Genomic DNA, 69,327 nt, shown 5'->3' on the forward strand with positions numbered 1-69,327 from the left:
GACATCCATCATGTTAACATTCATCAAAGCCAACTCCTGTCCTTGCTGACTCCTTTCTATGGAGGCTGTCTCTTGGAGAAGAGCAGTGATATATTATTGGTAAACATCCTGATAATTGCTGATTGTTTCTGCAAAGCTTAATCACTAGACACAAACATCAAACAAACAAAACAATCACCACAAGAGGCAACCCACTACTGGCAGTCAATGAAAAGGGTTTTCCTTCAGCAGCTCATTGATGTTTCTTTGGCTTTTTCCCCACTACTTGAACACATTACTTTCAGCATAAATGCAACTGAAATTTTAGTTGGGAAGTTCAATTAGCTAATCAAGCTGCCAGACCCTTCTCCATCTCTCTTCTTCCACTTACATGATATATTGTGACCAAACCCTTAAAACGAAATCTCGTTTGCAAAGACTGAGGGAATTCTTTCATCATATATTATCTTTCTCTTGCAATTAGAGATCTAATAAAGTTGGGAGCTGCTTAGCTTTCAAAATAATTGGGAAATGCCTTCTGGGATAGGAGAATGAGAGTCACAGCGTCCATCAGAAAGAAGTAGAGACAGGACATTCAGTGTCTAGCCAAAATGAGCAAACACTCTTATATTTCCAAACCAAGACATGTGATCAGTCTGTAAAACCCCTTACACTGCCTTACTACTATTTTTATTTAAGTTTCTCATCTATGAGTAAACAAATGGGAGGCTGATATGTCAAAAGTGGCAAGTACTAGCAAATCTTTAAAGGACTTTTTCTTCGGGAAACAGGTCTGTCTGCAGGACCAGCCATTTCACCTAGAAACTGGGGACTGCACAGTGGTGATTTCAGGGAGAGAAAAGCTTAGTGGATGGCATCATCATGGCTTGGTGAGAAAGGAATAGGCTTTAAGAAAGCATAAAAGAGTTACATGTTAATAGGAAAAGAAGTTAGGCCAGCAGGTTAACTGTCTGGGCTGTTGAGATCTGTGCTGGTAGCAAGGAAATGTTGGGGTTTTATTTCATACCACAAACATGCCTGGGATACTAGCTAGCTTTCAAAAAAACATCATTGCTCTAGTAGAATTATTAGTTAGGGATACTCAGAAAAGCTTTGGGGACAGTCTGTGAAGAGTCTGCTTCCTCCTACACCAGTTCGAAAAGTCAGCTCTTGCCTAAAACAGTCCTACAGATCACAACACCTACACATCCATCTCCCTGTTCCAGGAAGGCTATTGTTCACATAGAAATACAGAGATTCCTAGCACAATACTAATGTTGATATGAAGGAAAGCACCAGCAAAAAATATTACTCAAGGAAGGCCTAGAAGAATGGCTTGTATTTCAAAGAAAATGATCAACAGCAATCACACTGAAACATTGCCACATGAGAGGATTGCATCTGTGCTCTGATAAGGCCACAGCAGAACCAACTCATCAGGAGACCTGTGACATGATAACAGGGGGATGGTGATAAGGTCGCATGGGCCATTGCTTTCTGCTGCCCTAAGGAAGGCAAACTGGCCATTGAGGTACTCAAAATGAGACAAAGGCAGTGGGCAGCCACCTTGTCTCAAGACTAAGAAGGAACCAGAACTCTGAGGGGAAAAAATTCACTGCAGTAACTGTCTGACTTCTTAAGGGACTAAAAGATCTTCCAAAAAATTGGTTTAAACCAGCTAAAAAACTAAATCTAGCATGATCAAGAGGAGCCCAAAAGCCGGAGCAAGGATTTGCGCCCAACATCTCATCCTGGTGTTACACAAGTGATCCTTGTGAGTTTTGACATGTGTCTTGGAGCCTGTGAGCATGTGGGTGTGAAAATAGGAGTGAAATGTGATGAGTGAGTAAAATTTTCATAAACAGTCACCTTAAATCTTGTTTCATTTTGGCATAGGGCAGCAAGTGCAGCATACATCTTGTCTTCCTAGAGTCTATTTGTCTACACTTTCCCAGTCTAGCACTCCAGCAAGTTCCCCAACACTGGCCCATATCAGGTAGCTGAGTCACAAGCTTTTTCTTGGGAGCTAAAGCCAAATCACTGCTAGAAATGCACAAAACTGGGCAGCATACAGGGTGTGATGGAACAACTTCTGCCTAAAGAAAGATCAAGGCAACACACCACTAATTGCTCCCCTCCAAATTCTCTCAGAGTGATTCACAGCTTTCCCGAAGAACAAAGTGCAAACCTGTGAGCAGTATTCCCACAGCAGCCCTGGGGAGAGCAGAAGCATCTATCCCCACACCTGCAGGGTAAACTCCTGTTCATACAGGAGGGGGATTCTCTCCCCCCCATACAGATGTTATTTGCTAAAGGCTACAGATAATTTCTGGCAGAGCCATTGCTGAACAGTCACTCCCCACCTGACAGCCTTGCAGCTCATTGCTTTAACTCACTGTAATCCTTTGTACTGTTCCTTACTACCTTCTTGAGACTATTTGTCAAGTTCATTTAACTCCTGTTTGCCAGTGCTCACTATTGCTCTCAAACTCACTGCAGTTTTAACAAACACACTCTACAAATGCCATCACTATACCTTTTATGCCATCATATGGATTCTTAATGAGAACATCAAATGCCCTTGGACACTAGACAGACTCCCGAAACACTTTAGCCAACAAAACCTTCTCTTCTAGCAACAAGCCTTGAGTAACTCACCTAAATTCAAGTGAGCACAGCATTTGGATGGTCAGGAACTGGTGCCATTTAGGCAGAAACCCCTCACATCAGTTTTGCAGGCTGCATGTCAAGACAGACAAGTACCTAAAAGTACATGCTCACATACTAGTAGCTTGCCAAATTCTGTTTGGCATGGCTACATTGTTAGGGATTTCTGAGCTTGGTAGTTAGGAAGGGGTTTCAGATAGACTTGACAGTAGTTGGAGTCACACTTCATAGTGATTATGTGTAAATAGGCTCCTAGTGATCAAGTCACAGGGTAATCAGGCAGCGAAATGCAACACAGCAGTCAAAGAAATCGATCTGCTTTTTGCAAGTGTCAGCTACCTGCAGCCAGAGGGAAAACTAAGTTAAATGAAGAAGCCAAGCAGTGGAAGAACACATGCACACTTACATAGCAGGTGACACCTATCAGAGGTGGGATTTGCAAGAAATATGGAGACAGTCACCTCCATGCAGACACCTAGCAAACAGAATATAGGCCCAGAACTGCTTTTAGCCCTTTCTCCTAGAAATTTGGTGTTCTGTAGGTGGTAAAGATAACCCAGAGCTCTGATACAAATCAAGTATGCCTTGAGTAGCTGAAATAACAAAGCCTTACTCCCTTTATAATTGCAATTATTGTCCTGAATACCTTCTTGACTCCTCTCTCATGTTTCACCCTTCTACTGGGCAGGAGGCAATGTGTGCTCAAGCCAAGTGCACGCTGATGAGGGAGTAGAGTCTTGTGGTTGCAACTGAATATACACATATCCATTAGAGACGTCATATGATCACTGTGACAGGAACGCTTACACTGATAAACCATCCTGATTTTAAGCTCTAAAATGACTTTACTATGTTGGCATCCATTGACAACACTCTTCATGCCAATAATGATCATTATCACTACATTTAAGTTGATCTCATCCAAGCCCCAGTGATGATCCACGTGATCATCATGTATTCAAGTTAGCCAGTCCTTTATCTTGCAATAGCCATGAGCATTCAGTCCCGTGGAGCTGATGCTGTACAGTCAGCACTGGCAACTGTGACCTGTAATGGTCCAAGTCATAAAAGGTTTCTGGCCCCCAGAGCTCTTCAATGAGGACAGTTAAAACTGAAGCATGCGCCCTCTTTCTTCTGCAGCCCAAACATTTTACCCCTCTAAGCCTGTTGAGTTTCTAGCTCGTGGCTAGCCCTTGATCTCTGCCCTGGACTGAGTGCTGCAAGGCTTTTGGAGACTGGAGGTTACTTTCCCAGGCTCTGGCACATGCTTTTGTTGCATCCCGGCCTAAGTTTTTTCCCCTCCCTCACTTCCATTTGCTAAGCAGCTTCTTCCTTCCTTGAGGCAAAAGCAGGCTGTTCCCAGCTCTGGAGGCTGCACTTTTCAGTAATCAATCATGAATACATTGTTTATGGTTCTCCGTCTCTGCTTGCAACCTATGACTGTTTTCAAAGCCTTTGCTACTGTCTGACACTTAAATTGGGAATCATAACAAACAGTGCCTGATCCCAAGCTTTGCTTCAGACAAGCATTTCTCCTAACAAGCCAATAACTAGCCTGACAAGCCATGACCAAGGCCTTGCACCATCTTTTGTCTGGGTTGAAAACCAACCAGTATTGAAGGTGCAGTATGTTTCCTTTCAGGGTGCAGCAGGTATCCACTTCAGCTGCAGCAGTAATTGAGTAGCTGGCTGCACTTCTGCCTCCCAGCCTTTCAGGACCTAGATTTGGAACACCTGTCACTAGTCTTGCAAGAAATCATTTCTCCACAAGGATCTTTGTGTGTGTTACCTCAGAAAACTTAAACACATACAGTTACTCTTGGATTATTCCTCCCCTGCTTCTCTTCGCTGTTCAGTTCCTAAATTCAGCATCCTCAGTTTGGCTATAGAGGAGAGATAAATGGTGTTTGTATCTCCTCTCCTCATGCTCTGCTTCATGTTTTCAACACTCCGAGCATGACTAAAACTCCACTACAGCATCCTGCTTCTGACCAAACCTGGCAGTGCCTCATTTCTGAGTCACATTGGAAAGGCCTCCTGGGACACCCGAGGGGTTTTTTTCTCTGTAGCTTATATGGCCACTTAATGATGAACTGTTAACTTGGGCATCTACATAAATGGTCTGTGTTGATCCACAATTCAAACCCTGAGCTAAGACAGACTGATGCAGTTTCAGAATAAACCTTGGGAGACACAAGTGACCTTCTAAAACTCTCATTGGCAGTTTAATTCTTAGAAACTTGATTTCTAGGTTCCAGGCTGGTGTTTTCAACAGGCTGGCTGAGTTTGATTATCTGAATATCATCTCTGATAATTAAATGTTTTGGAGCTCAGCTGTATCTTTAACTTTATAATGTATGACAGCCTCAGCTGATAATTACCTTTTAATTATTAACATTTTAATTGTCTTGCTCATAGATAAGTTATAGAGGCTCTTCAGTCTAAAACATTTGTTTGCATGCAATAGCCTTGAAGAGATTGATGATTTTTTTAACACATAAACCATGACAGACCAGGAAGTCACCTAGAAAGCTTTTCCTAAGTTAAAACTCTGAGACTGTAGAGTTGGGTCACACAGAGGATGAAACATTTACAGCTTCATTAAATGGACTGCAAAAATGCAAGAAATGGTTATAACTTGGTAGGTATTCTTACACTTCCTTCAGCTGGGCCAAAGGAATTCCTTTTCATTCCTTCTCAGGGAAAAGCCAAACTTGTAAACACAAGACTCGAAGCAATTAAATCAATTTGTTTAATCCATGTTGCCAGTTAAACACAACTGTGCAAGACAATTCTCTGGTAAGGCTGCCACTGCCTCAGCTCTCCCACCCCAGTACTGTAAGGGCACCTTGCATTTCCAAAGTAGCTTTTCCTGGCTGTTAATCTAGGTTAGAAAAAAGGTCTATTTGTTTTGAACTGAAATGAGTGTGTGTGTAGAAACAAAGATCTTCCTGCATTTTCTCACCAATAGCTCCAGCTCATGTGCTTTAATTTAACTGAGTTTCCATAAGCCAATTCACCTTTGCCTCAGTTGGGTTCATCCTGGCAAAAGTACTTATCTCAAGTTCTCTTGCCTGTTCCCTCTCCCTGTCAGACAAGCCCTTCAAGAGCAAATATGCTGTGTGTAGATTTGCAGTTTGTGCATGTTCTCCCCATATTTCTGCCCTCAGAGTGAGCAGCTGTGACCCTTCAACAGCAAGCAAGCCAGACCATATTCTTGTCAGGCAAGGAAGGCATTTTTCACTTATACACTCAAAGCTTGATTGCTTCATTATTATTGATAACTATTTTGTTATTGTTCCTTACATAGCACTGCAGATACAGAAGCTGGTTGTGTCAGGCACTGGCCAAACACAGCAACATTTTGCTTTTCTTTTGAGGACTGGAAAAGCATTTCTGAGCGAAAGACTTTGGTAGCAGTTTGAACCCTGGAAAGGGGCTCTGCTGCAACAACATCCCATCTGGACCATTTCCAGCCTCCTCCTCACGATGCTGGGCTCAGCACCATACCACCAGAGAGCCATCCACACAGCCCTGTGGCCAGCAGACTGTAAACTGGAAACAACCTGGAGACACCACCATACAAGTTTATTTCAACAGATTCAGTTCTCTGTCCTGCTGCACACGTGTGGGTGTGAGACAGAGCTGCACTAAACCCCAGCCTTCTCCAAAAAAACAAGAAAAATGGAAGAGGAGATTTAATTACCTTAGCCCACACTCTGAAATGAACACAGGTACTGTTCTAGAGGGCATCTAAACTTACTCCTGATATCTATATAACAGGAACTAATGTTTAGGGTCAGAAGCCAGACAGACCGAAATAAGAAATAGGAAAAGAATGGCAGTGGTTAACTCGTAGAAAAAATTATCAGGGGGAATGTTGGTTTTCTCATTTCCTCATGTCTTCAGATCTGTCTTTTTGGAAAAAAAATATGTACTTTAGTTTAGCATAAATCAATGGGCTGATGTCAAGAGTAACATGAAGAAATTGCATGGCCTGTGAAAGATGAGAGGTCAAGTCTATGGGGTCTAATGCTGTCTGCCTGCTCTGCAGAGCTGAACTCCAAAATAAGCAGCAAAGGTTTTCTTTTGTATCTGCCTGCACATAACCCTTCTGCCCCCCACCCCCTTGCAGTGCCTGCAGGCAGGGGCATTTGGTCCCACACAGAGTGGGCCACTGCCACGCACCACACGCACACCCAGCAGCCTGCTGCGTGTTCACACACCAGCTCATTTCACATCCAGTTCTCAACCCTGCTGTTTTTCTCATTTCAGGACATGAAGTAAATTCAGGTTCTTCTCCTTCCTGCTCCAGACAAGCAATCATTCCCAGACAAAACAGGACCTGGGTATCCTACATACCCCATTATCCCTTTCCTACAACACAACTTTGCTGTAGTTTCTTCTGTAGTTTGACAGATTAGCCAAAGAACCCATGAGCACTCCTCACTCTTTGGGATCTCCCTTGGACCACTGCACAAAAAAGGAGGAATGTTTCCATTGGCAGAAGAATACTTACTTTGCCTCTTATCTCTGATTAATATTATTAAGAAGCTCTTATAAAGCAAAACCTGACTGGCAGTTCTACCCTCAGTATTGTCTGATTGCTCAGCTGGTGAGACAAGGTGACCAACAGGCAGCTTGGGGTTTTTACTGAATTCCAGCATGCCCAACATACACATCCCTTCCCAGCTCCACACAGCAATCTTTCAAGCAGTACCTCTGGGCTAAGCCTCAGCTATACACTGCTAGTTATTACAGCTTCTATTGGATCACAGTGATCTTTCAAGATGCCTTAGCAAATTCCCTAGTCACAGATTTGCTACAACTCCAAATATTGCACATAAACTTAGGCAACAAATGTGAGTTTTTATCTGGAAAAATCAAATGCCTTCTGTATGAAAGAACAATCATGTATCGTGCTGCTCCTGTTACATCAGCTTACCCATCTTCCAGGCAGTTTAGCTTTGGGGGAGTGTGCACAGATTCCCCTCTGCCCACCAACACCATCATTGCCAAGTAAATATGGTCACTGCATCACAGGAAAACACAGGTCAAGTACATTTATAAAGGCACATCACAAGTCAGCCACCAAACAGTAAAAAGACAGCAGTGCCAGACATTTGCTCCCACCTGACACAGTCACAGTCTCCCTGGACTCCCCCTGCACAAGCACCTGAAGCGGTCACATATGCAGTGACACGCCAACACTTGTTTGTGCAGGCTTTGGAGTGGTTTCCCTTACACTTTCCCTGTCACTCCACTTTCATGAAAGCTCTGTAACAATCAAAAAAGATGAGTTTATTCCCAGCAGAAGACTCATACTACTTAAACACTGCTAAGAGAAAACAATTAAGCTCAGAAGAGTCTCAAACCTAGCAACGCTCAAGGTTTATTTTCTTGAAGGTTACATGGTGCTAAGCCTAAGGATTCAGTGTACACTGAGTGGTTAAATTGAGTGGCCTGCTTTTCCCAGGTACCATTGACTGAAGGGTTGATCAGAGATGACAAGTCCTTAATCTGGACTGAAACTGATGGCTTCAGTCTTCAAAGAGGCAATAAATACAATTACCCAATCTCATTTCAGATTCCTTGAGCTCCCATCAATGGGCTTGTGCTGACAGTACAATAAAATTGAAAATATTCTTTTATTGGAGGAACACCAACATTCACTAGGGCTGGGGAAACTGTAGGCTTTAACTCACAGAAGTATTACTGAATCCTGCTAAAGGCATTATGAGCCTCGCATGGGCAAGTTGATTTTTACCTCATTTCCCAGGCAAGTGCTGGGTTTTTCTTCCCTTACTTTTATGCTCTATCAGTGCCCTGCACAATGCCTGCAGACATTCCCTCATCCCCAGCTTTCCTGCAATTCTTTTCCCACACTCCATTTACATCAGACTTCTGATATAAATGATTTTCCTTTTTTTCTTACCCCTGGCCAACCATGTTATTACAAGGTAGGACAAGACAGAAGTCAACATCTGCATAGCTCTTGTGGAAAACCATCTCTAACAAATGCCTTCCTCCCATGCTGCGGACACCTTTGAGGACAGAGGTTCGACTTAATCTTCCCCTCTCCAGCGTACAAACATGTGCAGGGTGCATCAGTTCACGCTGTTGCTGCTGTATCCTTGAGAACAGCCCACATCTCTCACGAGGGACCTGAAGATTTATCCATGTGCTATGTGAAAGAAGCCAGCCACGCTCGCAAAACAGCGTTCACAGAGGGGCATCTGGTCAGAAAGTGCTCATCTCCCTGGGTTTGGTGCCACCAGCAGGTCTCAGCAGTGTCCTGCAGCGCAGACCTCAGCTTCAAAACGAGCTGGTTCCTTACAGCAAGGCAAACTGAAGGAAGGAAAGCAGGATAAATTTGCTGCTGTACTTGTACCTGATACAGCCAGGACACAACAGAAGGCAAGCAGCAAACGCTTCAACGGCCCTGCTTAAGGGAGAGTACTTACCACACAGCTGAGTGCAAGAGCAGGCACCAAGGGGAGCATTTTCAGCCTCTGCTCTCCAGTGTAGAGCAGGAAAATGACCCAGAGACCACACTGACCCAGCTAAAAGCAAACACCTCACATACCTTGAGCATGAATCAAAACACCAAGATTTCCAAGGTCTCCTCCTGGCCAGGGGCAATGTTTGATGGGGTCATAGGGCTTCCCTAAAGATGGGGTGAAGCTCAGTCTCACATTTGCCAACTCGGGCTTGCAGGCAGGATCTGGACATGACTTCTCACAGGGTGCTCTAACTGCAGCCAAGCTTTCGTCTTGCATAGAAGACATCCAGGACATCAGGGCAGCTCTCTCTATGTGGGTAAGATGAGGGAACACTGCACCAAGGTAGGAGCTCCCACAAGGTCTCAATATAGGAAATAACAGCAAATGGGATGGAGGGGGACACAGCTGGCCCCAAAGCAGTGAGGTCTTCTTACAGAGGAACAGCAGGGCCAGAAACAGGTTATAAAAAAATTAAGCAGTGGACATAAGTGGTCATGTGAACATTGCTCCAAAATTACTTGGGACAGATGTCTCTGAGTGAGAGAGACTTAATTTTCTGCCTTCTCAGTGCTGTCAGGTTCCCTAGAAATCCATGTTAGAAGCCACTCCTTACACACAATAAACAACCCAGGGAGCCCACTGCTGCTGCCAAGAACACAGCTTTCCAGGGTTAAGGGAAACGGTCAAGCTCAGCACCTAGACCTCAGCATCACTACCACACATAACTTGCTTCCTTTCACCTCGTGAGTTTGGCAGGCAGCAGCAGAGCTTGGGGAAGGCACAATCAAAATGAAGAATCACCACCGTGCCCATGCAGTAACTGCTCTGTCCCCAAAGTTACTCCCTGTTCTCTGTCGGGTCCCTGCGTCTAGCAGACGTTAATTAGCATTTCCAGAGGCGGCTGTGCAGCCTGAGACACCCCCTGGAGCAGTAACGGGAGTCTGCAGCCCTTTAGCGCCCTCTCCCAGCACCAACACGAGCGGCCACGTCCCCGCAGAGCTGCCGCAGCTTTCTGCCCCACTGCCGTGAGGGTGACCTGCCACTCCTGAAGCCTCTCCTGATGGGCAATAGATCACTGGCTTTGCATCCTGAGAATTGTTTTTAATTCTAACTTCGTGGCTTTCAGCTGCACCCTTCACGTGGAGGCTCTGCCCAGGAGCTCTCTTCTGTACCTTCTGCTGTTTCAGCTCAAACCTTCCCTCAGCACGCAGGGCTCATACACCTGCATTTCTATTGAAGGATAAGATCCCCCTCAACCCACGTTTTTTTTCTGATTCTCTAGCTTAGCCACGAGTGCCAAACATTTCTCCTTTGCCTGGCGCATCAGCCCTGGCTGGGGATGCAGAGAAGCTCAGCCTTCCTCAGGGTCTCTGCTCCAGTTTCGCTCCTGTTTCACTTCAACACTTCACACAGGACCCACCCCATTCTCTGCAGCAGGTGTGACCCCAACGGGGCCCAAAGCTGAGTTAGCAGCCAGGGTGGCATCAAGGCTGCAGCCCACATACCAGGTTAGCTTTTGCCCCCCATTCAGCAGCTGTTACCACCCCTGTGTAGGGCCTCGGCTAGCTTTTAAGGGTCTTTTCCTCTTGTATCCTCACTTACCTCTGCTTTCTGTTCCTGACAACATTCTGAAGACCCCTGGTAGGGATCCAGCTTCTCCCAGAGCCACACTAGGGATCCGACAGCAAGCTGCTTAGTTTGCCTACCATGACCCTTATTTACCAACCACAGGTGCCTGCAATCTGCCCTTCCCACTGGAACACGCTAACAAGGTCTAGACCCCATTCCAAGTGCTCTCCAGGTGCTAAATGAATCCAGCTTCACTTTCACTTGCTGCTGCAGCCCTGGGGCACAGCACTCAGGTCTCAGCACTGGGCAGCTTGGTTTAAGGCCACATCTATGGGGAGAGTGGTTGTTCCAGCTAACACAGCTGGAAGGTAACACAGCTCTTTGTGCACATGAAAAACTTTCCTCATCTGTCATTTATTGCAAGTAGAATAGAAACCTTTTCTCATATGTGATGCTGAGCATCTGCCTAGGGCCAGAGGGCATCTGAAACAGCTCAGGGAACTGGTAGGGACATCAGAGGGCCCCAGCAGATCCTGTCCTTCTGGAGGCCAGGTGGAGCATCCCAGGCCATCTCCATAGGCTCCATGACCCTGTGCTCAGGCAGCTGTAGCAACGCCAACCTTGCTATAGCAAACCCATATCCAGACCAATTATTTCCTACTCCTATGTCTAGAGAAAAGCAGTTGTTTCCAAGTGTCAGCTCTTCATCTTCAGGCCATCTGCCTGGCAAACCACACCTTGGGAGCCCCCCTGGGCTGGCCTGTGGGGAGCAGAGCACTGCTGCTGCTGGCTGGGGTGGGTTTAGCCACTCACATTTACTGGCCTGGGGTAGAAATGGGTGCCCTGTCCCAGGATGTAGCTCCCTGCATGCAGAGCCAGCCCTCACACCCATCCCTGGGGCATCAGTGCTGCTGACCTGGGTCTGCTCCCAGTCAGGTGCTCTCCCGGCAGCTTTCACTTTCCCGGAAAGCTTAAACAGGCCCAAGTTTGGTGTGTTTTCCTTCCCCACACAGATGATTCACCGCACTTTCCTCTGTAAGCAGTGGGTGGATCCCAGCTGGATTTCCGGGAGCAGCACACAGCGATTCCCGCCCGGGCAGCCGCAGCTCTGGGCCTCCTTCCCCGCGGCCTCCCGACCTGTCCTGCAGCAAAGCACAAGTGCAGGAGCAGAACCTGTGGTGTGCACACACCTGCACAACCCTTCTGCGGTGCAGAGGGGAAAGCAAGCTCCAGTGTACCGCTCGCACCCTTCGCAGCACACACAGCCTCTGCAGGCTCCTCTCACCACCCCAGCAGGCCAGCAGCCCACTGGGGAGGAGCCCAGCGTCACAGCAGGATCATCACATCCACCTCAGGCTGCCTGGGAAAAGCTTGATGCCAGCTAAGAGTTCGCTGGCTCCTGTCTCCCACTGCGCCCTGGTTTATGAGGGTAAACTCTGTATGATTTTTTGTGTCCAGTTCTGGGCTCCCCCGCTCAGGAGGGACAGAGAACTGCTGGAGAGAGGCCAGTGCAGCGCCACCAAGATGATCAAGGGACTGGAACATCTTCCTTATGAGGAAACGCTGCGGGAACTGGGGCTGTTTAATCTGGAGAAGAGACTGAGGGGGGATCTCATCAACACTTCTAAGTACCTAAAGGGTGGGTGTCAGGAGAATGGGGTGACACATTTTTTTTTTTAGTGCCCAGTGTCAGGACAAGGGGTAATGGACACAAACTGGAACACATAAAGTTCCACTTAAACACAAGGGAAAACTTCTTTGCTAATCAGGTGAGGGAGCCCTGGCACAGGCTGCCCAGGGAGGGTGTGGAGGCTCTTTCTCTGGAGGTTTCCAAACCCACCTGCACATGTTCCTGAGTGACCTGATTGATGGGAACCTGCTTTGCAGGGGGTTGAGCTGGATGAGCTCTAGAGGTCCCTTCCAACCCCCACCATTCTGTTATTCTATGATTTTTTTCAAGGCACTAATTGCAAAGCTAGCTGAAAGGGATTACTTAGAGATGAGCTGACATTTCCCTTGGCATTCCTCACTGGGCATGGAGCAGTGTGGGAACCAGTATGATGCCTGGTAATGATACCAAGCAGAAGCTCCCCATCACATGTAACACCCCTCTGCAGAGCTCCATCTCGTCTCAGATGAGACCTGGGACAAGTTGGAGCATCCTTGTCAAGAGGGCTGGCACAGACTGTGGTCACCCACCCAAAGTCCCAGTATGGGAAGCAACAGGGGAGGAAAGTCCTGTGTCCCAGCTCCTGCCTCAGCTGATGTGGGTGGTGGGAGCTCCAGGTAATGACAGGAATTTAGCTGCCAGAGGGAGGAGCTGGAGGTTGGATGCTACTGAGATGGTGCACAGAGCTTTGGCACCCTGTGATGGGTCCCAGATCTGGACACAGGCACTAATCTTATCCTGAGATGCCTGAGCCCAACCCTGAGGTGGGACCCATCCCAGGACCCATCCCACTCCAGCCACACACAGTGCCCAACCCTTGCAAGGTTCTTCTCAAGCAGAAACATGGTTTTGACCATCAGGAGGATTTAAACGTTGGGGGAACGGCAGCCTAACTATAGAGCATAGGGAGAAGCCCACTTGGATGTTTCTGGAGGGTAATAAACACCAAGCCCTTAGACATCCTTTTGTCCAGCTTTCATTCCTGAGGAAGCCATTTCCACTCCATGACCTTTGGGGTGGCTCCTCTGCCCCTGCCAGCCCCCAGTGCAGGTGAGAAGCTTTGCCCCAGCCCCCTGCCACCCCTGCCAAAAGAATGAGCTGCGAGTGCTGGGTGCTCCCAGCCCTGCATCCTCCTCATAAGCCTAAATCCCTGAGCAGCCTCTGTTGGGCTGGGGCCAGCACCTGCAGGCCATCACCTCAAATCCTTCCCTGCTAGCTAACAGGGAGGGGAACCACCCCTAGACACTGCACTTTGCCGTTTCTGGTAATAGGCCTGGCTTCCCCGCAGCCCCACTTGCCTGCCTCTCGCTTCTGCTTTGCCGGCGCAGCTTTCCCCGCTGGGAGCCCTCCGTGCTGCTGCTGGAGAGCTGCTAGTGCTGGCCACGGCTGCTGCCCGGCCCTGGCCCAGCACGGCCACCCAGCCCTGGCCCAGTGTGGCTGCCTGGCGGGGCTCCAGCCTGAGGGGAGAGCACGAGGCCCTTCCTGTAAGCCATCGCTGTCGGCCGTGCAGACGTAGCGGGAGGGGGCTCGACTGGAACTTGCCCAGATGCAAATGCCTTCAGAGGAGTGACTCAGCCCTGTGGTTTTCCTCCCCTTCCCGCCAGCAGATTTGGCTCCCAAAGAGCTTTCAGGGCTGCTGGCAGGCAGAGCTGTGCTGGCAGTGGGGCAAGGGGGCACCCCTGCCTCCCTCTGCCCCCTCTCCTCGGCCATCCTCCATCTCCTGGGCTCCTTCAGCCCCGGCCATCTTTTTTTACTCCCTCTGTAAAGCTACGTGGGGATGGGGAGGGCTGCTGGCATTTATGGACCTGGGCTGGAGGGGAAACAGGAACCTTGAGGGGAAAAAGAACCCGAGAAACTCCCTTCCCCCTTGGCCACACTTCCTCTGGGGCCCCCAGTGCGATGGGGGCTGGTGTGTGCTGCTAGAGCCGCTCACCGGGCAGCTGCGTGGGGTACGTGCTGCCTTCAGCATCTCTTCGGAGGCAGAAGTTGCTCCAGAGGGGTAAATGCCATCTCTCGTGGTTGCATCAGTTGAATTCCCACACGTCACTCGTTCCTCTCCATTCCTCCCCTGTGCTGGTGAGTTAGGAAATCTCCCCACAATTTGTATCCACACGGCCAGGGGGCAGGAGGTCTCAAAGAATGCAAAAATCTGACACATGGGATAAAAATAGGCAGGGGCAGGCAGGTGGAGGGGCAACCTGAGCTGAGAAACACAGCCTGAGCAAAACCCTGGCTGTGTACAGCAAGCTCTGCAGGGGAGAGAGGCAGGGTGAGGCCCTGCAGCAGGAAAATAACCACCGTGGGCCATGCCTTTGGAGGGGGAGTTTCTTGTGAGACATCACTGGTGGTTAGAACCACGGCTGAGCTTCCCTGCACACCTGCAAATGCTCAGTCCCAGAGCACCAGCCGAGCTGCATGTCCTGACACCCTGGCTCTGAGGCCGCTGGTGCAGCCACTCAAACCTGGGTTCAAGGGATCAGGCTCTGTGGATGAGCCAAGGCTGCGTGTCTGTGTCAGTGAGGGAGTCTCTGGCCTCATGCTCTCGTGGTTTCACAGCAGAAAAAGCACCTGCTGAGCCCAGACTGCCTCAAACACCACCTCTTTCATGCCAAGGACAAGGCTGAAATATGTTTCCCTTGTGTACTACATTTCTCAGCAGAGGAATGGGGGCCTGCACGCAGTTTGCTGGCTTGGAGCAGAGAGAAAAGCCAGGCACTGGGTGTCACAAAGCCCCATGATTGTAGGTTTAGGTCTGGAGATGGACTGAGCCTCAGCTAAGGCTGAAGGGTGGGATTAGCTCTATAAGACAACTGTGAGTCTACACTGGAGAGAAACTTTGACTGGGGAGGTGCTGGCTGGACACAAGCCTGGATCTAGGCTCTCCTTTGGGCTGCTCTAGTGTCTACTAAAGGGCTGAGCAGCCACTGTCGCCTTGCAGCACCTTGAGGTGCAGCTTCCCTGCTGTGCACAGCCTGGGGCTGCACCCCAGAGCAGCCTCCTGGGAAGCGACAGCATCTCAGCTGAGGTGGAGCTGGGGAAGCCCTTGTACTCCTCAACCCCGAGGCTGTGTCTGGTCACTGGGATGGTCCTGTAGGCCCCAGGCATTTCACCAGTCCCCTTTCCATGTGTCCTCCCCAGGCCACTGGGCCGCTTCATGAGCTTTTGTCCAAAACCCCCGGTACTGTGGGGCTCTGGCACCCAGAAACCACGTCAGCCTTTCCCTTGAGGCCCCTTGCTGCTTCAAGCTGTACTACTATGAGCTGTTTTAATTGTCAGCTAACTTCTGAGCCCTAAAATGCACCTGCTGGTGAGCGTTCTCTGCAGTCGTGAGAGCTGGAAGCTGGTTGTTTTTTTAACTCTTTCCTAGCACGGGCAGGAGAATCCAGCTGACATCGCTTCCTCTGACCCCTCCCCAGAGCTGGAAAGTGGATTTTCTTCTGCCAGGGTGAAGCCCCAGCCCCACAGTGGGCCGTCCCCTGCCTCCCCTCCCATGGGACCCCCCGAGGATGAAGCCCCTGAGGGACCCGTGTTCCTGCCCAGCGAGGCTGCAGGAAGCTCCCGCTTCCCCTCGATGGAGGCCAAGCTGCCGCGCTTCCGCAGGGAGCCGGGGCAGGCTGCCCCTCACTCGCGCTCGGCTGCCCTCGGCCAAGGGGAAACCAGGGGGAATCTGCAGAAACCAGGACAGGGAATGGCATCCTGTCTCTAATGTCATGGGGAAGGGATGGATCCCACACACTACAGGTGAGCCCTGGGGTCTGCTCCTGCTCCGCCCACCTCTGCCCAGGAGAGCCACAAAAACTGAGAGCCGGGTGGTCACCCCGCTCCAAGCACGTTCTTCCTCCGCTTCCACACACAGCAGTCCCCAAGACAAACCCACTCTGCACATGGTATCTAAATCCCAGGGAAAGCTCTGGAGCCCAGGCAGGGGTGGTGCAGGCACAGAGGCGTGCTGAGGCATCTCACCATCCCCTTATCGATTGATTTGCCATCTCCTGTGTGGATTTGCTTGCAGTGGCGCAGGAGGAGCGGCAGTGCTTGCCCTGCCATCGGCTCAGCGCTGCAGCCTGTGCCAGGGCCACAGCCTCTCCTTTCCAAACCGCCAGCAGAGGGGAACCCCGAGGGATCTGACGTCATTTCTGAGCAAAAACAATGGTCGGGTGTTCGGCAGCAATGGGGGGGTGGAGGGGGGAAAGGACACGAAGAGGACACTGGTCAAAGGGATCTTATGGAAAAGGAGTCCCATGAGGCACACGCACTCACCATACCTGAGCCAGTGGGGACTGCTGGGGGTACCTGCCCAGGCACAATGTCCCAGGGGACACCATCTCTTGGTGTCCCAAAGGAGGAGAAGCAGCCCCTTGCAATGCTGACAGGCACGTTGCCAGGCGCATGGCAGCCCCTGCTGCTCTCAGGGCTCTGTGGGCTGAGGACAGACACCACTCACCACACAAGTCAGCAATGTGGAGGCGACCCCAGCACCGGCACTGCTTGCAGAGGTGCTGCGTTAAAGGAGGAGGTGGAAGGGCTTTGGCAAGGTGAGGCCAGGATGTGTCCAGGTCCCTGGGAGGGATTTTCATTCCCAAAGCAAGAGACTGAGCCACTCGGGCAGCCACCCTTGAGCCTGTGCCACGGAGGCACCCACTCTGCTGAGCCAGGAAGGAAAATCTCCCCCAATCTAGGAGGGTCATAAGCTGCTGGACAGCCTGGTGTGAGCAGAGGGGCTCCCTGGCCATGCTACGCCTTCCCAGGAAAGCAGCTCCCTCCCCAGCATCTGCCCCTTCCTGGGAAGCAGAGGCTGCTGGGGGCTGCAGCCCTGGCACGGGGATGCCGGTTGCTCCCTCCCACAGCTTCCTCTTTTCTCAGAAAGCCTGGAAACCAAAGGTGAAAGAAGTGGGTGGAAACTCTGCACGCTGCCATCCAGGAAGAGAAGTGAGTAAGTCTGCTGCAATATTTAACAGTGCCTCCAGCCCTGCTGCTCGCAGAGCCGCCGCGACGGGAGCCGGAGCTGCCGGGTGAGTGCCGGGGTCATGCTGCTGCCACGGGAGGGTCTGTGCCAGAGCAGGGGGGCTGGTGGGGCTGTGTGCAGGGCCATGGCTCTGCTGCTGTGCTCCCCATGGAGCCAGACCCTGCTGCTGTGAAAGGCAGCGGGGCCACGGTGACATCCCGCAGCTGATGGCCACAGGCTGGGCTGGGGGAAGCGGGAGAAGAGCCACTGGACTCTGGGCATGGGGCATGAGCATCTTCATTGCTAAACCCAGACCCCTTCTGCTCATATTTTAAAGGATAAGGAGCTGAGAGGCAATTAACTGCTCCTGCTAACTTTCTGGGAAGACAAAGCAAAAGCCCCTGGATTAACACCCCACAGGCCCCCCGTCAGCCCGGCATCAGTGGCTGTGCAGCACCCACAGCACGCTGCTGCTTGGCCCAGGGCACAGCCCAGCTAATCAGTAACTCCTGGGCTAATTACCCAGCAACAGCACAAGAAGAGCACTGCTGCTTTTTTTTTTTGTAAAGCAATAAATCGTGAACTGCTGCGCAGTGCTGGTTCCTGGGGTGAGTGCTGGCCAGGCAGCCACATCCCCTCCCCATACAGATGCTTGTGCTTCATCTCCCTCAGGAGTGAGGCAGAGAGCAGCCCTCCAGCCTGCCCTGTGTCCCCAGTGGCAGGGAGGTGGGGAGAAAGCCAGGAAAGGCTAAATATGACCAGCAGCTCAGGGCTGTACTGGGGTGGTGAGGCTGGCTGTGTGTGTCCTCTCCTCGCCTCTGACACAGGGTGCCCTGGGCAACCGTGCTGCTGCAGCCCCCTCTGCTGTGCTCCGAGGGCCAGGCCAGGCTGCTCAGCTCCAGTGTTTCCCCTTGAGTATTATTTGCTGATAGGATTTCCCCTCGTGTTGTGGGGGGGTTGCAGGGAAGGCAAAGCATAGTCACACAGCCCCACAGAGAGCTCGGTGCTGGGCACAGGGGGTGGGGAGATGCCTCCCTGAGGTGGCTCTTATGGCACCTTGAGGCACCCATGGGTGCTACCGTGGGTCTTCCCTGGGGCCCAGCTGCCAGATGGCTGTTGGGAGTGAGAGCTGTAAGGGGCTGCAGGTTAGCAGTGTGACACAGAAACTGCCACAGCAGTGTCGTGCTGGGTACCTGCTCACCTGGGGTACCTCACCAGCATTTTCAAGCTGTGGTCAGGAGCCTTGAGGAGCTCTTGAATTTTGGCTCTTGTGCTGGAGCCATCTTTTCCCCAGTAGCTGCTTCTGGGCACATCTGACAGCTTCAACAAACTGCCAAACAGCTGCTAAGATCAACATCAAGGTCTCAAATCCAGATGTCTCCTAGATGCAGAGCAAGCCTGGGACAAGCCAACACTCAAGGGGATGTGCACCAGAGCCCATGTAGGGACCCCACATGCCCCAAGCCAGGCAGAGAGGACGATTCAAGCATGCTGTGTGCCAAGGGCTCCCACCCTGGACTCAGGGGAGGCAAATGGCAGCAGGGCCATGAAACCCCCACCTGCACAGTAGGCAGCTGGGCTGACGCAATCCTCCCCAGGGCTGAGCTGGGGCAATGAGTTCTGCATGTGCTGGTCCACCTGCAGCTCAGTGCTGCATCCTGACACATCCTCAAGAAAAGAGAGGGTCAGGCCAGGGCAGGGCACCTCCACTCCAAAAAAATACCCAGCACCCAGACAGCTCCCACATCCCTGTTCATCCCTGCCCTCCCTGGCGTAACCTGGTGCAGACCAGGGGCCAGGGATACCCCCAAAGGCATAGGGCCAAATCCAGCTCTGGCCCTGCTTGGGTGTAGGAATGTTAAGCAAAGCTACTTCTGTAGCCCAGGAGCAAAGGCAGAGCCCAGAGGAGGTGTACACACAGCATGGAAGAACCTGCATGAGCATCCTGAAAACACCACAGAAGCACCTGCTGCCCTGAGAAGCGCTGGGTCTGGAAGCAGGAGTTGGGTAGCACCTTCCCTTTGGTCATGGTGAGGGAGCACAGCACCAGTGGAAGGGGGTCACAGCCTCCTGTGCTGTGTCTCAGGGAGATGACTCCCAGAGCACCATCAGACAGGGTTTGTCAGGGTTACCCCTCCTCCTGCCTGCTGAAACCCATTCCCTTTGCAAACCTTCTGCACAGAGGAAGACAGGGAAGAAGGCTTTTGCCTCACCTCCACCTTTTGGTTCCCAAAAAGCTGTACTTGCTCAGAGCAGCTGAGGGCTGAAGGCAGGTGGCTGGCCCCTGGAACAGCACTGATCCTTCTACCTCTGGAAGAAGGTGCCTGCCTGCAGTGCAGGAGACAGAGGGAGCTCACCCCACTCACAAGGCTCACGGCTACTGAAACCTCAGCCACGTCATGATGCTCTGAAAAATAGCACAGTGCACAGCCTGGTCCCTAAGCTGCCTCTTTGACCCCAGCCACTCACTGCAGGGCAGGGGGATCCTGGTCCACGGCTCTGCTTTAGCCCATCTCCCTCCAGGCAGCCCCTGCTGTACTGCTGCAGGTGATCCCAGGATGTGCTGGGGCTGGGACCCCCAGCCTGAGACCCGACAGCTTTTGCAATGGAGCTTGGCTCCTTTGGTGGCTTGTTAGGACCATAAGCTCACTCTGCCCTGCCTGATCTCGGATTCCCTGCCGGTGGATTAAAATAGAGCCTCGGGACAGCTGTTGAGCAATCCCGGAGTTAGCTCCTGTGAGCTGACAGTTGCTCAGTGCTTCCCCCACCGAGCTCTTTGCCTGTGCTCCAAAGTGCTGTGTGTCATTTCCCATCTCTTCTGCCGGCCCATCAGATCCGAGGGCTCCCCTCCAGGCAAAGGGCTGCAATTCTCTCCCAGCAGTTACTCCTGCCTGAGCCACTGTCGTCACAACTCTTGTCAACCTACTGCCCAGACAAAAACAAAGCCTCTCCCTGCCATTCAGCTATCAGCTTGGTCCCTGGGCTTCAAAATGAGCATCTCCTGAGGACTGAGGCTGCTCAAATCTGCTGGCAGCATCAGCACCTCTGCAGCTGCTCATGGGGGTTCCCACATACCCTCAAGGCTGCTCACGGGGGTTCCCCATAGCTACTCCTCCCTTGAACCTGAGCTCTGGAGCTCAAAACAGACGGTAGGGGCAGAGTAGTTTGCAGAGGACAGCAAAAGACATGTGGGATGCACCAGCATGTCCCAGCTTGGCCCTGACCAAGGCTCATTCCTCCCTGGATCCAGTCTCTGAGCTGCCTGAAAAAGGCCTTTCACCACTTCGCTTTAAGCCGTAGAGTTCCCCTCTGTCCCTCCCCAGTCCCCTGTGCCTCGCAGCCTACCTGCAGTACTGCCTGCTGCACAAACCATTTCCACCTCTCTGCTGGTGCCTCCTAGTTCCAGAGCTCCCCACCAGTGCTGGTTTTGTTATGAATGGAGCACAGGGATGGTGTCTGGGAGCACTGGGTGCCCACAGCACCCAGCATCCCCCCCCTGCCCCTTTCTCAGGTGCACACACAGATGAAGAGTAGTTTAGACTGAGGGATGTGTTACTGCCTGTGCACAGAGCAAATACATAGGTGAGATACCCAATGCCTATATATGTATCTATAAATAGCCATGCTGCCAATACCAGTCTTAACTGGAAGAAAAGGGATTTCTCTTAGAAAACGTTTACAGAGCTCAGGGTCAACCTGAAGCTTTGCAGCGGCTCCGAATGACGGGACGATACGTGGAAGCAGCAGCTAAAAACAGCAGCAGAAACACGAGCAACGTGTCCAAAGCAAGTTGTGGCTGCTCCTGCCACTTCTGGGATGAGAGCAGGAGGTGCCTGAGTCCTCTCCTCACAGTTGCAAAAATCTGTGTCAGCAACATGACGAGCTCTTTGCTATTTTTTGCCCCCTTGCAGATGCAGCCGGCTGGGCCCAGGGGAAGCTGACTCGCACTGGCTGCTTGGCTCTGAGAACTGAATTCCATAGGCGTTAAAGCCTCCAAAAATGCCCTATGGATTCAGTTCTGCAGCTGGGCAGCAAATGAGCCTCAAACCCTCAGAAAGGGAACGCAACTGAGTTGTTCACACAAGGAATGTGCAAATCTCTGCTGCTGCACAGTCGGGATGGAGGTGAGTTACAGCCACTGTTTGTGACAGGCTGTCCCTCAAGGGAAACAAAAGCCCAGCTACAAAACATTTTCTTCTGTCTGGAAGTGAAATGGCACTTGAGAAAATAAATACATTGCTCTCTCCTGATGCAGTGTGTGTGATTGTAAGCCTCTGCTAAAAATACACCTCGCCAGAAGGACAGCCTGGGTGTGCCCAGCAATCTCCTGTGCAGAGTCCAGGAAGCAAAACCAAACAGCACTTTGGGGAAGATAAACAGGAAAGGATGGGTGAAGGGTTGTGCCCACTCTCTCCCCAGAAGTGTCCCCAGCAGGGACAGGTAGTTGAAGAAAGTTTGTGGGGACAACAGGCTGTCTTTTCACCCATCTGTCATCTGTCTGTGGGAGACATTGGCTGCTCGCCTGGAGTTTTGGGGACATTTTCCATTGTGACACAGAGCAAAGCTGCCACCAGGAATGTATTGCCTGGAGGAGTGGTATTATTAGGTAATTTCTGGTAACTCACTTAGCATCTGCTCATCAGCACAGGACAAACACCATGCATCACCTCACCTTGCCTAGAAGAACTGCACCTGCAGCATCTCACCCAAAGCAGCCCCCTGCCAGCACCCTTCCCCTGGCAGACGCCCTGCTTAGCCAAGGAAGGCTAAAAAATAACCAGAAGGAATTCCTGCCTTTTTCCTACACAGGATCACCAAAGTGACACCTGATCAGCCACCAGTCTTCAGTGGGGCCTTTTCCAGCCCCTTCAGCATGTCCCACAGCCACCACTTGCTACACACCCAAGGAGCAGCAGTTTTTCTGGTTTGCAGCTTTATCTGGCAGCAGAGCAAACCCATTTCCCAGAAGCTGATTGGGGAAGAGGAAATCCAGATAACTACCAAGGCATTCAGGCAGTTGCTTAAACAAAAAATCCTTGCATTATTTTTTTAAAATCCATTTGTTTGACCCAGTAGCAATCCAGAGCCATCCAGGGCCTCCCAGCTCTAACAGGCTCCCTCCTGCATTAGGAGGCCTTTCTCTCCTGTGGCATGTCAGGGAGAAGCTATAAGGGGACAGAGCAGGTTCTCTGCATGCTCAGAAAGTCCCTGCTGGTCCCCAAAAAGGAAGCCATCAGGCAAGTAGTCAGAGCAAGGCAGAGCATTGCCAAGCAGAGGCAGCAGGATAACCCACCACCCCTGGGATAGAGCCATGTCAGGACTCATCCCTGGCTTGGTAAAAAGTTGTCAGATCAGGTTGCAAGTTGTTCACAGCAGAGTGCTGTCAGGGAACTAAAAACCAGAAAGATAAGTGTTTGCAGTTGGAGAGGGGGGTTTATTGTTTGGTTTTAATCATTTAAAAGGTACAGAAGTTTGTAAGCAGGTCAGACACAGCCCTTCACAACCCTCTGGGTTGCCAGCACAGCTTTGAGGTCTGCCCATCCAAGAGACCAAGCTGTGGCTCACACAACTCTGGTAACCTCATCGGAGAGGCAGTGCCTTCAGAGAGAGCAGAGTCAGCCCCAGAGCAGGGCCTCAAGCAGCAACTTCAACAAGGATACGTGGCCAGGACAACTGAGCACCAGGCTACCAAGTGTTAAGAGCTCAGGGACACCAGGATCTTGTGCCAGGGAGGCAAAGTGCTGCGTACAGGCATCAAATGGTGATTAAGCACAATGGTATGGTCAAACAGCAGTGACAAGATGTGCAGACAATTGCTCTTCAGTGTTCAAGAATCCCTCTTTCCTCTAGGACCAGCACTTCCCCCCAGCCTGGAGGAAATCCTGCTTTGATCTCCTTAACTGAATGCCAGGAAGGGAGCCAGCTTCCAGGACCTTCCCTTGGACAGGCTAGGAAGAGGCCCATCTTCTAATCAAGCACTGCTGCCCGGAAATCCCCCACCAGATTGTGACCTCTCAATCAAGCCAGTGGAAATGTTCATTTCAAAGCCAGGACCAAAGAGCCGATCCGACAGACAGACAAGTGCCACGTGGTTTCTTCACAGGACGGGCATTGTGCATCAAACAGGGTAAAGCTGTGGAAGACAGGGAGTAGTTAAAAGCCAACAGGAGTGGGGGCATCCACTGCTCATGCTACTTGCCAGCTGCACCAAGCCAATTGGCTCCCACCAGGGCTCTGGAGCATCTGTCCATCAGGTCCCTGACAACGTCAACGTCTCAGTTTCTTTTTCTTCTTACGGTTCCTGTCCTCGCTGCTGTCATCTGCCTCACTGGCACTGGGGGTCACAGCCTGCTGGATGACTTTTTTTTCCACTGTATATTCCTGCTCTCCTGCCTTGGGATCTCCCTTGACCAAGAACTCCCCTTTCCGGTAGGTTATGGAGACGTTGGTCCGTGGGTAGGTGCCGTAAACCCTCCGGAGATCATCCTTCACGAATTCTGGGAGGTTCTTCCTTGGTCCAAACACCTTTCCAAGCTTCCCCCATTGAAGCTCCCCTCTCATTGTGAAGCCTTCAGGCCACATCTCTCGATGGGGATCTGCTCTCTGGTAGGCAGCATAGGGATTGTAGCTTGCGTAGGGATTGTAGAGAGGGACGGGGACCATGGGAGGGAAGTGCCAGGTGTAGTATGGATGGAAGTAGGGGTTGGAGACACCATAGGGATGATGGTAATCCACCTGCCCTCCCACATAGTCAGGGTAGCTGTTCCTGTCCACCACAAAGGTGACAGGGCGGCTGTAGAAGTTGTGCATGGGGATGGGAGGGAACACCATGGAGCTGGCCATGTCCTCTGCTCTCCCTGGCCGCAGCAGTGGGTAGGCATAGGCAGAAGGTGGGATCACAGTGGGGTAATGCTCCCGCGGCACAAACCCAGACTGGTACATGGTACAGGAGCTTGGGATTCACTCAAAAGCTGTAAGGACAGGAGGGAGAAGAGAAACAATGTACATAGGTCATATACATTCCAGGAGCAGGCTGCCCAAGGCGATATGCCTAGCGCTGCAAGCGTGCTCCCTAAGTAATAAGAGGAGCTCCCTCTATCCAGTAACATGCCAAGGACAAGCAGAGCCACATAGCCAGTAACTGCCTGTTAACTGCTCAGCAAGACTCATCATTTACCCCACACAGGTCTCAGAATTAACAAAGATGGGAACAAGCTGGCATAAAAAAGGCACTGAGGGCAGAAGAGGTGGCCTCATGTCCTTGTGACAGGGCTCCGCACTGCTGGGAGGCAGTAAGGCAGCCTGCAAGGAGCTAGAGACACTTCAGTAGGCACAAAAATGGGGAAGGCAAGCACAAATGAAAGAGGCCCAAAGGCAAGCCCAAGGCAAGCAGGCAGAGAGGAAAGAGGACACAGCCCAGCTGTGCTGCAATCATTTCAGCTGCCATCCTGCCCAGATAAGGAGATCTTAAATTAAAAACAAACCAAACTGTCCTTGACTCCCCATCCTCCCAGCACCTCGTTTCTACTCCGATAAGCAAACAAGACCTATGCCTACTGTTTGTTTCTAAAGCAAAATCCAGGTGCATCTGCATGTCCTCTGACAAGTTCCCATGTAAAGGCATCTCCTTTTGGTCTCCCTAGCTATCATTCACATTTAAACATGCATTTACTTTAAGCAACTCTGACCCACAGCTGAATTGGTTCCTAGCCTGCCCTCACCAGATGATCCAAGCACTCTCCAGGGCATTAAGCAATGTCCTCCCATGACTCCTTCTCCTCTCCCCAAGGGTAGGAAAGGAAGAAGTACATAGCATGGGTTTTTAAGAGAAGCTTGCTACTAGGGACAGGAAAAGATCATGCACAGGGCTAAAGCAGCATGTTAGTTTTGGTTTCCTACCTCCTCCAGAGTTCAAATCCTGTAGGCTCTTTTGGCTTCAGCCTTAACTAGAGTTGTCTCTCACAGAGGTGTTGACCAAGAAGGCAAAGTGAAACTCATCCCTCGGTTCACTGCTTTCCCCTGGCCTAACAGGCCATTTGACAGCCCCCTAAGAACCTGCCTGCCACAAGCAATACTGAAGACTACTCAGTGGAGCTTTTCCCTTTTTTTTTAACCAGCAGAAGCTGTTCTTGTCCTTTGAGGTTTGTACCCTGCCCTGGCTCAAGCCTGCTTTCACCATGGGTGCAGAGGTAGAAGTCTATCCTCTGCAAAGAACAGCACTTGAGTAGTTAGGCAGGACCAGGCAGTACCTCTAAACAAGAGCTGCAAGAGCCAAAGCCCATCATAACACATCATCTCTCCAGACAGGGGAAAAGAAAAGAAAGTCATACAATCTACTTCAAATGAAGCTATTACAAAAAAAGAAAAGAAAGAGGCTCAAATGCCTTCAAGCAAATCAGGACAACAAGCTTGACTAGGCCCGACTGGGGTCTCCCCTGCTCACTAGCAGGTGTTGGGGAGCAGGACAGCAGGCACCATGATGTCTCCTGCACTTAGCCCAGCTCAGGCAGTCACCAGGCAAAGACAGGGCTGGGTGTCACTGTGCTTGAGGGCTCCTGAGCATCTCTTCCTGAGTTTGCCTGACCACTCTGAAGAGGTTTAGAGCTGAGCCTCCTGTAGCAAGGAGTGGAGCAAGAAGCTCCATTGCACCCTGTCTGAGCAGACTTCATTAGACCTTTATTGAAAGGCAACCATTAGCTAGTTCCCAAACACCCTGCCTAGCTTGCTTAGAATCACCACACCAATCCAGAGTTCTGACTGTCAATGGCAGCACAGGGTGGAGAAACAGAATAAAGTCTCCTTAAAAGAAAAAAAACACAACATTCTCAGTGCTTTTTTTATTTTGTTTTCCAATCAGTCCATCCCTGCTTCTCTATGGAGTCCTGCAGGACCCTTTCTATGGATCCTTTGTGTTTTAGAGCAAGAGATCTGCACAGAGAGCACACAGCTATCACATCCATCGAGTGAAACCAAGTTGGATCAGTGTGCAGCCTCACACCAGCTTAGGTCAGCCCTGGACAAGCTGTTATTTAGTTGATGATCAGCTCTTGCTCAAAAGCTGCACATCACTCTTCTACCACCCAATGTAGCACCCTGAATTTTGGCTGCCAGCATCAATGCTCCCAGGCCTTCCCTGCAGCAGCAGCAGAAGGGGTGACCAACCATCTAAACCATGTGTGTTTTAGCATGGGACAGCCCAAGTACAGCTATTAAGTGCTCTGGTTTTGCTCTGGAGAAAGATAAGGGGAACAAGCTGGTGGCTCGGCCAGGCAGGATGGCCCAAAAGAGGAAGCAAACAGAAGGGCCAAGAGGGGAATGAGAAAAGGACTAGACAGGGCTGTGAGTAGCCAGGCATGTGACAGTGCTGCGCTGGAGCACAGGAATGAAGACATTTCCCTGGAGCAGATCACCCCTGAGGAGGGTGTTGACAGTCAACACAGAGTAGACAAGACTTCACAACCCAGGAGCAAGTTTGCAAACCTGTCAGGGCAAGCCTTGGGTGGTGCTCTGGCTGGCTTTGCCTTCCCTGGGCTCCACTGCACAGCTGCCTGTCCATGCCTGCTGCCCAGTCTGAGCACCAGAGGTCTTGGGGTAACCCAGATCCAGGCTGACCCTCACAAGCACAAGAGGCTGAGTCTCAGCTCCTGGCTTGCAGGACATAGCACTGCTCTGAACCATCAGAGTGTTGCCACAAGGTTTTGGTATACAGGAGGCACAAGGCTCCTGCCCTGTTTACCCGGAGCTGCAGCCTTGTGCTCCAAGGGGCTGACAACATGGTTTACCCCACTATTACACCAGTGCCTGTTGTTCATATTGGCCTTCAGGTTGCTTCAGCTTCCAGAGGCAGGTTTTGGGAGGTGACAACTGGAGCAAAGTCCTTACAGACTCTGCAGGGCTGAGCTAGGGTGTGACAAATCTGTGTGTACCAGACAGGGCTTTGAGAGCAGCAGTACCAGCTTGCCTGATCCTGTCCCATGCTCACCAGGAAGTGAGAGCTGGCAGTGCTCCAGGGAAAACAGAGCTGGCCAGGAAGATGATCTTTTACTAGGCCATCTGATGGCCAGAAGGCATCAAAAGCCAGATACCCAAGAAAAAACAACTCCCAAATATCAACATCACCTAGTGGTAACCCTTTGAGGAAAAGGTCCAACCTCCCATTCTCCCCTTCCTCTTCAGTTGCTCCTTCTCTTGTTTCTCCAGTGCCAGCAGTCAGAGGCTGCCCTGGCTGTGGAAGCAAACATCCAACAGCCTCCAGCTTTCTCTCCAACTCTTCAGGAGCAACTGTACGACAAGAAGAGAAGGGTTCCTGTTTGAACCATCTCTTCAGGCTGCCATCCACTTTCTTCCCTTGCTCCAGTTTCAAGTTCTGCTATGCCTTGGGATTAAAAAACCTTTAAAAGACACCCAATCTCCCCCTCCATTACCTAGCAGCCAGATGTCCTGAGCAGGAAAGGGCAGAACAGTTCTTAAAGCTTGAGCTGAGCTCTGCTCAATGCCCCTCTAGCCCTGAGTGCCACCGACAGGCACCAATATACACCAGCTCCTTGGTGGCACAGGCTGAAAGGGTGGCTGGGCAAGCGGCATGCTGTGCCTGGGAACCAAGTCTTCTCAGCCAGGGCACAGGGAGCTGTGCCAGCAAGGAGCAACAAGGGATCAACCCAGTAAGAAAGCCCACAGCAGGAGATGAGGCAGCCTCTCCCTTTAAGCCCTTCCAGCAGTGTTGACCTTGCTGGAAAAAGGTTCAAACTCACTTGGCTGAAGTTGAATGAGAAGCCAGGCACTAAAAAACAAAACAGAACTCCCTAGAAGGTCATAGCCAGCTGAGATTGTCAACTCTGCTTGCTGAGAGCATGATACTTCAGCCTCTTCCCAGGCTTGCCAGAGCTGACTCCAGCAACTCCATCTGGCAGGGCCTCTCCCTCCTCACACATCTCTGTGCAGGTCGAGGAGACTGACACTACAGCTCCCAAAAGGCTTGATCTGCCAAGCCAAGCGTGCCTCCACGCCAGCTGCCCCAGACAGAGTTGCTATGGAGCAATCATGCAGTGTTTGCAACACAAACCCAGAGATTACACTTGGTAGTTCAAGTACAGGGAACACTTTTGTTTCCCCGCTCTGTTACACAGTTACTGCAGGTGATGAATCCACCACTAGTTAACAGAGGAATGCCCAAGGTTGGCAGGGCTTTTCTAATACCAAAAGCAGCAGAAATGACTTTCTGGCATTACAGAAGAATGTAGCTTTGCAGGACATATCTCAGGGCAGTAGACCTTTACTGACACCCAAGCTAGTTTTAAATCTGGGGAGCTCTTTCTTTAGGTACTTGTGGAGCACAAAATCCACTGTGAGCTGCAGAAAACAGAAGAAAGTGTAAACATGCAAGGCCAGACTGAACATTCCCTAGGACAGAGCTGAAGCGAACCCAACTGTAGCATGGGCACAGACCAACATAAAAGGTGGGGCACAGTATCTGACATACGAAACCTCATACAAGTATCTCATGTTCAGAGAGACTGGTTTCACCAAGGCCAACAAGTACAGAGAGTTTTACTAAGTCTTCTGTCCAAATTTGGTGGGTCCTCAGGTCAGGCTGGCAGTCTGAACAGGTCAGATGCCTCCTCATGGACCATACTGAACAACAACACAAGTGCAAACACATTCAGCCCACAGGAGAATGCATGGCCATCTCTTTATGTTTCAACCAAGACTACTTCTGCCTCATGCCATTGCCCTGTGATCACTTTCCAAACAAAGAGAACAGAGATCCCATTAAGTTACCTTTTCCTTTCCACTGTTCCAGCACTCGAACAGTCAGACTGTTCTTTCTGGCTTTCTTCCCATACTGTTCTTCTCCCCGCCCCACAAAAGCCACAGATCTGTTGCCATTGCACTGTAGCAACTCCCAAGGGTACAGGGGTGAATACTGCAAAAGCAACATTTTCCCCTAACCAAGGGGATGAAGAAGTCATGAGTTATTTCCAGTTAATCTCCCTATTTTGAGCAGACTCTGCAAAACTGCTGCCATCTGACAAAGCTTTGGCAAATGCCTCCCTTGGGGTCGGGGAGGGAATCAAACCAAAACTTCAAGGACTGTTCTGGAAGAATGAGGTTAAAACCAAACCTACTCAAACCTAAGGCCTGTCCTCCACAGCTCTGGTGTCAGTCTCACTAGGTAACATCCTAGTAGCTAGAGACAGTTCATGAGAGAGCATTACAACTAAAGTTTCTCATTTTTCCACATCACTTGCGCACACACACCCCCCCACCCAACACAAGATCATGCTCTCTTTGAGGTCTTTGAAGAGAGACTCTCAAGTATTTCTTGGGGAGGTGGAGAGCAGCCCAGAAAGCCATGTGGCACAATGATATAAGCTTTGCTCTTCCATCACCAGTATAGATCCATAGGACACACACTTGGCCACCTTCCTAAAAGATTGGCTCTCAGAGAGACATGCCTGGCAGCAACACAAGAATTCAGGGAAAGAGCAGTAGCTCCTTACAAGCCGTGTCCTTTCAGGCCTTAATTTTCACCTAGGGGAGCAGATTCCAACATCTGTGCTGCCTAATTGTGGAAGCACTTTTGGATTTTACATTCCCTCTCCAAGGCAGGACACCACTACAGGCTTTTGCTGCACCCTCCAAGACAAAAGCAAGCTCACAACATTGTAGCAAAGCACTTCAAGGAACATCAAATACTTCCACGAGAGGTTCCTACATCATGCCTAGTACAGCAAGGTGCCATAAGGCAGTAGCTGATTAACAGCAGTACAAACCAGAACTGCAAGGACAGCAGGTCTTGGCACTAACTTGCCAGGCAAAGCTCACCACAACCTGAAGGGAGAGCTGACTTCTTGGAAGAAAAAAGGCTCTGATAGTGTCTAGAAAGGGGGAAAGATGCTGTGTGGTGGGCTGAGATGAAGCAGAGCCATCTATCCCTCACCCACTGCATCCCTGCAGCCTCTCCAGCAGGACAGAGCAGGGCCTGGAGGAGGAGGGCAGCATGCCAGCTCCTACAGCTCAGGAGGAGCTCTCTGCTTCACACTTGCACCCCAAGTGCCACCGTGGTCACAGCTCTCTGCATGCAATTCACTTTCTGTAAAACCACAGGGCACACAGCAATAACCAGATTCCTGCAGGCAGAGCTGGCACTGCATTCCAGGAGCTGGGCAGTTGTTACACACCACAGGCTCATTACACCAATCCTCTTGGACATTTCTAGACAAAAACTTCAGCAAGGCAGAACACACAGCCTCTGCTTCTCAGAAAACCAGTGAGGCTGTTTGCTGCTGTCCCATGTGCAGCCTAGTGGTAACACATAAAGGAAGGTAACTGATACTGAAGGCAGCTTGAAAACAGCCCAGGAGGAAAACAAAAAAAATAAGGGCTTTGCAGAGAAGAGTAGGTACTTTGGACAAAAGCATAATGACTCCCCAAAGAGCAGTAAAGCTAAAGGATGGAAAGGGTTTGAGAGAAATTAGAGGTAGAGATAAGTAGAAACAGCAGAAACCCACCGATCCAGACAGTTTTGTGTGTTTTGACTAAAAGGTAAATACAAAAGCTGTTTTGTTTGTATGAAAGGCAGCAGCAGCAGCACAGGGCTGCTGGAGACGGCTGAGGGCCCCCCACAAGTCCCCAGTGTGCAGAGCTGGACAGCAGCAGGGGCCCGGGGTAACATTCTCACCTTGGCAGCAGGACAAACAGCCCAGGCTTCCAGGCTGGACCAATTCCTTCACCCACTCATCTCAAGCTGTCCAACAAAAGGTGAGCTTTGTGGGCACAGCTGAGGAGCCTGAAGCAGGTGTGAGCAGCACAGGACCATTATGTGAGCTTTATAGAGTGACAAAAATGCCAGTCTACAAGGTTCTTCAGCCAGAAAGAAGAATGTTTGCTGCTCTGACACAAGGAGTGGTACAAATGGGCCTTGGGGGACTCCCTCAGCAATGCAGGATATCTGACCCTGCTACACCCCACACCACAGAAAGGACCTTCCTGTAGGTAACTACTTCACCATCTGAAATTCTTACAGCTGTCCAAGCCAACTGAAAAGGTACCATGAGCACAGCTGCTACCAGAGCATCCTTTGGGACAGATAAGCCAGAGGGCCTCAGACACACCAACTCCCTCTCCAGGGGGAAGAAGCTGTCAACCTTGCCAAGAGGGCACCTGTGCCAAACCTACTGCACTTAGTGCTCCTCTTCAAGAGTTGGGCTCAGAACCACTCCCAGCTTTTGCACCATAAACAATCCCTTCAGTTCAGGCAAGGAGGATTTACTTTCTTAAGCCAAAAAACTGCTGTCCTCACCCTGGTCCCTCTGAACTCTGCTATTAGTAATGCACCAGGAAGGTGAGAGCTCCAACTGGCACCAGAAATGTCAGTTAATGTGTATTACAGTCAGTCACCCCTTATTTAGGCCCTTTGAAGACAGTGTAGGTCTGTTTCAGCAATTCAAAGCAGCATTCCCAGAAAGCTCTGAAATCTAGTATGGGTCTGGCACTTGTTTGAGGGCTGTGCAAGGCCCAGGCTCTGTAGGAGGTCAGAACACCAGGAAAAGCCCTAGTCATTGCAAAGCAAGTCTTGACTTGACTCCCATGATCTAAAAACCACTCCCCTTGCATAACTCTGCTCAAACAGCGGTCAAAATGCAACTCGTTGCTGACAGAGAGGTTTGGAACAGCCACTCCTCCTACTCTCACCACAGCTGTTGGATTACACAGCAGGTCTGAAACAGCTGCACTGCCAAGAATAAGAACATGGTGATGTTACCACAGGGTCACTGCTTTAACAAGCAAGGCTCTGGAAACCACCTCTGCCTGCTGCCAAGACAATCTTGACACCATCATCCCTTCAGCCTCTCCCTGAATAGAGAGGTCTGCTGCACCAAGGTGTAGATTTTGGGCACACTCTAAGCTTTCTCCTTTCTTGATATATCTTCCTCTTGGCACAGCATAACTTCTGGGTTATTAAAGCTCCACCACCACTAGTCTCATCTTGCTAGTCACCACTGTGGGTGACCTTTGCCTCAGAGAAGGCAAGCTTCCAAGTTAGGAGATTCTGGACAAGCTCCCAGCTGTCACCACTTCTGCCCAGCTGCCCTTCTCCAGGTTGCAGTCAAGACAACCAACTTAGAAGACTTTTATCACCAGCAGGGCAAATGAACAATCCATTACCTCATTAACACACCATTGGTATCTCAGGGTTATTTATACTGCCTGGCACACAACTATGAAGCTACTAATCAAGTGTTACAAACCACACAACAGCTGTCAAGTGACAGGCATCAGCCTTCCCTCCCACACCTCTTGGGACTAGGGTGCAAGCCTGCCCCTGTTCACTCTGCCTTCCCACACCAAGTGTTTCCAACAAAGACCTGGTAGAGAGCCCAGAGGGCTGTCCAAGGAGCATCACTCCAGTGAGTTTGGATCCTCAGACATCTTCCTCCATAAGTGTCTGCACTCCTGCAGCTGGCTGCTCCCATCTTCATTCTTTCATCTCATTTTATACCTTATTCTCTCATTTCAGGATCCACTTCTTTGTCACACTTGTGCCTCCCTTCCTCCAGTCTCCCTCCAAACAGACGGTCTGCCTCTAATTACTTCTTTCCCGTTGGTCTCAGTTTTAGCACATCCGTAGCCATGTCTGGCACTTCTGATATTGTTACTGTGGCAATCTGGGCCTTATGTGCTACCCCTGATATAGAGCAGGTGACCTTGCAAGGTTCTGCCCTCCAAGAGTTGCTTCACACACACCTATAGTTATCTGGTTCCTACTGGTTACATATTGTTTACTTTACACACTCCCAAGACAAATCATTCTCCTTCAGCCTTGATTCCCCTGCCAAGCCCCAGTCACATACAGGCACTGTCTTATCTCACACACAGACAGTTTGCATAGCAGAGCAACATGTTTTGCACACTACTTTTGTGCTTTCATAGCATCCTGCTCTCTCAGATGCTCAATTGCAAGCCTTCTCCCCTGAAGTGTCCTTGGGAGGGTCTCCTGGTGTCCCACAAAGGCCTTAGCTCATGACAAAGCCCGTATCTCTAGGAAGACTTCATGCCCACATTGGGTTTCCTCTGTGGATACACACCAGCATCCGATGTCACATCAAGCCATTTACATTTTAAAACACTACTTGTGTTTGAAATACACTTGGATCCCATCCTGTGCATCCTGCAATGAGGATGTATGCTTAGAAGTTAGGAAGATGTACATTCTTATACACTTGTACTAGATCTTCCTAAGGGATCAACATCCCAAATGGTAGGATGGGACAGAAAACAGATTACCCAGACTTTGAAGTCATATTGCATATCATTCTTTTAGTGTATAAAGAGGCCTTCTGTTATAACAGGAACACACTTCATTTCTAGCTTAAGATCAAACATCTAAGCAAAAATTACCAGAGCGATTACTGGTGCATTGCATCCCCCAAGGCAAACAGCTGCAGCACCTGCTGATCTATGACTCTCTAATACAGGGGCTTTTTAAAAAAACCCTCCAACTACCTTCTGCTGCAGTCTTTAGACAGCACAGAACATCACTCAGAAGTAACATTATTGATTTTTTTAACGGGAATCAAAAGGCAATCTCGAGTTTCCAGGAACACAATCACTCAGAGAAGACCTTCTTTGTCATGGTTTTTTTCAAGCTAAAGTGTTTGAAGCCTACCATCACACAGCAATAACAATTTAAATCAGCATCTTTCACAAGCAGGAAATGCTAGAAAAGTTACAGGCTAGAGTGTTGGCATGAATCAATACCCTCAGCAAGTTATGCTACTGTATGAGGGCTTATATCCACTAGAGAACTGAGCAGATGAGTCAGGGTGAAAGAGGTATTGCCTCCAGAAAGATTATGTTTTCCCAAAGCCAAGCAAAGCACAGAACATCTCAGCTGTATGCCACTCATACAAACACACAGCCCTGGTACTGTTTTGCCATTGTAGCCATAAAATGTTGCAACATAGATCAGACCCTAGTCATAAGCGCAAAAAGCAGAGAAAGACATTTGTTCGGTATGTGTACTCACATCCTGGGAAAAAACAGCTAAGATGATGCCTTCACTTAACTGAGGAACAAGAGAGAGTAGAATACACAACCTGATCTTAAGAAGGCAGCCTACTTTCTGCAGCCTTCTTTCACTGATGGACCTTAATGACACTTACAGAGCCAGAAGATACACTAAGTTACCACACCACAGTTTGCAGAAGCTTTCCCTTAGTAACCAGGGCTGTCCTACCTGTCTGAACATGCCCTTGTAGCCAAGGAAAACAGCAGGAAGCTCATTCCTTCAGCAATTACTTTACATGCTCAGACAGTCAGACTTAAGCCTAACTGCCACTTAAAGCTAATACAAGGTACACAGCTAGGGAGATGCCTCATAATAGAAAACAGACAAAACAGAACTTGAACATAAAACCTCAAAGCAAAGATAGAGGACACAGGTAAAGTGTCAGCTAAAATCAGCACATGAAGCCATTGTGGAAAAACTCAAAAGCACTCACCAAAACTTCAGGTCCTTTCCAAAAGCAGCAAAGCTTGGAGAAAACAGCCCTCAAAGAAGAAGGGTATGTGTTGAAGTAACAGACCTAATTTCATAAAAGAAAAGCCTACCATTGAGAACTTTAGGAATAACCCCTACTGTTGTTTGGTTTGCTCCCCCAAAACTTCTTGCTTACACTCAGTTATAGCCAGCTAAGCTGGTATTTGTACTCACTGCTCATTCAGTAGGTGGTAATTAAGTAAAAAGCCATACAAATGTCTCCCATCAGCACTAACTTATTGTAAGCACCTGTACTACCATGGGCCTTCACAGGTATAACTCCCCCTGCTCCCAGGTTTAAAACGGGTGACTCAGTGTGTAAAGTCAGCTCATCGTTGCTCAGCACAGCATGCTCCCTCAGGACACTTCATGCCTTGCTCTACTGCAGGTGGTCTCAATAGCTAAAGCTAAATACCTACAAATCACTCTTTAATTACAAAACCTGTTGACTGCAATTAATTGCCTGGCTTCTATAAACTTATGAAAATGACTTGCTTTGGAAATAGCTTGTAAATCTAATACACAAAAACGCTGGAAGTAATAGGATGCAATTATACTTTCCTAAATGTAGCAATTGGCTTTCGCCTCAATTTTCCCTTGTGAACTCTGTCAATAGTTAGATGTGAGCAACTGTCACAATGAGAGGTGGAAAGTACCACATCTGCTGAAAACAGGAGTTGCTTATTTTGAGAGAAAGCTCCAAAGACAGATCTTAAATAATAACGGATAACAGTCTTTTCCAGAAATGTACAGGACAGGACATAAATGAATCTTGGGAGAGAAGTGTGTGTAACCGATGACTAAGGCCAGAGACGAGAAGGGCATTTGATGGACTATGGAGGACAAGGAGCCGTGTTTATTCGTTCATCTCCACTTTGTCATTTTGCACCTTTGGCACAAGGCTCTTTTGAAGCTCCCTTGGAGGTGTTGAAGTGGAAACGACACCACGAGTCCAGCTCTCTTGTGCTGACATCTTGTGCTTCCCAGCCCCGTTTCTCCTCGGGCCCATGAAGCCGGGGAGCGGCGTGGGAGGCCGGAGGGCAGGGAAGAAGCCCTTGACATCGGCGGCCGCCCGCCGGCCCGGCGCCGTTTCCATGGCGACGGGCGGCCCGCGAGCCGCGGGGGGCGGGGCTAATGCAAATGAGGCGGCTGCCCCGGCCAGGTGACCTCACTCGAGATGGCGGCCGAGGGCGGTGGCTTCATTTGCCAGGACGCAAGATGGCGGCGGGCGGGAGCAGGGCGCGGGGCGGGGTTGGGCGCCGCCAGGCGCATGCGCGGGCGGTGCCGTTCGGCGGCGGAGCGGCGGGGGCAGCGCCGGGAGCGGACGCAGGTAGGAGGCGCTGAGGGACGGGCACGCGGGCGCGGTGCCTCCCCCGCTATAATGCCGGCCTGCGGTTGTGTCTTACGCCCGCAGCGGGGCCGCTCGGGCGGCGGTGGGGGGGATGCACCCTCCCCCCCTGCAGTGGGGTAGTCCGGGTCCGGGAGACTCCCTCCTCCCCCCGCCAGTGCAGTGGGGCAGTCCAGGTGGCGGAACGCCCTCCCCCCTAACGCACGGGGGTAGCCCGGGTCGGGTGGGAATCCTCTCCCTGCCGTGTAGAGCCCTAGTGCTCATCATCCGCTGCTCTGGACGGTCCTGCGGGGGCTAGGGAGCCCACCCTCTCTCTGCTGTCAGTGGTCTCAGTCCTTCTGTCCCCTGCCTGGAGCTGGTGGGGGTCTGGCTCCCATCCCTTCACAGGGTCGTGGCAGGGAGAGGTGGTCACCGTGTCGTCCTGCTCTACCTGGAGGTGTGGAACAGCGCTGTGGCCACCACATCCCTCTCACACCTTCCCCTCGCCTGGCAGCACAGCCCCAAAAACCCCTTCCACTGCCACGGAGCCTGAGTGGGAGCCCACCACGAACCCATAGCCCTGCCCCTGCCCAGCTGACCTTTCTCTACCGAGGCTACCAGGCTGGGAGGGAGGACCCTGTGGATGGGGTGCTGGGGGTGGCACCACTGCTTGTCCTCTTTGTGGCTGAAGAAACGGCATCCTCAGCCCTGGCCTGGCTCCTTGTGTTCCTCTCCCACATGTGGGCTGCCAGCTGCCACAGCTGGTGACCCAGCACTGTGTTTTTCAGGCCTAAACATCACGGAGATACCTGGTGGCCCTGTGGCTGATGCCAGGGCATTGCTGTGGGGACAGGTGTGGCTTTGAAAGGTTTGTACAGGTGAAGTCTCCCTGGTGAGAAGATGGAGATGTGTGGCAGAAACTCCCAGTTACTGCCTTGGGCAGAGTGGTAAAAAGTGCATCTCGGTGTTTCCTATTAAGTCTTAATGAGAACAAGCAGTATCTGTGCAATAAGCCTCTCTTCTGGCTTCTGTGAATCCCCTCTAGGGGGTTGGTTTCAATAAGTGTTTCATACTTACTTCCACATTTGTAATTTGAGTTACCAGGTGATGGTTCCTGTACCAGTGCTGTGAAGTCCACTGTAGCATTAGAGTTTATGTTGACAGCAACATCACGAGGAACCGTTTTTTAATACTTCCAGCACCCTTTCCTTTCACCGTAGAACAATTAACTGTTCAGAAAAGTGGTGCCACGTGCTGCTCAGTTAAATGTCTTAGCAAGTTCCAAGACTATGAGATCTACCCAGTTACCCCCATTAACGAGCCTCATAATCTCATTAGGGGATGAGATCTGGTTTAATGAGATTGCACTGCTGAAGCACAGCTCCACAGAAGCTACCAGCTGGTTCAGGATGTTAATTGTTGTCTGCGTGGCAGTTCTCTTTATGGGTGTGAACTCTGCAGTAGTGACAGAAGCACTTAATGGAAGCTCTGTAATAAAAAGGGTGTTTCCAAATCTCTCATGATACGGAGGTATCTGAATTGATAAACAGTACTGGGAAACGCCCTCATGGCCGCTTCGAAATAGTGCATTTCCTTGATGCTCCAGGTGATACCATGTTTTCAAAGGCTTCATTGCCTTGCTGTTCAGATAGCAGGCTGCTGTTAGGGAGATGGTTAATGTTTCCTGTGGGACTGGGTTTGATCTTCCCTTGAGACTTTCTGTTAGCAAGTGGATTATCTGAGGAAAGGTGGCATTAGCATTTCAGAAGTAGGATAGTGAAGAAATGAGGGTCTTTGAGATATGTTCACCTCTAAGAGAGTGCACAGGATCAAAGTTTGGTCAAAGAAGTCTAAATTTTGTGGAGAGTGTGTCAAGGAAGGGGATTGGAATAGGATTTTGAGACCTTTTTTAAGTGGAGACTCTTTCAGTTTCATTCAGTGAAACAGCTCCATGGAGGGCTCCCTTCTTGACGAACAGAGTCCTGCCAGAATCCTATGTAGCTCCAGGGGGTGAAGACCCTGCAAGGTGTCTATGCTTTGGAGACCTCCTGGTGTACCACACGTGGAATTGGAAGGAGCATGCAGAACAAGACCTGTATTCACAAAGCAGACTTTGTCACTGACAAATAAGCCTGACCAGATTAAGACATCCATGACTGTTTCCTCTAGCTGAGAATGTCATTTATGAGGTTCAGGATGAGCTGGCATGCCCAGCATGAGTTGGAACTGGTCACAGAGTGTCACCTCTTTCACAGGTGCAGCTCCAGCCCAGCTTCCCTGTAAACAGGGCAGTGACAAATGTCTAGAAATAGGGTCCTCTCTTGGGTGGCTTTCCCAGGTGGTGGGTTTATGGTGTTGCAAATGCAGAGACACAAAGCTGGTATGCTTGTCTGTCCCTCTGCTCTAGCTCGTGTGCCACAGTGCAGAATATGCAGCAGAGGCAGTGTAGTGATGTCTGGAGCAAGTACAGACATATCCTGGAGTATGATTTGGGGTATTCCAGCCTGCATTACCCACATAGTGGGGAATGAACGAGAGAGTCATCCCGTTACTGCGGTCAAGTCTGCAGATGACTATTTTGGGTTCCTGAGTGGCAGCTTCAGCATACAGGAATCATCTGGCTCTACTTGAAGAATTGGCTTGGGCCAAGATTCATGTATGTGTCTGTGTTGCCAACTTAGTACAACTGACTTCAGCTGTGGAAGGCTGGAGCTCAGCCTTGTTGTAAAGCCAAAGGGTTGCCGAATGGCCATGGGACGCAATGGCTTGTGAATCCAGCTGTGAGCTGGCTGGGAAGTCAGAGCAGCTGTGCCAGCCCCAAACTGTGGTGTGCTTCCAGCCCCTGCTCTCAAACAAAGGCAGTGCTTTCCTGATAGTCAGTACTCAAACATCCTTCTCAACAAGATAAGATCTACAAACGTCACTGGTGGGATCCGCGCCAGGTGTCAGATGCGGAGGTGGAAGTTTCTCAAATAAAGGCTAGTGGCTTCCTAAGTTACGAGCTTGTTGCTTTATGACTGTGCATTAGAAGTTCAGTGTGAATGAATGTTATTCCTTCCTGCAGCTCCTTTTCCCATTACTACTTAAAGCCTAATGTTGAAAAGTTCTGACATGCTGCGTGAGTAATTCTCCATTCCAAGGAAAAGGTTGTGAAAATACCATTGTGGCGAGCTTAAATAACACAGTGCTTTGGATATAAGACCAAAATCTGCTTTTTACACACAACTATGACTTGTTTCTTTTCATCTGCATATTTGCAGATGGAGAGGGGAAAAAAAATAATATCTATATAAAATGAGCTAACAACTATGCCAGCAAAATTAAATCACTTACGAATGTCTGCTGGCTGGAGAGGTTGCACATCTGTGAGAGTGACGAGGGAGAAGGAGAGGAAGTGGAACTTCACCTTCTTTGAACAGTGCTGTCGCATGTTAAGTGACAAAATGATGCGTCTCTGGAAACTTCAGCATCTGTGGTTTGTGCGACATATGCTTAGTGAAGCATCATTTGGATGTGCACAGGGGAAAGCACAGCGCTAAGGACCGAGCCTGGAGCGGGCTTTGCTTTCAAACAGGCTTTGGGTAGCAAAGTCAAGCCCAGGGTGAGAGTTGCCCTAAGCAGGTCAGACTGTTGGGCTGTTCTGACTTGTGGATGATAATTTAGGGGGAGAACACATGAGCCTGGCCACTGTTGTGGCCTTCCCATTTGTCCACCCCCAGCTTGAGCAGCCCTCAGATGAGGGATGCTAGAGGGGATTCCCCTGCCTGTTGCCTTTAGTAGCCCTTTGTGTACAGCTGTTCTCCATGAACTGCTCTAACCCTGTGAACCTGCTGCCCACCTCTGCAACACCCTTTGGCAGCAGATGTCAACCATTTGCTACCCGCCAGATAAAGAAACAATTTTGTGTGCTTTGAACTGCTCGTTACAGCTAGTGCTCCCAGTTCTTGTGTCCTAGTGTGTGCTAGTTCCACCTTCACCTTATCCACTGCACAGGGAGCTGTAAACCTTGATCATGTCCCCTTTCAGCCTTTCCTCTCTGCCTGAAGGGTCACAGCGGTTTAGTCTTTCATCAGCAGGTGGCTGCTTCAGTCCCTTGATTGCTTTATTTGCCCTTCTTTGATCTCCTTCATCTCTAGGTCTCAGGAAGTCTGTAGGGTGGTCAGATGCACTTGCAGTGGTCAAGGTCTGGACATGCGGAGGTGTCATACAATATGAAAAGATGCTGTCTCCTTGTCCTCCGTCCCCTTCATGAGGGTGCCCAGCACTCTGGTGGCTTTATCTGCCCCTGAGACAGTCCTTTGCAGAGCGTTGCTGGTAAGAGACAGAGGACTCACCCGTGGGTCAGTTGACTTAGCTCTCTCTTCTCCTTAACCTTTATCTTTACACATCACGAGTTCTTGATTCAATTTATGACCATACAATACGCCATTTCCCCTTGAGGCTTGTCTGTCTTTAATTACACCTAGAAAAGCTCATTGTCTGGCTGAATTCCTCTCCAAGCAGTGTCTCCCTTTTATCTGGCTGTGGGTTTTGGCGTGGTGGGGTGCAGAATGGTGCCTCATCTCCACGTGGGCTCTGCAGTTGGATCCAGTTGAGGTCTGGAGCTTTGGCTGGGAGTGGAGCTGATGTGCAGTTTCAGTCTAGTGATGTAATTGATTGGAACAAATGCTTTTCCTGCTCTTTCTGAACTGGTTGTGAGGAATTCTTCAGGCTGGGCAGAGCGGACAGTTATTTTTGCTGTTATTTCTAATCTTGCCTAGAAATGGTGAGACTCACGGCTTCTGGGAAATGCTGAATGGGACCAACGTTTCATCAGGTTTCATACCCAGCCTTTTATTCTTCCCCTTGGTCTTCTGCTTGGACTTACCACAGCTGATGTTGCAAGCCTGAGAAGGCTGCTTGGTGTGGAGTTTCCCATTTCTGATGTGCTCATTCTTACCCTGTGTTGTGAAGTTCCCATGATGTGTCTGAGTTGGATGAGCCTGGAGGCCTCAAACAGGGGTGACTTCCAGCCCTTTATCTTACTTTTGACAGTGGTGAGATAGCAACCTTGTTGTCACCCATCACGTGCATGCTGCCAACAGGGCTTCCTATGATGGCACGAGCAGGAGGAGCTGAATTAGACTGATTTAAGAATGCTTAACATCTCACCAGATACAGGAGTGCCTCTGAAGAGGTGCTCTTGTGGTTTGCCTTTGGTCTGCAGCAACTTGAGTGTGAGAGGGAGCTCAGTGTGAAAAGCACAAGAGGGTGGATGACAGTCCCACCTCCTGGCCGTGAGCTGCTGGCAGTGATGCTGTGAGGAGGTACAGGTATGAGGCTGCTGTTCTCACATGGTTTATTGTTTCGTTTCTGTATATCCAGCCAAAGCATCTTTATTTCAGAGACCTATCCTAAAATTTAGGCCACTCCAAGCTGAGCAGGACAGCTGCTAAGTGACTTCTGTTGCATTTATCCTATGATGGCAGTGTGGCTGCTGCATGCCATCGTGTTCAGGTCGTGTCTCTTCGTGCCACAAAGCAGCAACACTGCTTGTCAGAAATAACTGCTGTCTGAGCCAGCCCCGCTGCAGTCAGCTGTAAGCAGTGTGCACGTGTGGGATTACATCACATTTGGCTAAAAATGTACACTGGTACCTAAAAATATCAGCAGCTAGGTGTGTTTTCTGAAGGCTGCTTTGTTGTCTGCAGCTATCTAGCTTGATTCCTCTTGTGTCCTTGCTTTTAAAAGAGCTGGAAAGAGCTAATCGGCTACTTGCTGCATAGCAAAGAACATTAGAGGGTAAGGGACGGGGCAGCCTGCTCAGGGAGGAGACAGTTGAACCCCCAGGAGCCTGCAGCCTGGCCTCAGCTTAATGAAACAGCTTTAGTGCTGCAGACAGCTTTTAGTCTCTTAAATCCCCTCCAATCCACTTTTGAAGGCTCCTCAAAGCAATGTGAATTCTTATCTCTGCAGGCAAAGATTTACCAATTAATTTGATTCAACTTTTAGTTCATTTAAGAAATTGAACCTGGTTTCGTTTTAATTTTTTGGCCTGTCCTTGCAGGAGCAACAATGGACTGGCCCCAGCAAAGATGTCGCAGGTGTTGGGAGAAGACATCTCATGTGAAATGGAGGTGATCGAGGGAGCTGAGCACCGACTGCACCAACATGGGCTTGCGACTGTTGGCTTGTCTTTTTCATTTGCCCACTGCAGTGGTCTATGGGTCCCTGTCGCTCTTTGTGTCCATTTTGCACAACGTGTTCCTCCTGTACTACGTGGACACTTTTGTCTCTGTTTACAAGATTGATAAGCTGTCGTTTTGGATAGGAGAGGTTAGTCTTTTCCATGGGCTTCTGCCCTCCTAAGTAAGAAATTCTGAAACCGAGACCGTTAGCTGCAATGGCAGCATTCCCCGTGGGAAAGGGAGCGAGGGAGCCTTCGAGACAGGTAGAACAAGCTGGGACAGAAAACCCAGACACTTTGTTCTTAGGACTGCCTTTCCTCTGGGGACACCGAGGTGTCTCACAGGCAGGGAAAAACACTGGCGTTGCTGTGTTCATCTGGCAGTTCCCCCAGGCAGGGCAAGCGTTTGCAGCGATGGGGCAGAGAAGGTGCTCTGGGACAGTTCCTGCTGGGTGCTCACCATGCCACAAAGCACTGCTTGCCTTTGTAGGACCTGTCCTTTGTGTTGTCTCACTGTCCTGTTTTCTTTCCTAGACAGTGTTTCTGATCTGGAACAGTCTCAATGACCCTCTGTTTGGCTGGCTGAGCGACCGAGTGTTCCTTAGCACGCAGCAGTAAGTTCAGTTCCGCTCCCAGCAGAGGCTGGGAGGTTTGTTTAGTCCCTAGGGGAGATGATGAAAAATTGGCAGCTTTAAAATGATGGCGTGGGAAAGGTTTCTGGGGCATGAAACTCTTAAATACCTCCTTTTCCTGGCATCTTTGAAGTTCAGTGCTCTTTGCCCGCTATTTCAGTATGTGGCTGTATAGAGGAAGTCGCACACCTATGGGGCAGATGTGACCCTAACCCTTGATAATCACGAGTGGTACAGAACTTAAAATGTGGGTGTCTAAAATCTCAAGCCCTTGGTATATGAACAAGGCTCTTAGTGGGGTGTTGGAGAGTGTCTGTATGTAGTTTGGGAGAGACAGGAGGGGAAAGGACAATTATTTCCACCTGAAATGCCTCAGACCAGTTATTCCCAAACCCCCTGGATCATGGATCAGTGTTGGCCATGAGCTTTTATCACATATTTACATTAAGCTTTTAATGAAAATCACAATTTTAGTAAAAGCAGTGAAAACTTCAAGTGCTCATTGACATGATTTGCATTGTGCAGAATGCAGACAGTGCAGCACTGTCAGGCAGAGACTTGCTCTGGAGAAGAAGAAAATCCCTTTCATGCTTTGTGGTCTTCTTAAACCTGTATTTTCAGTGTACTCGAATATTAGCTGAGAAGGTATCCGATGTGGTTGTTTTGTTACACGAGCACAAGCTGTATTTCTGTCTATGGCACTTACAGGACTCCCTTGGAGAGGGAGAACATATGGTCACGTGGGGTTTTGTCTGGGTCTCTAAAGTCTTTGTCTTCTCTTGCAGGCCAGGAGCAGAGATTTCCTCCCCAGAAGTAGTTCTGAAGAGGCTCAAAGCATTAAGCCACAATGGCCCCCTCTTTGCCATCTCTTTCCTGGCTTTCTGGGTTGCCTGGGCTCACCCTGGTTTGCAGTTCCTTCTTTGCCTTTGCATGTATGACAGCTTTCTCACCATGGTCGACCTGCACCACAACGCCTTGCTCGCAGACCTGGCTGTTTCAGCAAAAGACAGGACCAGCCTCAACTTCTACTGCTCCCTCTTCAGTGCCATAGGCTCCCTCTCTGTCTTCATGTCCTACGCAGTGTGGAACAAAGAGGACTTCTTTTCCTTCCGCATATTTTGTGTGGCGCTGGCCCTCTGCTCCATCGTTGGTTTCACACTGTCCACGCAGCTGCTCCGCCAGCGCTTTGAGGCTGATGGGAAAGTGAAATGGGATCAGGAATCAACCCTGAAAGAGTAAGTGTCATTGGTTCTGCAGCACAGGGAAAGGTCTGGCATTGATCTGTACGTACTGCAGCAAACTAGATGTGTGGGAAGATCCAGGGCAAGGCAAACTTCTGTTAATCATCTGTGGTTCTTGTCTGTTAATCCAGTTTCCAGAATCACCTCTGTCACACTGGCTCCTCAGGCCCTCTGAAAATAGGACAAAACTATCTCGTGACACCCCTGGCCCAAACTGGAGGCAGAACCCTGACATGCTGTGTGGCCATCCAGTGTTTGGAACACGAAATAAGTTAATATCTAGAGCACCCAGTGAGGCCTGTGAGTGCCAAAATGTGAGAAGCAGCTTACCACGAGTATTCCTGCTTGAGCATGAGAGCATCTTGCTGCCCACTTCCTATGGAGTTGAACAAGTGAATGCCTCTTCCCCTTTTGCTGGCTTTAGCTATCTGATAGCAGCTGAGCTGATGGTAGGCCATGTGCAGCAGGTTTTCACCATTCAGCTCCTTGCTTTTCCTTGGGCTGCCTCACTTGGTGTCTCTTGTTATGAGCTGCCACCTTATGCTTTCCTAACACAGCAGATCCCAATGGGACCTGCTGGGTGAGCTGAGCACAGGGATCTGGAAGAGGAGCTTATGCCTGGCTAACAAGAGGGGAATGCCTAACAAGAGGGGAATGCTTTCATAGTTGGAGATCTGAAGTTTGGGTTCAGAAGACACATGCACTTTGGGAGACCTGTTGCCTGTAATTCTTGTTAGCAATAAGCAAACGTCGTTGTAAACTCTACTCTTTGGAGTTGGTCCAGGGAGAAGGTTGGAGTGGGAGCTGAGTGCAGTTACCCAGGGAGAGCTGGGGGCTCTCTCCTGCTTGGTACAAGGGATTTACGGTTGTGTCTTTTTGTCTCTCCTCCCTTTAGGCTGTACATTGAGAAGCTCTCCGTCCCTCAGGAGAAGAGGATCACCCTGGCAGAGTATCTCCAGCAGCTCTGCCGACATCACAACTTCCTCTGGTTTGTCTGCATGAACCTCATCCAGGTAGGTGCAGCAGTGACGTGCTGTGATTCAGAGGATGGGCACTGGCTGTGGCTGTTTGAGATGGTGATTCAGCAGTGTGGGACTTCCCCAGGAAGGGCAGAGGTGCTTCCAGCACCCACTTGCTCTCTGAGTCTCCTGTATACATTGGCTGATTCAGCAGCTGGTAGCCACTCCGTGCCTGTGATCTGAGGATATTCCTGAGCAGGCTGTGGGTTGCTCCTTCCTCCAGGGGCATAGGCTGGATCACAGGAGCTGGCTGAGCTCTGTGCAGTCCATCTGGGGTGCAGAAGCACAAGACTTGGCTCATGGTGGAGACAAGTTCAGCAGTGCAGTTTGCTGGCTGTCAGCACAGTCCCCCTCTGCTTTCTGCTTTCCTCACATCACTGTTACCACTGTCCAGCTGGATCCACCTCCCAGCTGGCTTTTGCCATTTCTGTTCTTCATCCTCTTCAGTGATTACTACCAAATGCTGGCAGCCTGCTCAGCTTTCCTCAGCTTTCTTTGCTGTAGTCACAGTTCCCTGGGGACTTCCCCTCAGACAGGCTTTTGATGCTGCTCTGCATCTTCCTGTTGAAGCTGGACTGCCACCTTGTCCTTGTGCTCCTGACAGTCGCCATCTCCCCAAAACGCTGTGGTCCCTGCTGCCCACTCCCTGCCCCAGCAGCTGGGCATGACCTGACCCTGGGCATGCCACAGGCATGGGTGCTGGTGCTGCAGCTTTGCAGTCTCAGAGCCTGTGGTGTCATAAACTCCACAGACAATCTTTTGCTGTGCCGAACTCCAGGCCTCTCCTGCATGGTCCCTTGGCACAGTGCTCCTAGGATAACAGAGCCCAGAAGGCTGTTAGCTTTTTCTGTCTTCCTGCTGACCAGCTTGTCTGCACGCTGCCTTCACAGGTTTTTCACTGCCACTTTAACAGCAACTTCTTCCCTCTGTTCCTGGAGCACCTGCTGTCAGACCAGATCTCTGTCTCTACTGGATCCTTCCTGCTTGGTGAGTCTTGGGTGGGACTGGGAGGAGCAGCCACGTTAGGACCTGGCTCAAGGCTGCATTCCCTCTTCTGAGACTCCATCTGGGGTGAGGTGTGCTCACACACTGGTCTCTGGGCTCAAAGATTCACACATGCACACACCCTGTGTGCTTCCCTGGGACCTCCTGAGTCATCCTTCCTGGGCACAGAAGTAACTTGGACCTCTTTATATAGTGACGATGAGCCTGGTGTGCTGGACTCTGGCCTAGACTCCACAGAGGTATTGCTCTGAGCATCAGTGAGTGGCTGCAGATACTGTCTCTAGGATGCAGCAGGGAACACAGCCCTGAACTGAATCTTTTTCTCTGTGACATATGAACCACTTTCCATGCTGCCACACATATGTGGACAGTGGTCCTAGAGCTACCACTGGAGGGTTCTGCCTGTGTCTGGCCATGCTGTCCCATCTCTCGTTTTTGCTCCAGGACTGGCTCCCAGCCCCTGTGTGACACTGGGTGAGTCTTCCTTCTTGCCCATGAGGCTGCTGAAAGCCTTGCTCTGTAGGAAGTGTGTGCTGTGCCACAAAGCTGCTGCGGGGGGTCTGCTGCAGCCTTCTGTGTGTATGGGAGGGCTGTTCTGTACCATGTGTGCTACAGCCCTGCCAGCAATAGCCAGCCTGGTTCCCTCTCTTGGTATCGGTCCTGGGGGCACGGTGGATAATGAAACTCCCTCATGCTATTTGTGCCTCTCTCTCTGCTCAGGTGTTTCCTACATTGCCCCTCATCTCAACAACCTCTACTTCCTGTCCCTCTGCCGCCGCTGCGGGGTTTATGCTGTGGTGCGAGGACTCTTCTTCCTGAAGCTGGTGCTCAGCATTGCCATGCTCCTGGCAGGACCTGATCAGGTGTATCTGCTCTGCATCTTCATTGCCAGGTAGGCAGGCAGCACTCAGTTCTGCTGCCCTCTTTCACCTAAGAAGGGAAATACTTGTCTGCATTTTACAGAATAGGAGGCAGGGAGCAGTAGCCAGGATCACACAGACGGCATGTGGCTCCCAGCTGTGACATCAGGATGGGACGTTGTAGGATCAGCTGGCTGTGCCTGCAGCAGAGAGAGGAGGCAGCGATGTTCAGGACAGACCCTGCAGGGCTGGGAGCAGCCCACAGCAGCCTACCCAAGCTGCCTTTGCCTCCTGCCTGTAGCCGTCACCCTTGGTGTGTGCTGCAGCTGCCTGTTAGCTGCCAGCCCAGTGTGTCCCATCCCCAGGCCCGTCTGTGTGGCAGGTCAGCTCTGATCCAAGGCATTGCTGCAGGATACACAAGACTGATTGGTAGTGGTGTTCCTCTCCAGTAGCCAAGGCTTCTGAAATTCATATTTCAAATGTGAGAGAACCTTTCTTGCCCTCTTGCCATTTTCTCTGATCTCTGTCTGTTTTGCCTGTTGTTTTGTAGCAACCGGGTGTTCACAGAAGGGACCTGTAAGTTGCTCAGCCTGGTGGTGTCTGACTTGGTGGACGAGGATCTGGTCCTGAACCGCAGGAAGCAGGCGGCCTCGGCGCTGCTCTTCGGGATGGTGGCCCTGGTCACCAAGCCGGGCCAGACCTTCGCCCCGCTGATCGGCACCTGGCTGCTCTGCGCCTACACGGGTAAGGAGGCCCCTGGGAAAGCAGCGAGGCGGGAGCGGGCACACCTAGGGGCTCTGTCCTCCACCCTGGGTGGTTGCAGAGGGCTCTTCCAGTTGCTAAGCTGCACCTGGTCTCTATCTCCAAGGCCAGTCACTCAGAATGAGTGGACGCGGGTCCGTCCCCACTGTCCCCAGTCTCACAGACTCCTCTCTGATACCAGGCTACGACATCTTCCAGCGCAGCCCCTTGAGCGCCGAGTTGGTGGTGAGTGCCCGGCCCAAGCCCGAGGCCGCCGCGGCTGCGGAGCCGACCCTTCGCCAGGGCTGCTTCTACCTCCTGGTCTTGGTGCCCATCGCGTGTGCGCTGCTGCAGCTCCTCAGCTGGTCGCAGTTCAGTCTGCACGGGAAGCGGCTGCAGAGGGTGAAGGCTCAGCGCCAGAGTCTGACACAAGGCCGAGCACCAGAAGTCAAAACCGTCTAGAGGAGGCGCCTGAGCCCTGGGGGCTGGGAACCCCCATTACAGTGCAACTGTGAAATGCTGTAATGCCCATGTTTACTCAGCCCAGGACTTGGTCGCTGGGGATGGCAGAGAAGCAGTTCAGCATGGGAAGGACCTGGAATAGATTGCTGGGGCACAGGAGCGGGGATGCTTTAGCCCAGTCTGGCCTGGGGAGCAGAGGCTAGGACATCCCAGCAGGACAACCCTGGTGCAGTCCTCCACCCTGGAGAACTGCAGTATTTGGGAGCAGTGAGCAGGAGGGGACCACACTGGGATTCCTCCCTTGCTAGACCCCTGCAGTTTTGGAGAACAGAGTGGGAGGCTCCTGAGGGGCCAAGTGATGGAGGTGGGTAATGGCAGGACAGCAGGAGCAGGGATAGGAGGACTCTGAAGGCCTTTCCCAGTAGCTGATGCACCCTTTTCCACAGACACTGCTGTGGTTCTTGGACCAAATTCACTCTTTGGCATTTGATGTTCCCAGGACAATATCCTGCACAGCCTGGGCCTGCCCACTGTGCTGCTTGTGTGCTGAGGCTCATTCCTTCCTGGCCTTGCAGAAGCAGTTGGTGCTGGGCTTGAATTGGGCTCAGAAAATTAAGCTGCAACATCTCATCTGGCATCCCTGTGCCTGTGGTTACCCCTTCTCTTCCCTCAGCAGCCCCTTCCCAGCTGCACTGTGACACAGCAGTGCCCGGAGTCCCTCCTAGGCTGCCTGAGGCTGGGGGGCTGCGGTCAGGGAACCCATCCCTAACCCTGGAACTGCCTCCCTGCCCAGAGCCACCCCAGGTGAGGCAGAGAGGTACCTTCTTTTGCATGGGGTGAGGGCAGCCTGGAGGAGACATCAGGTCTGGCTTTTGTGCCTTCAGTTCCTCTTAGGAGCCTGTCTTACAGTGCTGGCCAGTCATGGGGTTGAGATTTTACCTCTTGGTCTCCCTGGTTCTGGCTGGCAGCAGGGGGAGTAAGTAGTCACTGAAGATATCCTCCAGACAAGCAAGCATCTCCTCAAGGAGATTAGAGGCCAGCAGAAGAGATGTGCCAAAGCACAGCTCTGCCCTGTGCATGCCTGGAGGGAGGAGGCTGGAGGCTGACAGGAGCCTGAGGGCATTGCTGTTTGTTTAGTACCAGGTTCTCTCTGGTCCCTCAGCCCACAAACCTGCCCTAGTGCCTGGGGACACAGCTGACCTTCTGTCTTGGACCAAGACCTTTCTGCCACGAGACTGCTGCAGCTCTTGAAGGTTCAATCATTATTTGTGCAACTTCCATCAAAGTTTGAGAATGATTCTTCATTTCATAAATTAAAGATGATCTTTTCTGTATTTCTCTGGGTTTTTTCCCCCCAGAGGGTGGATGACACCCTGCTGGGTTCAGATGCTGCTGCTGTGGCTGGGTTGAACTGCTCCTCCCAGAAAAGCAGGGCCAGGTCTCACCCGTTTCTGCAGGGGACAGAGAGGAACAGTGGGATGGTGTAGCACCTGCCTTTTAGTGGCAGGAAAAGTCACTTACCTCTGCTGCTCTGGAGGGCCTCAGAGACTGGACTGTCTGGGGCCAAGGCTGGGGCCAGCCACGGGCCTGGGCACTGCACCACCTTCCCTGTCTTCTCATGCCTGTGGCATTGCTCCCCTCAGGCAGGGCTGCCCTCACTGCCTCACCAGCTCTTGCTGCTTCTCTTCACCTGTCTGCAGTAAAAAACACAATGGTTTCTGATAACACCAGCTTTGGCTACCACCAGAGCTGCAGCCCAGGAATCTCCTCCCTCATCTCTCAAGTCTGGCCAGGAACCCAGTCCTGAACTTAGGCTGGGATCTCCTTGCAAAGACTGGCCAGCAATGATTCTGCACAGGCAAGAGAAGAAATTGCCTCCTTAAAAATGCCAGAGTGGGAAGATGAGGCCAGGAGGCTGGAGGGTTGTATAATGAATGACTTTATTGAAGTATGCTGGGCACCACCAGGCAACATGGTTTGGACAGTGTGCGAGGGAACAGGCAGATAAATGAACGCTAGATCGGAGATGGCCCCTTTCTGTCAGGTCACTGCAGGTTACAAAATGGAGCACTGCTGCTTGTGCAACCAGCAGCGGGGCTGGGAGCAGGGAAAGAGAGCACTGGCCCTGCCTGGGGGCATGTGGAGACTGAGAGGGGGGGGTTGCTGCTTCCCCTCTGCAGCAAACCAGCAAGAATGCAATGGATTATCCAGCAGAAGGCAGCTGAGCACAGACAGCTCTGTTCTACCTGACAGGTTCTAACTTAAAACCCCCTGCCTGCTCTGAGGGGGAAGGTGCACAAGCAGTCTGGGCTGGGAAGAGACCCATCCCCAGTGGTGATCCCAGAGGACCTGATTCCTGCAGGGGCAAAGCACTGCTGCTCCCCTCTCCTGCAGCTCCCACCCCAGCTCTGCACCCAGAGTGACCCCAAAGCAATGGGTGGGCACGAACAGATGGGAGGGGAAGAGGGAGGAACTGCCACTGAGCAACTCCAGCTCCACTGCTGCTGCAGAAAAGTTAAGAATGGGGAAAAACTGAAAGAGCACCAAATAATGCAGAGGAAAAAACTCAAGGGAAAAGGGTGGCAGAGCCTGACCCAAGCGTGGCCGTGGGCCTGCCCATGGCTGTATGAGCAGCAGAAGCAAAGCCAGGTAGCCAAAAGGCACACAAGCTACAGTGACAGCTTCCTGCTCACAAACCTGCTGTGCACACCAAGGTCCTGATGCAGTTCATTGTCCTGGGGGTAGGGGTTTCCTAGAGAGCCATGGGGCTCCCCAGGAGCAGGCGAGGGGGGTGGGAGGGGGGGTGGCTCTGCAGCGCAGGTGAGCTACAGCGTTACCATCCAACAGTGGTAGCTGGGCAACAGGCGTTCAAAAAAGACCCAAAGCATAATTCCCAGGTGCTGTGGTCAGTATTTGAGATACCCATTTCAATAAATAAAACAATTCTTACATTACAATGCACCTTTCCAATTATTATTTTGCCCCAGAATGGATATAGTACACAGGAGTTATGCCTGGCTGCAAATACATGCTCCCTTTGCCCTGACGTGGCAGGAAGGAGGGAAACAGCCTCGACTCTTACAGAGAAAGAACATGAAACCTCAGCGTTGTGGATCTTGGCAGGTTGAGGGGGAACACACAAGTGCCTTCACCCCCACTCCGGGGCACTTGCTTCCAGAGGAGAAAAGGTATTTAAAACAAGGTACGAGAGAATAACCGTCTAGTACAATGACAGCTGATTAGATTTGCTTTGCTCTACTCCATGCAATACAGACTAAGTCCTACCACCAACTTCTCCAGCCGTGGTGCAGACCCACCCCATGGGGCTAAGAAGTGACACACGCATACACACACTCATACACCAAAAACAGTGGGGGCAAACGGACTTAACTGTTGAGAATGTGCTTTCTCTTAATAAAAAAATACAATAAAAACAACTTCAAAAACCTCCTGATGGTGAAGACACTGCTGAAGAAGAAAGCAGCCAGGGGGCCTCAGCTCTGTGTCCCTAGCTGAGGCCTGTGTGAGCCATCTGCAGGGCTGCCTCCCTTCTGCTTCCTGGACAGTTTCCACGAGCTGTTCCCTTTGTTTTCACTTGCTTGTTTTTACAGCGACAAATGTGATCGCAATACAGAAACCAAGGGACTGAAAATGAAAAAGGAATGGGCTGCTCTGGAGAGACTCAGACTGGTATTGTCTCCTTCCCATAAAAAAAAATACCCAGCCACAACAAAAAATAAAACAAAAAAGAAGTTAGTAGTACTAATACAACCCTCCTGCTGCTGTTGTCTTTGCTCAGTGACATCGGGGCATGCTGGCGCACACAAACACACACGGGCAGCTCTCAGACACTCAGACTCAGAAAAGCGAGTTTAGAACTGAAGTGAGTCTTCAGAGGAGACTGAGGGCAGGTCCCAGGGCTAGAAGGCTTTTCGGTGGATGGCACGAGCTCCATCTTCTTCATATTCCTTTTTCGAAGCCCACATTTTCTTGAAGGTGTCCAGTGAGGCCAGGATAGAGCCACTGGGGAGAGACAGGAGTGCTATGGGTTAAAGGAAAATGCTGGGAGCACTCTCCCCATCTCTAAGCAGAGATGAGCTGTTCCTATTGCCTGACCCTTCCTCACATCATAAAGGTGCACAGGCTTCACTGCACAGTCACTTTTTTCCCGTTAGCCCCAAACATGTCGGCCTGGCACCAGCTGCCCCCTCCCAACCAACCATCTGATTGCTGTTCCCAACACCAGCTCGTGGCCCGCAGCAGCTGCTCTTACTTTCTGGTATTATGGAGCAGAGTTCAGTTCTCCTGATCTGCAGCAAAGATGGATGCAGGAAGGAGAATGTACCTAGTGTCTCTGCCCTGACCTGTGTGTCACCTGTGGGCTTGTTCTGCCTGAGACTGGACACTAAGATAGGCAAGACAATGAAAACAGGCAAGAGCTGCAGGAGCCCAAGGCCAGAAGAGGCGAAGGGGCGGGCAGCACAGATGGAGCCAGGCTGGGTAACCACACTGGGACCCCTCCTGACATGTGTCCCTGGAGGGCTGGCAGCATGGGCACAGGCAGCTGTGCCTGTCCAGCCTGTACCCCGTGGCACCGCGTGGTACGTACCCAATCCACGTGGAATACAATCTCTCCTGAGGAGCCGATATCTGAAAGAAACAGGGAATCAGTCAGTACCTTCCCAAGCTCCAGGCTGCTCCTCCTAGCACACTGCCCCCTGTTTCACCACACACAGTGATGATCTCTCCCACCAGTACCCCCTAGAACAGCCCTGTGGTCCAGGCTCTTGGACAGGCGCCATGTTATCAGACCAGCCACCTTCTTTGTCATGAAACCAAACAGGTTTTCATCACAACAGTAAATAGTTTTGGGCTGTCTCAGGAAAGCTGTTTCTGGTTTGAAACAAATGGCAGCTGCACTCTCAGTGTGGTTCTTTAAAGGCCACAGAACAACACAGACAAGACAAGATAAAGACAAGAGATGCTGCTCCTACCCTGATTTTGACGTCCTTCGGAGCTAGTTTCTTCACCTCGCTCAACAGCCGGTCACCAAAGCCTAAACAAGACCGGAAAGATGTAGCCTGAGCCCCTCAGCAAAATCCCAAGTTCCATCTACTAACCATGTGGACACATCCTATGCAGTCCTACTCCAATACCCCACTCCAGATCTCACAGAGACACCAGTGTGGAGGGAACACAGGCAGTGAGGGAACGGGGTTCTGTCTCCCTCAGGCAAACCTCACTGCCACAAGAGGCTCTATACCTCAGCAGCAACTTGAGATGAGCAAGCCAAGATTTTTAGCTAGGGCCACAAGTGAGTCTGTTCCCTCCCTCCTTCCCTGGACATTCCTCCTGTGTCCAGCTTGTTTGTGAAGGGGAGCAGGGTATGAACAGGAAGCTCAGGACCTATCTGGAGATGACCACCTGGGGACAACAGGTTCTGGCAGAGGGTATCTTTAAGTCAATGGCTAAACCCTGAGGCGATGGCTGGAAAGTTTTCTACACACATGTAGCTGACATTTCATGCAGTACCAGGACCATTGGACTCTCTCAGGTACCAAGAACCTAAGGATCTTCAGGAGATGCAACAGCCTTTTAGGTATCCAGGCTCAACTATCCTGAACTAAAGCAATAGAAGTGAGAACAGCTATTCAGTCCTGACATAGGCAGAGTGATAGGAGGAAAAAGACAAAAAGCTCCCCAAGCCCAGTAAGTGATATACAATGGCAGGGGTTTCTTGTATACCCAGAAGGGCATGACTAGGACGCAGAAAATTAGACAGTAATTCCCCAGAGAGAGCAGAGTTCCCACAGCCCTCATCTCACAGGACAAGCTGGGGGATCTAGGTTGTCTTCCCCACTTCACATGAGACGGAAGCAAGAGATAGCTATGTCAGCCCACTGAAAGAGGAGAAATGGGAACCTTTGAAAAGTGTGGAGCCTCCAGACAGCACGATGTTGGAGAAAAGTGTTCGCCTCAGGTCCATGTCTGACTTCTGAATGGCAAAAACAAGCACCTCGTGGAGCCCTTCACATTCCTCCCCTATCAGGTCTGGCCGGAACAGGAGCTCCGGGGCTCGGAAACGGGCAGAGCCGATCTGTAAGGGCAGAAAAGTCAGCACAGAGGAGAGGGAAGGAGAGCAGTGTGACTCTTCACTGTTTACAGCCTGGCTCTGTCTTTCTTAGGTGAAACTTCAAAGTAACATTCCTGGACATTCACGTTGCACCACTAGCTCCCAAGTGAAAGCTGTTCCTAAAAAAGGCCCTATGTCCATTTTGCAAATGAAAGAGATGAAGAAACTTGCTTGGTCACCAGTGGAAAAGGGAACAGGTCCATCCCTGGTGCTGGAGTTAAGAGCTGTATTTCCTCTCCTTCAACCACTCCATAGTGGGCTCAGTCTTTTCAGGAATATTCCTAACTCGCTTCTCAAAGCAATTGTTTCTGCACCTCTAGGCAGGACAGAGGCCACACACAAAACCACTGTGAATTTACAGCGAGCTTATAACTACCCACACTCTGTTCCTGATCTGCATCAAGATTTACTAGATCAGAGGCTGCACTCAAACAGCTCACAGTTCCTGTGGCCATGCTGTGTCCTTACTCAGGACTTTCAGTAGAAGTTGTGAGGTTTCTAATAATCTTTTCCCCTAAAAATTCTAGTGCCCGGTCAACAGCCTGAGATGAGTTCTGTCTTTTACAATTATCCCACCCCACTTAACACCACATTAAACTTCCTATCACTAGGCTATCTGGAAACTCTGCTTCCCATCAGAAGTCCTGTGAGGGCAGCCTTTACAGACCTCAATAGTGCTTCCATCAGGCAGGTAGTACTGGGCCTTCTCAGTCTCCAGAGTCTCATCCTTCTGGGGGTTTATTGACAGGTAGCAGGCACGCTGGAGAGGAAACAGAGTCAGAGACAGGGAGATGAGAAGAGTAAACTCAAACACCTCTGATAAAATGCTTTCCTCACTAACAATCAAAATACATGTATTCCTTTGGAGACCAATTTCAACAACATTTTGTGCTGGGGAAAAGGCCTTCTGGGTTTACATCAGGTACATATTCATGCTCCTGTTCCATGTGATTAGACACAGCCAGGATGCTCACATTCCCTCTAACTGCTGCTCACCTCTTGCTTCCAGCTCTCTTATTGCTTAGAAGTTACCTCTCTCTAGCACAGATGGGGCAGTAGCTTATGAGCACTTCCAAACCCCTGCAGAGCCAAGCAAAACAAGCACCTGGAACACCTTTAGTGACATTAACCTTGCACAAAGGTGCACTTGGGCAATGTCTCAACAGATCAGGAGCATGAACAAAGTCCATTATTGCATTTCAACAGGATAAATGACAACTCATAACTAACAACAAGAGTTTGTTAATGTGATCTAAGCTGCTCACTTCCCATTGCCCACCTACAATTTAAGTTACAGGAAATACAACTACTTTGACTTTTAAACTGCTCCAGCACCCTGTATGTTTTCATCCCACAGTGAGTTTTGCTATTCCAAATTGCTAGCATTTGGGGATTCAAAACAATTTCTAAACAGAAACACTGAAACATTTTGGTTGGAAGGAGCCTCTTGAGATCATCAAGTCTGACCCCCTTGCTCAGCAGAGTCAGCTACAGCAGGCTGCCCAAAACCACAGCCAAAGATGGAGAACCTACAAACTTCTCTGGACAACTTGCTACACTGTTTGATCATCCCCACAGTAAAGCAAGCAACAAAGAACACCGTTTGCACTGAAGCAGCTCTAAGTGAAGGTTCTCCTGTAGAAATATCAACATCACTAAATTTCTTTCCTATTTTTCCCCTGTTAAAAACATTTCAGTCACACTCCAACAGACTACAAGCAGCTTTTGGGACTGAGAAACTCCTGTATCTAGGATCTCAGCTCTGTGCTTGCCATACTGCTTTTAGGCTGCATATCCAAATTTCTCTGGAGGCAAGAAAGCTGCAAACACAAGAAGCCACTCAACCCCTTAGATTATAAATGAAGTCACAAATGGCACCAGCATCCACAGAAATCTCACTTCAAGTTCCAAACACATACATCCCAGAAACATGGAACACTTTCCCCAAATAAAATTAACCTTAAAGCAAAAGGTGCAGGTTGGCAAGCAAACACCAGTTGTTTCCTCTCTTCTTCAGCAGCCTCAAGGTGAGAGTACCAAGCGTGCAGAACAGGACTTGGCTCACTGTTCCCTGCATTTAGTCCAGAGGCCTTGAAAGACTTTGCAGTTAACAGTCAGCACAATGCCTTTTGATTGTTTCATAACCCAAGAAGCAAAGGGAGCCTTGGCCCTTTATGAAAAGTACAAGCATATTTCTGAAGAGTACAGGCCTCTTTCTTTGTCCCACAAGGCCCCTGCAATCACCCTGCAACTGATGTTTGGTCCAAAGCAGGCTTCTTCTGAAGGAAGAAGTTCTCCAGTATGACCAGGTCCTCTGGTCCACAGATGCTGAGTATCCACACACATCAGCATTTTCTCTCATTCAGCTATCAGCACTTGTAGGAGAGCAGCTACCAGGTTAAAACCCAAAAGCTTGTTAAGTCTCCTGCAGATGCCATTCAGTTGCACTGTGACATGAAGCACAAGCACTGCTCCTTCAGCACAGCCACACTGAGATACAGCCATGCAGAACAAGCAAACTATTTCCACTATGGTCCTTTGCTGGCAGGTCATAGGCTCAAGAACAGTTCAGTAGTGTTCTCCAGCCTTGGCACAGGCTGCTGACTCAGCCCAGAGTTCTCTGGGCAGTCATGGCTTATGATGGGGACCTGCAGCACAGCAGCAACTGCCAGCATCAGCACGCAGCAATCACGGCCAGCACTGGTCTGAGGGCTGACCCTGTGTCCCACAGGCACAGCCGCACAGGCAGTCCCGAGGCACAGGCTGCAATCAGAGCATAAGCTGTCTGGGTGAGCACCACGATGTCACCAGCTCTGAGCCACTATGCACTGTCCCACCTCTGTTCTCCTCTCTTGGCACACAACAAAATCCAAGGTAACTGCATTGCTAGAGTTCTGAATCACATGTTTTCAAACTGCTCTTAAGGTCACTAAACACTGCGGACCCTATAAAGGCGGGAGAGGTTTTGTCAACGTGAATGCTGTGAGTGAATTCATTCACAGAGCAGTACCAGGGGGGAAGTAGCTTTGGGATATCCCACTTGTGATCCCTACCTATCACAGTAGGGATTTTACAGAGCCTTGCCCTGAATGGTAAACAAACACAGGTGAAAGACATTGTCAGACCCTGAGAAACTGCAGCAGAGATAAATGCAAAACACATTCTGAACCACAAGCCTGTCTTCACCTTCATGTCAATAGTCCCTCAATGGGGACTACAAGTCTCATAGAATATAGGATGGCCAAGGCTGCAAGGAACCTCGGGAGGTCATCTTGTCCACCCACCTCATTCAACAAGAGTCACCTAGAGCAGGTTGCTCAGGACCATGTCCAGATGGCTTCTAAACATCAGCAAGGATGGAGACTTCATAAACCTGGACAACCTGTGCCAGCACTTGGTGGCCCTTACAGTTGTCCCGTCATGGGATATCACTGAAATGAGCCTGGCTCTGATTTCTTTGCACCCTCCTTTGAGACATTTATATGTATTGATGAGATTCTCATGAGCCTTCCCTTCCTGCAGCTCAACAGCTTCACTCACTCAGCCTTTTCTCATAGAAGAGATGCCTTTTAATCATCTTAGTGGCCCTGGTCTCCCTCAAGTAGATACAGGACTGAGGCACAGAGCTAGGTAGCCTGGCACTTGCCACTAGATTTCCCAACTTCCCCTGGGCAGAAATCCCTTCGTGGATAAACAGAGAAACAAGAGAGTGAGTCACCTCCTTGATGGTCTTGACAATCTCGAACTCGGAGGTTGTGTGGAAGTCGTAGCCTTCCTTCCGGAGATAGAGGCGCAGGAAGCGCGAGACGTCGCGGCCGGCGATGTCGATGCGCATGATGGAGTGAGGCATGGCAAAGCCCTCGTAGATGGGCACCGCGTGGGTGACGCCGTCCCCAGAGTCCAGCACCACTCCTGTGGTCCTCCCGGTCGCGTAGCTGCCAAAGGGGCACACAACCAAAGGCATAACAAGCTAGTCAAAGCGATCCCAAGCTGCAGCACATCCAGGCTCAACACAGGGTACAGAGATTTGGCACAAATGAGGGATAAAAAAATCAAACCACCAAAACCTAGTTCTCACCACAGCTCAGCAAATTCCTGTCCACTCCTTACTACCAAAACTGAGTTTCAGTTCTTACTTGAAAAGGGAGTCAGTCAGACATCAGTGTGCTCTTCTTGGGTATTTTTTGTTTGGGAAAAAAAAGGGTTTCAGGTCAACATTTCACAAGCACAAATCAAAGAGACACTTACAGGCTAAGCACAGCTTGCATGGAGATGAACAGTGCTGGCACGTTGAAGGTCTCAAAAAACACCTCAGCAGCACGCTCTCTGTTCTTGCGTGGGTTTAGGGGTGCTTCTGTCAGCAGCACAGGATGCTGGTAAAGAAAAGGAGGAGTTGTGCTGCAATAACCAGGGGGCAGCTCAACGTGCATTCCTGAAGATTTCTGCTTATTTAATCATTTTAGGGACCACTGTTGCAAGAGGACAGGTAGAATGGAACAATTTCAGCTACTGAGCTGTATCGAACTGAGAATAACCTCTACCAATCTGGGTGACCAGCGGAGTTCTGGTCTAGTCATGAGGAAGTGTTATAAAATCTACCCTGTGAGCAACCCTATCCCATGAAGGACAAAGATGATGACTCTATATGCCAAAATTAGCCAGATTAGCCAAAAATACAGATACCCTAAGAAAGGGTGAAGCCATATGGTCTTAGCACAAGCAGGCAGAAATATTCCTACTCCATTTATACAACCTACTGCTCTCAGTCATTTTTTTGGTCAGCTCCTTCCAGACCACAGGACTGCGGTTTTCTCCTTCCTCACTGCTGAGTGGATATGCCTGATGTGCAGGCAGAACAGGAAAAGTTAGCAGCACTTGGCCTAGAGCAGAATCATTAGAGAGAGTGTGAATAACAAATGCTGAAAGTCAGATTTACAGTCAGGCCAGAACATTAGATCTGGGGAGGAATTCTGCTTGGATACTTCTTGTGCAGTATCACCCGAAATGTGAAAGAGCCTAATTTAGCAACAGACACATTTAGAAAGAAGAGCAAAGCCGACATCTCAAGTCTTTTGTGGAATTCCAAGGCTCCTGGTGTTATACACACATGGAATGACAGCTGTGCCACCACACACTGAGGTATCTCACCTCCTCTGAGAACGTCTGAAGCTGGTCTTTTGAATACACGTACTGCCAGATGCGCTCCATGTCGTTCCAGTCCTTCACTATGCCATGCTCCATCGGGTATCGGATCGAGAGGAGACCTCTGTGCTCCTGAGCAAACAGGAAAAACAGAACGTACCTGTCAGACTCAAACAATAGCATTTCTGAGCACTACAGTTGCATATCAGATTCATTTATTTTTGATGCAATTAAAAGACAACTTACCTCTAGCATATAGGGCAAAACCTGAACATTACCACAAACACTTCTCCCAGAGAAGCATTCATGAGATTAAACAAGGCTTTTTTATACCAAGTAGGAAAGTCTGGCATTTGCAGAGCACATTCCATCCTAACACTTTTCAAGCCAACATCAAGACACTTATCAAATTATATACTTTCTTCTATCAGCTCAGTAATGATATAAAACATAACAGGGGGGTACTGGGGAGTGTAGTTTGGAGTGGTCAGGAGAAATGTGAGACCACATGAGTACAAGCTGACCAAAGCAGGACTGTGGAAAGCAAGCTTCTTGCCCACATCAGGGAGATAAAAGGCAACCAACTAGGGTCCATTTCTAAAGTTCCCCGTCAAAAAGATTGGAGGTAACCACGCAGACCTAGAAGTAGCTTAGAAAGATACAGGAGGACTTGGGAAAAAAGGTCCGTGGTCAATAGGTTGGCACAAGAATTTCATGAAGCTTCCCACTCCACCTTGGACACACTTAAAGGTGACAATCTGTTCTGCTCTTCAGATCTATACACTGATACCAAGGAACCACAGTCCTTTTAAGTGCAACTGCTACAGTTCCTCCTTAAAGCAGCACACTGAGATACACAGAGAAGAGCAGTATACAGGTTTTCTTACCTCTGCCTTTGGCCCAATGAAAATGTCCCCTTCTAAAGCACCAGCCATAACACGAATATGCTTCGGTCTGCCCACACTAGAAAAGAGCAAGAGTTTAAGTGCTTCTGAGCTCTCTCTAAGACATTAACTATGTTCCCTTCTGTCCTAGCCAATACTTTCTAAAGTAACAGGTGAGTCTAGGGGCACTACAAGGTACAGGCAGACCTAGGTTTGCTCTGAGCTATCTCAGAACCAGAGGTGAAGAGAACAGACTATAGACAGTTCTGAACTGGGAGGATGTAAGCCAGGTGAGTCTCACCACACTTTCCCTGATGATTCAGGACTTATTTGGTCCAACATTGCCTGGGCTGAACACGGCTAGACTGAGCAGTGGTCTGAGCTGACAGATCCATATGGTGGTGTCTGACCTCTTGTAGGCTGCCCAGATTAGGGATTTAAATATATAGTCCCATACCCCACTTTACCATACAGAACATATTGCTTAGAAGACAAATATACTCATTAAAAACCCACTCCACTGAAAATAAGAGCCAGTGACTCTTCAGAGTTCCTGATCCAGTGGTCTTCCCTTCAGTAAAACTCTTGGAAAACATCCAACGAAGTCTGGCAGGAATCAAGACATCAGACCATACTCAAAAGAAATATAGGTCTTCACACCTCTTGTCCCAGCTTTATCTTCTTCCCAGTGCTTTTCCTCCTGGGTTAAGACTAAAGGATCCTACAGCTTTGGTAGCATGGTGAACCTGACAAAGCGATGTCATCTTTTACAGTGCATCCCACCCAGAAAATCTCAAAGCACTCAATAGCTGAGATTTCTGATGCTTCTGTACAGCAGACAGAAAAAATATTTCTCTAGTTACAGAACTGGACCATTCTTCCACCTCTATACACCAAAGAATTGGTACACAATAGTAAGAACTTAGCAAGACCAGCAGAATACTTACTAGTTTGGAAAACAGTATTTCGGTATTTGATCGCCTGCAAAACCTGCTTTAATGACACCCGAGCCCTGTGGGAGCAAGGGATAAACAGTGAGTTTATCATTCATTCAGTCATCTTTACAACTTTCACAGGAGTTGCAAAGCATACCATCACTGCCAGATCTCCTCCTTTTACCAGGAATAAAGCTCCCTGGGTGCATTTGGAAAGGATGGAGGGAGGGTGGATAAAGTCAGAGAATGGAGTAGGAAAGGACTAGGTGAAACAGGTTAGAGCAGAGACTAAGAAGGGTCAGGTGGTAGATAAACTAGCTAATGCTAAGGAGGTAGGTCAGAGAAATGTGAACAGAAAAGACAGAATCACAGAATCAAAAGACACTGAAAACAAATCCAGACTGGAACAAAGGTGCCAGTCACAGTGCAGGGAAGGGCTGGAGGCAGGAAAAGCAGCTGACAGGACAGGGCTTGCTCAGAAGGGACAAGGAAGAAGAGATTAGGTACAGCAGAGGGGAAGATGTAAATCCAAACAGCCTTCTGCAACATCCAGAGCAACACAGGCAGCAAACATGGAGCAGGTAAAATCAGGCACAGGAAGGCCCTGGCAGGGAGTCAGTGCTGGGCACCTGGCCCTGTGGCTCCCAGCCTCATAGTTACTATCTCCAGAAACATCCGAAGAACCCCATTGTCAACTTGGATCTGTGCTGACTCCTTCCTTTCCTTCATTTCCTCTCCCTGGACAAGGGAATGACATCTTGAGACAATGAGCAGCTTGAGGGAACACTCAAGTTTTATTAAGGAGCAGATTTTCATAGGATCTCCTCAGATCAACTGTTTCACTGTTAATCCCAGACTACTACAGGAGCTAACTCTTCTGCAGAAAGAGCAGTTCCACTTCACTCTGTACTGGGTGCAAAGCATGCAAGTTTGCACTGAAAACTGTGAAGTATCTGTTCACTCTCAAGGGCTCTGCAGCAGGACTGCTCTGGTTTTGAGGCCAGAAAGACATTTTGGTTGCCACAGAGCATTTTAAAACAAATAGCAACACAAGTTCTCCACTGCTTTCCTCTTTCCACTGCCCTTGTCTAAGTCAGCATCACTGCTTTCACATGGACGCTGAGGCCAAATGAGTCGCTCACGCTCTGCCAGACAAGCTCCGGCTGCAGTGGTTTTTGATGCTGCTGTCCCAGCTGCCTGCCCCCGTTCCAGTGCCAGAGGTTACAAGCCAGACCAGGCTCAGCAGAAAGGAATGAGGGGTGGCCCCAGACTCTCCAGTTCACAGTCCAGTACTTTATTCCCAAGCTACTTTCATCAGCAGTTTCAGCCACAGTGCTAGGCTTTGCCACCAGGGCCAGGGCACTTCTGCCTTAAAATCAGCAGGGTCAGATTTGCCAGGATGCATCTATAAGAGGTATAAGCAACACTCTGCAAACCAGATCAGCTAGTTATAAAACATAAAAGGTAGACTGCTTGAATCCTTGTCTCCTGACAAACACCTGCAGCCAGGCTGGCTGAAGGAGCACAGCCAGGCTGGCACCTGGGCAGGACTGCTCTCTCCAGGCGAGAGGCATGAGGCTCCAAGTGCGGACTTTGGGATGCAACACCAGGTACTGGTGTGACAAAGTGGTCTGTGAAGTGTTAAATAAAATTACATTTAGACAGCCTCTAGTCTGGCTGTTCACTTCAAAGGGAGGAAGAAAACAAAAACACTTTTTAAATTTTCCTTATCATAGCTTATAAACAACTCTGTACCTGGGAATCAAGACTGTCCTTCGTCAAGCCTTGTAGCGAAAAAGTTGATTCAAATGCAGCAACATCACCACATCACAATATTGTGCTTATTGAGTATTTTATTCAAGATAATGACTGATCTTGCTGCCAGCACCAGCTGCTGCTGGGAAGTGGTTTCAGGAGAACAACGATGCTCCTATTCTACTGAAGAGATTTAAACTTCCTTATGCCAGGCAAAAATTACCCAACGTGTCCTGGTGAGATTCCCAGCAAGTTCTGCATTTTCAGATTTACATATTGAATTTCAAAAGTTAACCAAAAGTATCTGCAGTCCACAAGTCCCAGTTGGAGTCTACATCCAAGGATGGGTTTGAATGTGCCGGGAGGATGAGATTTCAACACAGTTGTGCTTCCAGGGAATAAATCAGGCACAGCTGTCTGCTATCTCCACACTACAAAGACCTGACAGCACTTTCCGACCTATTCCGTTTTTCTTGAAAACATTATACTTCTTTGAAGATAAGTGTGCACTGAGTACATCTATTTATTATAGAGCAGTTGGAGATTCCCATAAAATCAGGGAAAAAGGCTTATATTTTGAAATAACCCTGGCTGACTAAGAAGGTCTAAAAGACCCATTTTTTCATCTTTGTTTCAAATAAGCAAAAACCCCATGCATCCCCTTTTCTCCCACAAGCTCTGATTTATTAAAACTTAAAAAAACCCTAACATCCTTACATCCGTAACTATCCCAGCTCAGCTTTCAGCCCAGTTTGTTTTGGTTTAAATCCATGAGAAAAGGAGTAAAAGAAGAAAGAAAAACTACATGTGAAATGTAAAGGTCACAGAAGATAATCTCATGGAAAATTCTCACGAGTACCTTGAGGTAACTGAACGTGCCTCCTCCACTAGCTCTGCAGATAGTTAGTTACTGATTCATTCATCTTGATGCATTTAGGACTCAAATGAAATCACCAAGGGTCAATCTGCTGTGTAGCTCTTTTTGTGGAGAGACTGTGTTTCGTATTGTTGTAAAATCATTTTATTAAAGACATATTTTATAAGATCAAGAACAGACCAAAGACACAACGGCCCTTACTGACAGCTCAGCTGTTTAAAATGCCACCACTTAGACTACAAAGTCAAATTTTATTCCTCTTCTGTGTAAACAGAGACAATTCCATGGAGGTCAGAGAATTTGCACTTGCTTAGGCTACAGCTGAAGCATGCTGACTATTTACACGTGCATTATATTCATCCTGGCTCCCAGACCATTTCTTTCAGAGGGAGCTTGTTGCAGCACAAGACATGAACCCAACTCAGACGATGAAGAGTATTCAGAATGTGCGAGGTACAGCTTCAACCTCTCACTGTGTTTTACAAAACTCTTCCTGGTGAAAACATGCAGGTGACTGTCCTGTTTGGTAAGGCAAAACCCCTCCTTGTTGAAGCTACAGACCTTAATGCCCTTTTCGAACATCCCAAGAATAGAGTAGGGGTGGGACTGGGGGAGTCCGGCTTGTTCACCAGCTCAGTACCTCATTTCCCTCTTCTCATTTTCTTTCCTTCTCCCTCCTTTCCCCAACTCACACATATATGACCCAGGATAACATTCAGCCTTGAGAAGGTGCCTACAGCTCTCTGAGGAAGAGCAGTGATGAGGCAGCAGGAACAGGGATACCTGCTCCGTGCAGCTCTGCCTCCCATCTTGCCTGAATTCAGAAGAGTGCCAAAAATGCAGCGTCACCACAAGGCTCCGCGGCTGACAGCCTGCCGGCGTTAAAGACAGATGTCTCAACAACTGCTTCATTCTACTTCTTACACAGAGAAAGGTGGTAGTGGGGGGAGGAAATCATTAGAGAGGCAAGAGGAATTAGCTTTTCTATGACTAGCTGATAAGAAAGTCGGTTGCCAGCACATAAGCCTTTCTTCAGGTCCAAGGCAGAGGCAGTAATCATTGTGCTAAATAACATAAGGACATGCTGAAATCAGAGACAAGCTGCTATTATATGACTATCACAAAAAAAACTCATTCTCACAGTACCAGAGTGCCTTGAAATAACTTCAACATTTAACTCATCACTTGACACCATAGCAGGATCAGTGATACTCCAGTAGTTTCTAAGAATAATCAACCTAACTTATTCTTTAACGTCTCCAGTAAAGATAACGCGTTTTACCTCCACGTAGTCTGTTCTACTGATTAGTCTCCTTTTGCATTAGATATTTTCCTTCAATGTATAACATAAATCTCTTTGTTGTGATTCCAGGGGAAGAAATTAAAACTAAAACGGTACCAGAAAGCTCAAGATTCAGAGAAGAAATTGGGATCATTAATAAAGAAAGGATCGGAAGAACAATTACCTTGATCTGAGAGACCCAGAATCACTCAACTTATGGGAAGAAAAAAACCAACAAACCAAGGCTGAGAAGTGTGAGGCAAACAAGTCCACATGGGATACAGAAAAAGATTCATGAGAAATTAAAATTATGGAGAAAGAAGGGAGCACAACACTGACCCTTCAAAACAACAAAGTCTCAATCACTGGCAGTAGAGGTCAGAAGGGAGGAGTATGAATTTGTGACTCACTACAATGAATGAGGCTCCCTCCAACATACGCCCTCCCACCTCTTCCTGGATGGTCCTTTCTCCTGGGAGGCCAGCACAGATGGGGTGAACCAGAACTGGATACAGGAGTATCCCACAAGGCATGCAACCACTCTCTCTCAGACTGAGTTACTACCCACACAGGCTGAAGGTCTGCTTTGAGCTGAGGAGCAGCAGCATCAACTAGGAGCAGCCATCTGCACTACCACACCCCACTGTCAAGCAACAGCTGATGCAACTCCTGCTGGGAGCAGCTCCTTCAAGAGCACTGCCTGGCTTCAGCATGGGGAACCACAGCCAGGGTGCCGGCCCTGTGTTGGGCTGGCTATGCTGGGGGAGGTGAGCCCCCCTTTCGGGACGCTGCCTCCGAGAGGGGCTGGCTGCAGCGCCCAGCGAGAACCAGTCACCGCGGGGCACGCCGGGAGTGCGGCCCAGGCCAGCCCGCGGAGCACGCCGGGACTCCGGCCAAGGGCCCATTGTCCCCCGGGCACAAAGGGGGCCGGGGCGCGGCCGCGGACCGCCTGACAGACGTCTCCGGCAGCCAATGGGCAGGGGGGCGCCCGCCCGGGCAGATCACGGCCGCCCCGGCCAATGGGGGCGCCGCGCCCCTCCCCGCCAGCGGGCGCCTCGGCGGGGGCCGCTCCCCACCGGCGAGGGGCAGCGGCCCAGCGGCGGCTGACAGGCAGGCGCCTCAGCCAATGGCGGCGCGCCCGGCGGCGGCGCCCCGCCCCGGCCTGCGGGGCCGCAGCGCGCGGCGCTGTATCCGCGGGCCCGAGGCGGCGGCCGGGCCGGCGGGAGGGGGGGGGTGGGGAGGCGGCGGGCGGGGCGCGGCCGCTCCGCGATGACAAAGGGCTCTCGGCCCGCGGGCCCTCCCCGCCCTCCCGGCTCCGGGGACGCGCGGCCGCCCGCACTCACGTTGTCTATCACGACGGGCTGATTCGCTATCACGTCGTAGGACTCCATGGCGAAGACCCGCCGCAGCCACCCGTCAGGGAGCAACAGCCCAGCCCTCGGCGGCGCAAGCGCGGCGCGGCGGCGCGGGGCCGCCTGGGGGATGTATTCCTGGGGCCGCGGGGCCTGCTGGGAGGTGTAGTCCGAGCCCCGCGCGGAGCCCGGCGGGAAGGCGGTGGGGAGCGGGGCGTGCCGGGAGCTGTAGTGCGGACGAGGGGAACGCTGCTGCATCCCGCCGGGCCCCGAACCCGCCTTTCGGCGCGGAACCCGAGCGCAGTGGCGGCCGCGGTGTGCCGGCGGAGACCTGCGCCCTTCCACCGAAACCCACTGGGCTTCAGCTGCCTGATTCCCTCTTTAATAGACCCTCCCCAGTTTTTCTATTCGGAAAAGACCCGAGAGGGAGCCAGTCCCTGACAAAAGTGTTTCCCTGTCACTGCATGGGGTCAGCGCTGCAGCCTGCAGGTCGGAACGCATCTGCTCTCCCGGAGCATTCGCAAGTTTTTCTGCAGTTTTTGAGCCTTGGCAACCAGAAAAGAAGGGCTGGTATAAAGAGTACACTTAACAGACATCCTAGCATTGAACAATGTGTTCCCTGTTGTTTTCTGTTTGTTAACGTGTTCTGAAAGTGCTTTGAATAATTGATGACTGACAATGGCACTAAAACATGTTGACTTGAAACTCTGGGCAACGACACTGGGTCTTGAAAACAGTTAAAACAAACTCCAGTTCTGTAAGTGGACCTAAAGGCTGTTTTCGAACTTGCCTGTCTTGTTCCACTTCTTTCACATGGGCACTGAAACTCTCTTTCTACAGTTTCTCCCTTCAGCCCAAGCCTCAGACATTTATCTCTAGTGATTTTCAGCATTCACTTGGTATAAAAGAGGGGGTTTTCTTGTGTAGGAAATAAATGGATCAAGGGGTTTAAATTATTCCAAACCAGCATTGTAGGACCTCAGTAAATGCCAGGAGGGACACAGTATGCATGCATTGAACCAACACAGCATTTCATCAAGACTGTTATATTCGCCTTCTCAGTTGACTGTAATTGACTTCTTGGGCAGATGCCACAAAAAGTAGTCTCACAGTAACAGGACAAGTGAAATATTGCTCATTGTGGGAAACAGTGATTCATGAGAATGCCACCTGCTCACCTCCTTCCTCGGTGGATGATCATTTGTTTGTCTGCTCGCCAGCTTCTTGACTGTATGTGATCTCCTAAAAGGTATGTTGTGAATACTGATTTTAGAATAAACTCTGAACTATGTAAATGAGAAATGTACTCATCTGATCCTCTCAGCACTCTATTGCTTGTTTTTTCTCTATGCTGATTAAAAAGCAGGACACTGCTCTAGCAAAGATGTGTCGGACTATTGAACAAATGCTCGCTTGCACATATATACAAGGCTTTGCATGACAAAGATGTAGCTGCAACTCAGGAATGAACTGGATCTTCAGCGTGCTTAGCACACAGTTCAAGATCCTCTATCAGACGGCCCTCAAACTTCTCCACTATTTCACCACTGCCTCTGAGGTACCTACCGGTACAGAAAGGTTCACGTGCAGAATAGAGGTGCTGTGAGGAGCAGAGAAGGTATAAAGAGAGCAGTAACAAAAGCTGTAAGAGCAGTAATAAAGGAAATGAGGCTGCTAGCTGTTGATGCCTTGGGGCACATTCACAGTCTCACAAAACCACAGGGAGATGATCGCTAAGCCTCATGCCCAGCTCTCTGTCCCGGGCCCTGCTGCACGGACAAGTCCAATGGCACCAGCTCCTGGACCACTGCAATGTGCAGCCTCACATCTTTGGGTACGATTTACACAAGCTGAGGTGCCGATACCGGGGATGACTATGGCCAAGGAGCTGCCCCAGGATGGGTCCTGCCCTGCTGTAAGCCCCCTGGGTGAGCAAGGGCCGGGGAAGGTATCCACCAGGCCCTTGCCTCAGGCCCCTTGCCCACCGCGGCGCTGCTTAGCCCTCCCTGCCGCCTGGCGACCCCCGAGGCTGCCCCAGGGGGACTCTTCCTCTTTCCTCCGCCCTACCTAGGTGCCAGTTGCCTCCTTCCCTCGCCCTCCCTCGGGCCCTCCCTTAGGCCCACGGGACCCCCGCTCGGCCCGCGCCCCCCGGCCGCTCGGTACCGCGCTCCCCTCGGCTCCCTCCCGGGGCCCCCTGGCCCCGCCTCTCGCCATGCGCCGCCGCCGCCGCTAGGAGGCGCGCTGGCGGCATGGCGTGGAGGCGGGGGAGGGGGAAGAGGCGCGGCCGCCCTCCGCGCCGCGCGCTGCCATTGGGGCACCTGCCGCGTCACTCACGGTCGCCCGGGCAGCGGGGCCCGCCCCCTCCTCCCGCAGCGCCGCCGCCGCAGCCGCCGCGCAGCGCCGCTTGGGCCGGGCCGGGCCGGGCCAGGCGCGCGTCGGGCCGGGAGCGGAGCGGAGCCGCACCGCACCGTCGCCGGGACCAGCCGCCGCCGCGTAGTCCCCGCCGCCGGGACATGGAGGGCGTGCGGCCTGGCGGGGGTCCCCCCGCGGGGGGGCAAGGTTCAGGCTCAGGGTCCGGGTCCAGCTCCTTCCCGTCTCTCTTTCCGCCGGGGCTGCACGGTATCTACGGCGAGTGCCGCC

General features: G+C 50.4%; 4 protein-coding genes across 9 annotated transcripts in view; 2 read left to right on the forward strand and 2 right to left on the reverse strand.

The window, feature by feature from the left end:
• Window positions 1–23,599: 23,599 nt before the first annotated feature.
• On the reverse strand, window positions 23,600–24,293 carry C8H10orf95 (chromosome 8 C10orf95 homolog). Its single transcript, XM_062000724.1, has one exon. It carries the CDS (start codon window positions 24,272–24,274, stop codon window positions 23,600–23,602), a length of 675 nt encoding a protein of 224 aa, XP_061856708.1. The 5' UTR covers window positions 24,275–24,293.
• Window positions 24,294–36,174: 11,881 nt separating this feature from the next.
• On the forward strand, window positions 36,175–49,661 carry MFSD13A (major facilitator superfamily domain containing 13A). 4 transcript variants are annotated; one of them, XM_062001330.1, is made up of 10 exons: window positions 36,186–36,204; window positions 36,975–41,513; window positions 42,248–42,317; window positions 42,902–42,981; window positions 43,785–44,234; window positions 45,136–45,253; window positions 46,150–46,246; window positions 46,985–47,156; window positions 47,675–47,868; window positions 48,068–49,661. In XM_062001330.1, exons 3-10 carry the CDS (start codon window positions 42,276–42,278, stop codon window positions 48,325–48,327), a joined length of 1,413 nt encoding a protein of 470 aa, XP_061857314.1. In that variant the 5' UTR covers window positions 36,186–36,204; window positions 36,975–41,513; window positions 42,248–42,275; the 3' UTR covers window positions 48,328–49,661. The 4 variants fall into 4 exon arrangements, with proteins under 4 accessions (XP_061857312.1, XP_061857314.1, XP_061857313.1 ...); XM_062001328.1 differs by lacking the exon at window positions 36,975–41,513 and having other exon boundaries at window positions 36,175–36,204; window positions 42,248–42,516; XM_062001329.1 differs by lacking the exon at window positions 36,186–36,204 and having other exon boundaries at window positions 36,224–41,513.
• Window positions 49,662–50,250: 589 nt separating this feature from the next.
• On the reverse strand, window positions 50,251–66,797 carry ACTR1A (actin related protein 1A). Of its 2 annotated transcripts, XM_062001331.1 has the most exons (11): window positions 66,679–66,797; window positions 61,434–61,498; window positions 60,490–60,565; window positions 59,609–59,734; window positions 58,709–58,833; window positions 58,179–58,395; window positions 55,128–55,220; window positions 54,250–54,424; window positions 53,322–53,383; window positions 52,937–52,977; window positions 50,251–52,350 (listed from the first exon to the last, which is right to left on the reverse strand). In XM_062001331.1, exons 1-11 carry the CDS (start codon window positions 66,724–66,726, stop codon window positions 52,248–52,250), a joined length of 1,131 nt encoding a protein of 376 aa, XP_061857315.1. In that variant the 5' UTR covers window positions 66,727–66,797; the 3' UTR covers window positions 50,251–52,247. The 2 variants fall into 2 exon arrangements, with proteins under 2 accessions (XP_061857315.1, XP_061857316.1); XM_062001332.1 differs by lacking the exon at window positions 53,322–53,383.
• A 2,307-nt stretch (window positions 66,798–69,104) lies between these two features.
• The window catches only part of SUFU (SUFU negative regulator of hedgehog signaling), a 99,958-nt gene continuing 99,735 nt past the window's right edge, over window positions 69,105–69,327 (forward strand). For both annotated transcript variants that reach the window (XM_062000779.1, XM_010201545.2), the window contains exon 1: window positions 69,105–69,327. This exon is cut by the window's right edge and continues 55 nt beyond it. In XM_062000779.1, coding sequence (XP_061856763.1) covers window positions 69,201–69,327 — 127 coding nt within the window. In that variant the 5' untranslated portion in view covers window positions 69,105–69,200.

The sequence above is a fragment of the Colius striatus genome, chromosome 8 (assembly GCF_028858725.1).
Source record: "Colius striatus isolate bColStr4 chromosome 8, bColStr4.1.hap1, whole genome shotgun sequence".
Taxonomy (NCBI): domain Eukaryota; kingdom Metazoa; phylum Chordata; class Aves; order Coliiformes; family Coliidae; genus Colius; species Colius striatus.

What these genes read in the sequence shown, in the direction of transcription:
- ACTR1A (XM_062001331.1), bottom strand. Translation starts at nt 66,726, where the DNA reads ATGGAGTCCTACGACGTGATAGCGAATCAGCCCGTCGTGATAGACAAC. An exon ending in AGCCCGTCGTGATAGACAAC is followed by an intron (nt 61,499 to 66,678) that starts GTGAGTGCGGGC and finishes TTGCTCCCACAG; the next exon opens with GGCTCGGGTGTCATTAAAGC. An exon ending in TCATTGGGCCAAAGGCAGAG is followed by an intron (nt 59,735 to 60,489) that starts GTAAGAAAACCT and finishes CTGTTTGCTCAG; the next exon opens with GAGCACAGAGGTCTCCTCTC.
- MFSD13A (XM_062001327.1), top strand. Translation starts at nt 43,507, where the DNA reads ATGATTTGCATTGTGCAGAATGCAGACAGTGCAGCACTGTCAGGCAGA. An exon ending in TACTGGATCCTTCCTGCTTG is followed by an intron (nt 46,247 to 46,984) that starts GTGAGTCTTGGG and finishes CTCTCTGCTCAG; the next exon opens with GTGTTTCCTACATTGCCCCT. An exon ending in CTCTGCATCTTCATTGCCAG is followed by an intron (nt 47,157 to 47,674) that starts GTAGGCAGGCAG and finishes GTTGTTTTGTAG; the next exon opens with CAACCGGGTGTTCACAGAAG.
- C8H10orf95 (XM_062000724.1), bottom strand. Translation starts at nt 24,274, where the DNA reads ATGTACCAGTCTGGGTTTGTGCCGCGGGAGCATTACCCCACTGTGATC.